Below are 72,089 nucleotides of genomic sequence, written 5' to 3'. Positions count from 1 at the left end.
AATGTTGGTTCTACTATTAATACTCCACCACCTGTCAAAATATAATGAATTATAGTTTAGGAATAATAATAACATACACTTCAGATGTGACTACTTTGCAATTACAACAGTGTAATTTCTTGACTATTAAGATCAATAATGTAAATGACATAAATTTAACTAGCTAGATATAGGCCACTTTATAAGCAAGGTACCTTGGCATGCTGGATATGGTTTATGTCCCAAGGCAGCCGTGAAGTCATTGAAGGTGTATCCTCATTTTTGCAGACACTTATGAAGATACCTCCAAAGTTTTCCCCACTGCCACCATCTTCTCCCTTCCTTTCCATATTGTCAGCTAGCTTGCACTTTCTTTGACTGGTCCTAGTATATCTCAATGTGGTACAGATTAAATCATGAAGAAAAATACACAGATGCCAAATTATTCTATGTAAAGCAAGTTGGAAATAAAAAGTTTCTTGCTTCATAAAATATACAGTGGTACCTCTACCTAAGAACACCTCTACTTAAGAACTTTTCTAGATAAGAACTGGGTATGCAAGATTTGTTTGCCTCTTCTTAAGAACCATTTTCTACATAAGAACCCGAGCCCAGAAAATTTTCCCACGAAATTTGAGAGCGGCATTCCCCTTTTAATCTTGGCCATCTCAGGCTTTTCTGGGCTGCCAGAGGAGCCTTTCGGTGGCGCTTAAGGAGGCTTTGGCAGTCCAGAGTGAATGAAGCATTTCCTTTCTCTGGGTGCTTGGAGAGGGAATAAACCTTTGCCAGCACCCCGATAAAAGAAATGCTCCCTTTGCTCTGGGCAGCCCAGAGTGAAGGAATGTTCTCCTTTCCCTGGGTGCTTGAAAAGGGAATAAACCACTTTGCTGTGGTGACTCCCTTGCACTGCCACCCATACACCCAACGCAAAGTTGCCTCCCGGAGCATCTGGGCACGGAAAGGCAAAATGGGCGCTTCGTCCCGGCTGAATCAACTCAGCTTCAGCCAAACTGAGGAGTCACCACAGTGAACGAACGGCGCCAGCTACAAATTGAGTGAGCGAGAGGAGATGGAAGCCCTTCAGCATGGGAAGGAAGAGGAAGCAGATAGCAGCAACAGCAGCAGCCACCTTTTGGTCAAAGGAGCGGGAGATTCCTTCCTCTCACCCGCCTGGGTTTCTCTCTCTGGCATAGTGTATGGGAGGCAGCCTCACGTCGGGTGTATGGGAGGTGCATGCTCCTCCTCGCCACCTCAGAGTCCCTCTTTTTTTAAAAAAAGCCTTAAAGTTTTGGATTTTTTTGATTCCCCTCACCTCGCCTTCTTCCTTCGGCAGTGACTGTCCTCCTCCTCTTCTTCCTTCTTCTCCTCCCACCCAAATTCCGAGCTTTTATTTCTTTCCTAATGGGTTTGCACACATTATTTGCTTTTACATTGATTCCTATGGGAAAAATTACTTCTACTTACAAACTTTTCTACTTAAGAACATTATGAATTAATTAAGAACGAATTAAGTTCTTAAGTAGAGGTACCACTCTAGAATGCTTTTTCCATTCAAAAAAAGAGCCCCATGTCACTTTTTGGGGGGGGGGGTGACATCAAGTAAATATTCTGCAACAATTTTATTTTTCTTTCTTTTAAGATTATTTCTCTCATAACAGGCACTTTTCCAAGTCAATTGGTGGACACAATTGATCTAATTCTTCATCCTATCTCACACTATCATTTGCTTGTTACAGCTTCTCCCAGTATTTCCTCTCACTTATAGCATTAATTAAACAAGGCAATTGTTAAGCAAGGTACTTAGAAGGACATGATTTACAATTAGGATAGCCCACCTTCCTAATGATATGAGAAAAATAAAATTTATAGATATTTTTAAAATTACTATATAAGAAATTCTCTTTCTATATATAAGAAATTTTGGCAGCCCATCACTGGGTAGATCGCAAAGGTGACACCGAAACATAATTTTATCATATTTTATCTATATCTCAAATTATTGCATTTTGTTCAATTTCACTTCATTTTAAATCATATTTTCTTTCAATTTCATTTTAGGACCAGACTATTTACCGGAGGTGCTGCACACCTCCCAAAGACCAGTAAGATCCCACAGGATTGGCCATCTCTAGGTCCCATCAACTAAACAATGTAGGGGGGAGGGCTTTCTCTGTGGCTGCCCCAGCTCTATGGAACCAACTCCCCCCCCCCTCGATGTCCATACTGCTCTCACCCTGCTGGCTTTCCAAAAGGTTGTGAAGACCTGTCTTTGCCGGCAGACCTGGGGCCATGATTGCTTCCATCTTATCATGGCCAAATGGTATGTACATAGGTTTTGATTGGATAGCTTTATTGGGTTTATTATGGGGTTTTATTGTTGACTATAAACTAAACTAAACTAAACTAAACTAAACTAAATTAAATTAAATTAAATTAAATTAAATTATAATTTTATCAAATTCCATTTTTAATTTTTTATCAATTTTTAGTAATACCGTATTTTCCGGCGTATAAGACGACTGGGCGTATAAGACGACCCCCTAACTTTTCCAGTTAAAATATAGAATTTGAGATATACTCGCCGTATAAGACTACCCCTCTTCTGTACATCATAGACCTGACTGAGTCTAGGTCTATGATGTACTTGCATTGAGAAAAAAATCATTTCTGAACATGATAACACAATATTTTAATTACTAATGATGAAGATCTTATTGTTAAAATTATGAATGAATTATTTAGAGAGAGAGAGCCAAGTGGGAGCACTCTTCTGTCTATCTCTCCATATGTCTCTGTCTATCTGTCTTGTCTGCCTCTCATATTTCTCCTCACCACAATTAAGTTTATTATTATAACTCATCATAATTTGTCAACACAAAAAGGTGAACCTGGCTATTTTTCTTTCTCCTACCATCTATTCTGCAGGTATCTTTCAGTCTAACATGCAGCATGCTGACACCTATGTGAGAATCTATTATGGAATGAGAATCTGTATGTGATATCATGATATGGCAATCCAAACAGCCCATCCATTTTTTCCTCTTTCCGCACTTTCTGTCTTTATCCTCTTGCAATGTCACTTAAACAGATTTTAACTTGTCGGGTTTAATTAGTGACCCTGCCAATTTTCAGTACTGTGCAGTGTGCTATGATACAGAGCAGGGTGAATAATATGACCTCAGCTTTTAAAGTTATTTTAAAATGTTGCCTAAGAAATATGGAAAGAGGATTCTTTTTGGAGGAAAAGTACATTTTCAATGGTTAAACATAAGAACAAATACAAACAGGCAGAAATAAATGCATCCAGTTTAACATTCAATTTTGCAACCACTAATAATGTTGGTCAAGTAGGTACAAAAATACCTGGGGAAATGATCAAAGTCTGGGAAATGGGTCCCTTGTCAGTTAAAAGGAGTGCTGATTTACCACCTGCTAGAGCAGTGATTTTCAACCTTTTTTGAGCCGCAGCACATTTTTTACATTTACAAAATCCTGGGGCACACCACCAACCAAAATTACACAAATCTAATAAATAAATAAATACATACATACATACATACACACACACACACACACACACACACACACATAAATAACCCCCTCATATATACAATCCCATGTAACATCCCCTTATAAATACAGTCAATCATCAATCATCCCTCCTCAAATTTATACCACTGTCTCATTTCTGGGTTATTCTCCTGTCTTTCCCCCTTTTCTCTCTCATGTTTCTCATTTCTCTCTCTTCCTCCCTTTTTCCCTCATTCCTTCTCCCTCTCACTTCTCCTCTTTTTCCATCCCTGTCTCTCTCCCCCCCTTACGTGTGTGTGTATACACACTCGAACCATTTCCAAAACCAGTTGAGGGCTGGGGTTTTTTTCTCTTTTATTCTTTTCAAACACAGGTGTGGGCTGGGGGGGGTGTTTCTTATTATTTGGGTGCTTTTTACCATATGCTTCAAGAATCACCTCTCTCCCTCTCTCTTGTTCTCTCTCTCTCTTGTTCTCTCTTATTTTCTTTCTGAGGCTCCTCCCACAACGGTGGCTACAGCGGCGCTGGCGATCCGGCCGCTAGCCGCTCCGAGTGGTGTGGGAACGCCCACCCCTCTCACAGTCCGGTCCCGGGATGACAGTAAAGGGGCTGCTTCCCATCCTCCTTCTCAGAAGGTTTCCTTCTGAGCAAGCTGGCAGGAGGATGGGAAGCAGCCCCTTTACTGTCAGCCCGGGACCGGACTGTGAGAGGGGTGGGCATTCCCACACCGCTCGGAGCGGCTAGCGGCCGCATCGCCAGTGCCGTTGCAGCCACCGCTAATGTAAAGGGGCTGCTTCCCGGCGGCAGGAACTGCGGGGGGTAGCCGGCGTAACGAGCCCTTGCCACAGCTATCCGCCGCTTCTTTCTTCTCCGCCTCGCCTCCGCTATTCCCGCCGCCGCCTTTGCTCTCCCCGCCGGGCAAGAGGCAAAGGCGGCGGCGGGAGTAGCGGAGGCAAGGCGGAGAACAAAGAAGCGGCGGATAGCTGTGGCAAGGGCTCGTTACTCCGGCTACCCCCCGCAGTTCCTGCCGCCGGGAGTGGCGCTCCACCCCAGCAAAGCCGGCGGCGGGAGTGGCGTCGTCCAGCAATAGCAGCGCTTCGATGAAGCCGGCGAGGGAGCTCCGGAATCGGTTGGCGCTCGCCCGACGCCTTGTTTTTTTATTTCCCCCTTTGGTTTCTCTTCACAGGCGGGAGTTCGGGAGGCAAGGGAGCGCTCGAGGAGACAGCGTCTTGCGGCATCGCCTCCCGTTGAGTTTATGACGAAGGGACGCTCAGCAACTTCTTTTTCCTTTCGGCGCCATAGCCACCCGCAGTCCCCGGAGCCGGCGGGTTGAGGCAAAGGGCTGCGTTTCCCTTCCCTCCCTCCCTCCCTCCTGCCCCCGTCCTGAATGGAAGCCCCGCTCAGCCAAGCAGCCCGGGATCTCCGCCGCTTGCAAACCGGGCGGGCGGAGCGGACCCGCGCTCACTTTCGGCTCCGGGGACTGCGGATGGCTATGGCGCCGAAAGGAAAAAGAAGTTGCTGAGCGATGCCGCAAGACGCTGTCTCCTCGAGCGCTCCCTTGCCTCCCGAACTCCCGCCTGTGAAGAGAAACCAAACGGGGAAATAAAAAAACAACGCGCTGCTGTTGCTGCTGTCGCTGCCGCCTGAGGCGGCGGCACTCGAATCTGGCGTGGTGGAAAATCTTTGCCTGCCTCCAGATTTTCCACCACGCCAGATTTGAGTGCCGCCGCCTCAGGCGGCAGCGACAGCAGCAACAGCAGCGCTTTTTCCTTTCGGCGCCATAGCCACCCGCAGTCCCCGGAGCCGAAAGTGAGCGCGGGTCCGCTCCCCCCCCTCCTCCCGCCCGCGGCTGTGGAATGGGCGCAGTATCCGGCCTATAAGACGACCCCCCACTTTGGAAAAGATTTTCAGGGGTTAAAAAGTCGTCTTATACGCCGGAAAATACGGTAATTTGTTTCTGGAACTTTGCATTTTGATATGGCCCAAGGGTGAATCAATAAAGACTCATGTCAATTTACTTTAAAGTTCTCTCAACAGCATAAGTACCGTATTTTTCGGAGTATAAGATACACCTGTTTCCTCCCTGAAAGACACTGAGAATTCAGGTGTGTCTTATACTCTGAATGTAGCTTTTTTCCGAAGCTTCCCCTCCCCCCAGCCCTTACTAGGTGCTAACAATCTTCCCAGCTATTACCTTGCAGGTTCTTTCATTGTTAGAGTGTTTTCCAAGCCCTAAGTCTTTGCAGGGTTTTTTCATTGCTCTAACTTGCTCCAAATGTTTCTTTCCAGCTCTAACCAGGTGCTAAAGATGTTCCAAGCTCTTACCCGCTTGTAAGCTCTTTCATTGTTACTCTCTCTGGATAAGGCTTTTTAAAAAGCCCTAACCAGGGGATAAAATAATGTGCTGTAGCTGACCAGACTAAGAGATGAATATCTGGTAGGAAAATTCTTTTCCCTGTTTTCCTCCCCAAAAACTAAGGTGTGTCTTATATTCTGGTGCATTTTATACTCTGAAAAATACGGTATGCAAAAGTAAAGAGGATTAGCTCCTTTGCCATAGTTTGCAGTTTTCATAAATACATAGGTACATACCAGGCTTACAGGCATTAAACACTTTGTTTAGCAGCTGCAGGCACTTTTCATCATTCCAATTAAACAGGACCCTGGCAAAAATGTACAAATCTGCTTCAGGAATTGGATCTTTAAAAAAATCCCCTGAAATGAAATAATTAAAATTATCATCATCCTGGAAGATTAGTTGGTCTCCCCATCTACTATTTAAAGCAAATAAGCTCTTCCATCTCACTATGTTCTGACGTTGGCAGGAATGCTAGAATAAACTCCAGTTTACCTCCATGGAAAGTAATCTGCGATGTTTCTGAGAAGGCACGATACTTCCTTGATGTTTCCACTACTTCAGGGAGGTCAAGAACTGTCACAGTACAATGTGGATACATTGCGACCAGTTCCTTAGAAAGGGTACCACAGCTTCCTTGAAAAAGGACAAAATTAAAAGAAAGAACTATATAAAATAAAATTTGAAAATATATATTTCAAACGGTTTTTCAGTTTTACTGTTTTAAGATTCTTCAGCAACCTCTGTTAATTCCAACATCAAAGTCTGCTTTCTAGTTTCCGTACAGCAATAAAAAGAAGTATAAGAAATATTCTAATAAATACATTACCTAAATTCTTTCTTTCCTTCATTTTTGTAAAATGCTTCTCTTTATTCTTTTTCAATAGACTAGATGTTCCATTTTTCAAAAATCTATTTTATTAGCTATTCTTTTTCATTCTTTTTCCTGTGGCTTTCTTTTCCATATCTTCTTTTCATAGATACCTAATCCGTATATTTTTTCAGTGGACCCAATGAAATCTAAGCATAGTTAAAATTAATCCATCCTGCTGCCACTGCTTGCAGCGCCGTGCAAGATTAGCTTTCTTAAAATTATCTAAACCCTCCAACAGTCAGGATTCAGGCATGGCTACAGCACGGAAACTGCTTTGGTCACGCTGATGGATGATCTCTGGCAGGCCCGGGACAGGGGCTTGTCCTTTGTCCTGGTGCTTTTCGACCTCTCAGCGGCTTTTGATACCATCGACCATGGTATCATTCTGCGTCGGCTGGAGGGGTTGGGAGTGGCAGGCACTGTTTTACAGTGGTTTTCCTCCTACCTCTCCAGTCGTCACAGTCAGTGTTAGTGGGGGGTCAGAGGTCAACCTCTAGGTTACTCCCTTGTGGGGTGTCTCAGGGGTCAGTCCTCTCCCCCATGCTATTCAATATCTACATGAAACCGCTGGGTTACATCATCAATCAGCACACTGATGATACCCAGCTGTATATCTCCACCTCATGTCCAGTCAGTGAAGCAGTGGAAGTGATGTGCTGGTGCCTGGAGGCTGTTGGGGTCTGGATGGGTCAAACTCAACCCTGACAAGATGGAGTGGCTGTGGGTTTTGCCTCCCAAGGACAATACCATCTGTCCATCCATCACCCTGGGGGGGAATTATTGACCCCCTCAGAGAGGGTCCACAACTTGGGAGTCCTCCTCGATCCACAGCTAACATTAGAGCACCATCTTTCAGGGTTTTAAATTGTATTTTAAAATTGTATTTGTACACTGTTTATGTTGTGAGCTGTCCCGAGTCATTGGAGAGGGGCGGCATACAAATCTAATAAATTATTATTATTATTATTATTATTATTATTATTATTATTATTATTATTATTAGTCATATTACAGTGTTCCCTCAATTTTCGCTGGTTCGAACTTTGCGGAAAGTTTATACCACGGTTTTTCAAAAATATTAATTAAAAAATACTTTGCGGGTTTTTCCCTATACCACGGTTTTTCCTACCCGATGACATCATATGTCATCGCCAAACTTTCATCTGCCTTTAATAAATATTTTTTAATGAACTTTAATAAATAAACATGGTGAGTAATAATCTGAATGGTTGCTAAGGGAATGGAAAATTGTAATTTAGGGGTTTAAAGTGTTAAGGGAAGGCTTGTGATACTGTTCATAGCCAAAAATAGTGTATTTACTTCTGCATCTCTACTTCGCGGAAATGCGACTTTCGCTGGCGGTCTCAGAACGCATCCCCGGCGAAAAGCGAGGGAACACTGTATAGCTAATTCTCATTTTTTAAAATCCTCTTAAATTAGCATTCCCCCAACCATATTGGCCTACTAGAATAAAAAATTAACTTTTGGGGGATAAGATCAGCAATTGTTGCCAGTATATATGGGAAAAAACAATGTACGCCAAGGCTCTACAAAAATTCCCATAGAGGTATGCTAACTCCGTGTTTCAAGTTTGAGTCCCCAAGGATGAGGGTCAGCAGAAGGACTTGATCTCTTCAGCAAATGTACTGGTGATTGACACCAGTGTCAAGTAATATTGTAATAAGATACTATGCACATAAATACATTATATATGTGAATAGGCACCCAAAATCCAGTAGTCCAATATCAGGCTTTTAAACAGTGTGTTTTGCATCCTCAAGGCATTACCAGGGCAAATGCAATTCTGTGTTTCTTTCTGTCCTGGGCCAACTTTGTTCCAGACTTCAGATTTTTGTTTTGCTTTTCCACATTCATACACTTTGATAATATAAATCCAGACAAGAGAAGAAAAAACAGGAAAAGAGGCGGGGATAATCTAGGAATGATGCTTAGTTAAGCCATTTAAAACTTAAAGTTGCCAAAAGTAATTAATAAATCTTTTTAAGACAGAGAAGCTCTGAAAGCAGATTTGGCAATATAGAATCTCCAAAGGAATTCTGATCTTAAAACCATAATATTTGTAAAACAATGCAGGAGGTCATAGAACCCAATACCCAAATCTTAAAACTAAAACGGTTAAATTAATAATCAGCAAGTGACTTTATTTTGTGATACTTACCACCTATATCATAAATGAATTCAAATTCAGAAAGATCAAATGCAGTCAGTACTTCTCTTCCATGCAAACACCAAGCCTCATTCATACACCTGAAGAAGGCTTCATTGTTTTCTTCTGACCTAGAATTGAAATTTACACATTATTTTATATAAAAAGAACACCTCTTGTTGTGATTCAGTCTGAGGCTCCTCAGGGAACGGCTGGAACTCTGCCGGCTCCATGCTCAGAGGGGGAGGACGAGGAACAGGAGGAGGAGGAGGACCAGGCAGACGGGGAAGAGGAATGTCAGGACAAGGAGGAGGGAGAACAGCCTGAGATCCCCGGGGGAGAGCTCTCCCCAGCGAGTAGCCTGGAGTCATTAGATGAGAACGCACAAGCCATCATAGATATGAGGGAGAGTAGGGCAGCACAAAGAAGGGGACAATTAGCCAGGTATTTCCATCCCTAATAGGCAACAGCTGGGTTTGGGTGTGGTTCTCCTCAGAAAGCTTGAAAAGGCAGGCCCGCCCTTCCTGTATTGTGGAGAGTTATCTTTTGGGAGTCCTGTGACCTTGCTTCGATCCTTGGCATCTCTGATTCTGGCTTGTGGCCTCGAAGGCTGAAAACTTGGGGGAGGATTGGGTTTTATTATCTACAGTGGTGTGTGTGCCAGCAAGAAGCCTGTTGTATTGTCTGGCCGTCGTGACTCTTCTGTGAAGCTTCATAGCATTCCAGTTTGTAAGAACAGTTTTTGTTATCTGTGTTTGTTTTCAAAGATATAAAATGACTTTGCTTTTTACCAGCGTGTCTGCTACTCTTTTTAGTTGGTGTTGACGTCTGGAGGAACCCAGACAGAACAACCTCTATTTACCAATGTAATCTGTAATTTACCAAGAAGAATTCAAAGATTATGGAGCCTTGATGTACTACATCAGTGATGGGCAACCTTTTGACCTTGGTGTGTCAAAATTCGCCAAAAAACTGAGCATAACTCGGGTGGTGTGTCACCTTGAGAAAAAAACATAATTTTGTGATATTTATAGTTTAAATAACAAATATGCATAATTATCTTTCTCTCTCTTTCCTGTCATTCTCTGCCTCAATCATTTTCTCATTTCTCTTTTTTTTCTCCCCTTTATTCTATCATTTCTCTCCCTCTCTCTTCCTATCTTCTCTCTCACACTCTTTCTCTCTCTCTCCCAACCTTCCTTCCTTTCCTTCTCTTTTCCTTCCACTTTTTTCTCTTTCTCTCTCTCTCTCCCTTCCTTTTTTCTCTTCCTTCCACTTTTTTCTCTTTCTCTCTCTCTTTTCCTTCCTTCCCATCTTCCCCTCCCTCTCTTTCTCCCTCTCTCCCTTTATATTTATCTCTTCCTTCCTTCCTCTCTTCCTCCCTTTCTCTCTCCCTCTCGTTCACTTTTCTCTCTTCCTCCCTTTCTCTCTCCCTCTCGTTCACTTTTCTCTCTTTGGCGAACCCCCAAACTGTTCAGATTCAAGTAAAAGCTTATCAAGGGGGGTGGGGGGTTCTAAAAATCTAGTTATGAGCCGCCAAAGGAGGAAGCAAATGGTGCAAATGGTTTTTTTTTCAGACTCTCTTTTTTGCGAGCCCGGCATGATTTTTTAAAATTACAAATTAATAACCCGGAAAGGGTTTACCTTAGCACCGTCTCCTGTAACACCGTTCTGGAAGGCGAGCAGGGAGCAGAGGGGCGAGGGCAGTGTTCCCTCTAATTTTTTTTCGGGGTGGGCGGAAAAGTACAGTGTCTGAGTGACAATCCCTTTGGGACTGGGCGGCGTATAAGTATAAATAAATAAATAAATAAATAAATAAAGTGTGGGCGTGCGCTATCACACATGAGCGAGTTCTTGCATCTATAATTCTATCCTTTCTATGTCTCCCTCCCTCTTTCCTCCCTCCCTCTTTCCTTTCTATCTTTCTCTCACCCTGCCTTTCTCCAAGCCCTTCCTTTTCCCTCTCCCTATCCTACTACCCCTCACCCTCCTTCTCTCCTCCTTCCCTCCTTTTTTCTATCTCTCCCTCCCTTTCCTCCTTCCCTCTTTCCTTTCTATCTCTCCCTCCCTCTTCCCTTCTATCTTTCTCTCCCTGCCTTTCTCCCTCTTTCCCTTCATCTCTCCCTCTCTCTTTCTCCCTGGGCTGCTCTCAATTCCCTCTTTCTCCCTGGGCTGCTGTGCCTGCCCTGCAGCCCCACCACGGACGGACTGCCTTAGCATTGGCGCCCCCCCCCCACACGCTGCAGCTGCCGGACCATCAGCAGCACACACACACACACACACACACACACACTGCGTTTCTCCCTCTTTTCCTTCATCTCTCCACGCACACGCTGGCAGCACACACACACCCCACACACGCTGCGTTTCTCCCTCTTTCTCTTCATCTCTCCACGCACACGCTAAGCTCCCGGACCATCAGCGGCACGCACACACGCGCACGCACACACACGCTGCCTTTCTCAATCTTTCCCTCTTTCTTTCTTGCTCTCTCTCACTCTCTCTTCCTTCCTATCTTCTCTCTCTCTTTCTCTCTCTCTCCCTTCCTTTCTTCTCTCTTCCTTCCACTTTTTTCTCTTTTCCTTCCTTCCCCTATTCCCCTCTCTCCCTCTTTATATTTATGTCTCCCTTCCTTCCTCTCTTCCTCCCTTTCTCTCTCCCTCTCATTCACTTTTCTCTCCCTTCCTTCCCTCCCTCCTTCTGTCCTCTCCTCTTTCCCTCCCTCTCTTTCCCTTCTTTCTCTCCACATCTCCGGCGTGCAGCTGGCTTTGCTGACCGGCACAAGTCTCAAGCCAGCTGCCCCGGAAAGCCAGGAAGGTCCTCCTGCCCCCCCCACGCCGAAAAAAACCCGGAGGTCTACCGCCACCAGCCTGAGCCTCCCGTTGCTCCACTCGGCTTCGCTGTGGACCTCCATTGTGTTTTCGGAGGGAGGGAGCGGCGGGAAAGCCCTGTGCTGGCCAGGAAAGCTGGCTTTCCAAGAAAGCAGCGCGCTTTCTTACAACTTTCTTTCTTACAACTCTTTCTTGGGCAGGGGGAAGGGAGGAGGCCTGCAACCCCTCCCCTCGCTCCCAGCGGCCCCTGCGAGCCAACCACCGTTCGATGCTTGGCACCACGCCAATCAGCTGGGAGGCGGTGTTCTCGCCCCTCCCAGCCATCGCAAATATCGGCGGGGCGAAAATCGCCCGGCCTCTTAATTAAGGGGAGAGGAAAAATAATAATAATTGCGGTTGCAATTGCACTCCCTAAAGCTCCGTTTCTCCGGCGGCCGCGTGTCACCAAAAATGGCTAGGTGTGTCAGTGGTGACACGCGTGTCATAGGTTCGCCATCACTGTACTACATCAACTTCAAAAAGTTAATCTGTGATATTAACTTTTTTGATATTAACTTGATAATATGTGATAAGGGAAATCTATTTCATCAGACTCCCAGAAACAAAAACAGTCTCTATACTATCTCTCATTGCAGATTTCACATGTTCAGATCAAAACCCAGTTAGACAGTGTCATGAATGTTGCTTGCACAAAGATTTCAGACTTTCTTACAATCTACATCCCTAAGAGTAAGAGATGTCTATCGGTCACCTACAACAGTGGCACCCAGCGTTTTGGGCATCAAGGAAACAATTCCATGGAGAAATGTTTTCTCACAGACTGGAGGGGGCCTGGTTTTGCATGCTGCCTGTAATCCTGTGGATAGGGCTTTGCTTGTTTGCACGGCTTGGTTGCTGGCATGCCGCAGACTAGCGTCAACCCATGGACCAGGAATTGGGGACCCCTCACCTACAGGGTCAGATTAGCCCAGTGCTATTCAAGAAAAATGCTATCAAAAATTGATACAGAAAAAATGTTTTCCTTAAAAAGAGATTGTGGAAAGAAGGACAGAGAGAGGCTGGCAAAGGATACATCCATTATTTCCAGTAGCCTCTGAACTCTGGAAATCTCCAAGAAAGTGAAACACAGGTTCATTTGCTTCAGGAAACCTTTATTTATGCACATATAATTTGTGCTATAGAAGAATTTGCACTAAATATTTGACTTCTCTTTTATGGTTGGTTACACAATAAACCAGATATTTAGACTCTTATTGTTATTATTTATTTATTTAAATGTATTGGCCACTTATCTCCAGAGGACTTTGGATAGCTTGAATAACAGGGTTTTTTTTTCTTTTGCTCTTATATTTACAAGTTTGTTTGTTTGTTTGTTTGTTTGTTTGTTTGTTTGTTTGTTTGTTTGTTTGACTTATATGCCACCCTTCTCAGGGACTCCAGGCAGCTATGAATGAAGTTATATTATTACATATAATATAATAAATATTATGTAACATATATGATATATGATATTATATATAATAAATATTACATGACATACATAAAATATAATATGTATGAAAAAGAGATATGTCTGCCACATGTGATGTTTTCTCTCTGATTATTAACAAGAATATAGGCTGTATTTGTAACATTAGAATCTAATTTTGAACAGAAGAAGATATAATATTATAATACCATAGCTACTACACTACATTACACTACACTACACTTCAAGTCTTTCACCCTTATATGTAGCTCTAGTTTTAGATCACACAAGTCCACAGTACAAAGGAATTCTTAGACAATTACAATACTGAAGTGACATCACAAAGAGGTTGAACAGAGAACAAAAAAATAAAGAGAAATCATTGATAGTGTAAATATTAATCATTTTTACAAAGTCGGACAAGGAAGATTTGATAACCATGTTCATTTATTAGCCCTTTTTTTGGAAAGTAAAACATTGAGAAATAGTGGATTTACCGGTAAAAAGCGTGAAATAAATTGTTTGAGGAAACACCAAATATTGATGAAATTTGATTCTTTCCTTCCCTGAAAAAATATTTTAGAAGCAAATGGTTAGGCAGCACAAATAGAGTAACTATCACATTCTCTCTCTATCATCAAATACTAAGTACAGTGATACCTCGTCTTATGAACTTAATTGGTTCCATGACCAGGTTCGTAAGATGAAAAGTTCGTAAGACGAAGCAATTTTTCCATAGGAATCAATGTAAAAGAGAATAATGCATGCAAGCCCAAAACTCAGAAACCCGGAAGCTGAGACACCACCGTCGAAGGAGGCTTGACCCTCCGAGTCCTCCCCTACACTCCCGCCAATCATTCTTGGCCAACAGGATCCTCCATAGCTGGCTGGCAGAACCTACCTCCCGAGCCCTCTTGCCCGGCGGGAGACAAAGTGCTAGGGGGCTGTCAGACTGGCCCTCCTGCCCTCCCAAGCTAAAAACACAAAGCCGGGCCACTGCCGCCGAAGGAGGCTTGAGCCTCCCAGTCCTCCCTGCCCCTTCATCCTGCCCAGCCCCCTTGGCCAGCAGGATACTCCAGGACTGTCAGGCCAGCCCTCCTGCCCCACCAAGCCAAAAATGCAAAGCCAGGCCACCACCAAAGGAGGCTTGAGCCTCCCAGTCCTCCATGATCCTTCATCCCGCCCATCACCCTTGACCGGCAGGATCCCCCAGGCTGGAGAGGACTGGGAGGCTCAAGCCTCCTTCAGTGGTGGAGGCCCAGCTTTGCATTTTCAGCTTGGGGAGGCAGGAGGGCTGGCCTGACACACACCCCAGAGCTTCACCTCCCACCGGGCAAGAGGGCTCGAGAGGCAAGTTCTGCCATCCAGCTGTGGAGGATCCTGCCAGCTGAGGGCGATGGGCGGGATGAAGGGGCGAGGAGGACTGGGAGGCTCAAGCGTCCTTCAGTGGCCATGGCCCAGCTTTGCATTTTTGGCTGGGGAGGGCAGGAGGGGCGGCCTGACACACATACCCAGCGCTTTGCCTCCCACCGGGTAGGAAGAGGAGGAAGGGAGTCCTCTCAACCAGCCGCTGGAAAGCCAAGGGAAAATCCCAGGTGCTTCGGCTGGCAGTCAGGAGGTGGGGAATCCCAGCGGGGGCAGGAAATAAATGGGAAATCCCAGCAGTGGCAGTCACAGGGCAGGGGAATCCCTACGGCAGTAAGAGAGCGCATGCCCAATAAGAGAGCCCACGGACCCGGGTAAGATGGAAATGGTTCTTAAGACGAGGCAAAGAAATCTTAAACCCCAGGTTCGTATCTCAAAACGTTCATATGACGAGGGGTTCGTAAGACGAGGTATCACTATATATTATGCAGGTCCCTATATTATTATCAAAAAATCATTTCAAATGGCTTAGTGTCTAAATGGTTGATCACTTGAAGCTGAAATATTTTGCAATGCCATCCTATACACAGCTAAACATAAATTACTTTTGTTGTGCAGTGCAATCCTATACACATTAAGGATAAATCAGTTTCATTTATTTTTAAAAAAATACCTATATATAACATTCAAGACATTCAAGACAGAGAAAAATATTTAATTCAAGACAGCATTCTTATTCATCTTTATTGTTTTATCTTTCAGTGAATAATATATTTCAAGGGATTAATTCTACTAAATTGATTTAAAAGTTTGTTCAAGACGGGGGGGGGGAAAGATACTCTTACTTTCACTGTTTACTGATTATTGAAATAGAGCCAATCCCTGATCTAAAAGTTTAGATTTACAAGGCTTCACAAGGCTCCTCCCACAAGGAGGTACTCTGCCTGGAACAATGACAAGTTCTGATTCAGAGATTAACTAGAATGAGACTTGGTGAATCTCTGAATCAAAAGAAATTGAAAACCTCAAATGATTTCAGACTATTTTAATCAGCTTTTTAGATATATACTGCTCAAAAAAAATAAAGGGAACATTCAAATAACACATCCTAGATCTGAATGAATGAAATATTCTCATGGAATATTTCATTTGCACAACTATTCCATTTGCACAACAGCATGTGAAATTGATTGTCAATGTTGCTTCCTAAGTGGACAGTTTGATTTCACAGAAGTTTGATTTACTTGGAGTAAATTCTGTTGTTTAAGTGTTCCCCCTTTTTTTTTTTAGCAGTGTATAAAGATGTGCTTTTTCACATTAATTTAGAAAGCCAAACTGCATCAAAACACAGAATGGGACAACTCGCCATGGCCAACTCACTGCGGCAAAGTTATTCTCTGTGGGGCAATTCAATGAATACAAAAGTTACATTAATTTTGATGGAGCCAGAGCTAATAATAATAAAATAAAGAAGTACAAGAGTTACAATAATTTCAACAAAAATCTTGTCACTAATAATAAAAGTAACTGAATGAAACAATTAATACAGTGCTGAATTGTCCCATGGTGAGTTGGCTGAGGAGAGTTGGCTAAGGCGAGTTGATAGCAATGAGTTGTTCTAGACCTAGACCCTCAGATCAATTTTCAGAAGAAATGCAATTTCAATTGGATCAACCCTAATAAATACATGCTCACTTCTGTCTGTTTCTTTTTTGGTATGATTTACTTTTTCTACAGTAAACAACTAAAATACAGTATATACCAGGTATGTATAGTTTCGCTAAAAGATGTAACACTCAATTGAAGGATAAGCAATAGTATAGCATATGAATAAAGGAATAAGTTAATGTCTTAGCAAATATGATATTTACAAGGATACTTACAAATCATTTTATTTCTTCATTTCTTTTCGAAATTTTATTGCATTTTTATATTCTCTTAACCTTCTTTTTACTTATTCCAGTTTATGTCTTTCTTTTGTGATCTTAAATCATTTTTAGAAAGCAGAATAATGAAAAATACTATTTTGTGGTTGTGTTCGAATATGATTAAAGTAATTGGAGAATTCTTTTTAAAGAAATGCAAAAACTGGAAGAACGTGAAGACTGGGGAGGAGATAAATGATGAGAGGAGTTTCATCGTTTCATTTCCTAAATATGGATTTCTTTAATTTGAAAAGAACAATAGAAAATATAAACTAGACTTACGCTGAGTGACAATGGTGTTTCTATATATTGTAACAACTAAGTGAATAAAATATGACAATAACATATTAAGTCTTCATGCATGGGGAGAAAAAATGATTTTGAAAAAGAGCAAATTGTTTTTATTTATATGCTTTTGTATTATATTTCTTTTAAAAACTAATTAATCTTCCTACCTCACTGCATCAGGCAAATATTTAATTCCTGGAGAGGTAATATCACATAATATTTTCAGGGTATAATATTGAGACTTGGGACTTGATTTTGCCAGATAGAGGTTGGCAAATTCTGTATTTCTATATAGATCTTAAAATGAAGGGAAAGAGGAAAGTAGTATTAAGATTATTATTAACACAAAAAAGAAAATTTAAAAATATATTACTCAATATACAAGTTCTTATATTTTGAATAAAAACAAATACAATGGGTTATTAAAGATGATTGTTGGCTTCTGTATGATGTTTGTGGCAAATACCTCTGAGAATATTATGATCAGCCAAGAAAACAAACTGATCATTGAACAAACCAACCCAGAATTTTCACTTACAGATCAAATGATCAGACTCAAATTGTCCTACTTTGGACACATTATTAGAAGATTCTAATGCTGGGAAAGGAGGAAGGAAAGAGAAAGTGACCAGCAGCAAGCTGGATTGACTCAGTTACAGTGGCAATGGGTAATGGACATTGGGAAAAGTTTGCGGTTGGTCTACAGTTATTTATGGCATGTAATCTATCACCCAGAATGTTTCAAATTGCACTCAGGCTTTCTGTTATAAACCTTCCAAAATATTTTAAAGTACCATACTTTTAAAAAAATTAATAGGACATCATAAAGGCCAAGTCATTCTTAAATACTACAAATGGGTTCTTGGGATTTGTAAATACAAAACTGAATAAATTTGTGGACAAAACAAAATCACTACGTAGAAACAATGAAGCATTTAGAAGAAATTAATGAACAATGAAAAAAAACCATGCCAAAACTTCTATGCAAAATAACTATTGCAGGAAATAAAGTGCTTGAAATACAGTTCAGCATAGTAGAGATCTGAATTGAATAGTATGAACTGATTATAGTAAACCAATGACATATGTAAAAGTCAAGCTCTGGGCCCTCATCTTCAGGCCCAGCCTTGGGGCTGCCACCTACTTCTGTTCGTCAGAGTGACCTAGATTGACAGCAGGTAGAAGGGGGACAGATAATTGTTTCTCTTTTGTTTGGGAGTGGGCGTGTGACACATAATAATAATAATAATAATAATAATAATAATTATTATTATTATTATTATTATTATTTATTAGATTTGTATTCTGCCCCTCTCCGAAGACTCGGGGCGGCTCCCAACAATTAAAAACAACAACATTACAGCGAAACAAATCTAATATTAAAAAAGAAGCATATAAAACCCTATCATATTTAAAACCAAACAACACATACACACCAAACATAAAATATAAAAAGCCTGGGGGAAGATGTCTCAGCTCCCCCATGCCTGGCGATATAGGTGGGTCTCGAGTAGTTTACGAAAGACAAGGAGGGTGGGGGCAGTTCTAATAGACACATCAACCCCAAAGGATTTACCATCTGTGGTATAGGTTAATCTGTAATAATTATAAAGGATTTGGGGCACTTTTGATTCCAACTTAGTTACCTCTGTCATTCTTTCGTTCCATTTTCAGAAGATTTAAAGTCACGCAACAGTTCAGCAGGTTCTCCATCCCAGTAAGACTGGTGTTTAAACGTTCAGCAATAATCACTGAGGAGAGAGATTCATCTGACTCTCTCAGTAAGTCAAATATTCCAAATTCACAGGAAGTAGATATTATCTGAAAAGAAATGGAGAGATATACCAACAGGAAAAAGTTTGGGAAAGGATGACTTTCCTTTAATTATTTAATTTTGTCTCCTCCAAAATACGTGTAAAATAGCTGGATATCTTATGAACAAGGATGAGTGAAAGTCCATTTTCAAAGAGAAGCTCTTTTAATTAGATGCATTTATTTTCTTAGCTAGAAGGATAGAGAATGCATGCCTTTTCCATTCCTGTCCCATTCTAATGTATAATTTGTTCTAATAATAAATAAATAAATAATAAACAAAAAGCTTTCCAACGTAGAATGTGAAAGAAGAATGATCTTCTAAGAAAAATGAAAAAAAACCTGATTCTGAAAGTTCAGGAAAGGCTCTTGTACTTTAAGTAAAATAATTTTAGTGGAGCATAAGCTGCACGATGTGGAGGTTTTTTTTCATATCCATAAGACTCTGAAGAAATAAAGTTGCATTTAATACCATTTTTACTGTTTTCACCCTACCTTTGTAACCATAAATGAATATTGATGCTGAAATAATATGTTAATGTTTTCTTTTTCCTCTGGTGAGCACATTGTTCTTCACTTCCCTGTCAAAACACACAAGAAAATTAGTTCATTTATTCATTTAGTCACTCGGTCGTAATATTTCTATACCATTGCAATCTTTAAAAAATCCCATTGGTTATAGTATCAAACACACAAAAAATACATAAATAAATTCATCAACCTATTTTAGTGAGTCTAGTTATACAATAGAGAAATAATCTGGCAATGTTTACCTATTAAAATTCCAATTTTTCATCTTGTTTTGACCACCTTCTTAAAAACCAGCAGAGGAAACCCCACCTAGATGCCCAGGGAAATCTGTTCCACAGAGATGGAGACATAACAGAAAACGATGCGCTCCTGATTCTTCCTGCTCCACAACCCCATAGGGAGAGCATCTTCAACATCCCACCATCTACTAGGTTTTAGCTGAAGTAACATTCCCTCTAATGATTTTGCTTGGAATCATCCTATGCAGTAAGCTTTGAATTTTCTTCACTGAACATGAATCTCAACAGTTCTATTACAACATATTAACAACCAAGTCCACTAACTACATGTTCTATGCCAATACACTACTACTTTCCACAGATCCTTTTCAGTTCTGCCTGCTTCACTTAGCATATTGTCATTGTACTGATTTATCATACCTTTCTCTTCTGTCTTTCAGATTCCGGAGAAAAATTGAGCATTTCTTTCTAGACACATGCTTTTATGGTCTCCATTGCTTGAAAAACTGTAGTTAAACATGCACATTGCCTATCCTCAGAACAGGTTGGGGTGCATTTTTAAAATGATTTTGAGTCAAGGGACGAAAACAATTTACTATGTTTTCCCCCTTGAAGTGAAAAGAGGAAATAGCAATCTTCTCAGTTTCTCCTTAAAAGTTCATGACTTTAACACACCAAAACTATTTTCTTTGGAATGATTTGTTATTGCACAATGAACTCTACGTACATGAGAAAGCAGATCTTTATCCTCCTTTGTTAATATGTCACTCCAACTCAAGGTCCAGAAGCAACCAGATAGATACTCTTCTTGTGATGCATCATTTCTGATGTTCTTTCTATTGGTCATGTGAAAGAGATAATTTCCAGACATTGTTGGTTGACTTTTTGGTAATGACTCTTTCTTCTCTTGCGAACATAAGCACAAAGCTTACACAGAAGAGCAAAAAGAGCAAGCTCAAGTAATTGGTCTTTCCATATGTAACAACTTATTTCTTAGAAAAATGAACTGTCATATTTCAGTAGGAAACAATAAATATATTATTAAGAGGGATCTTCTGATTTCTTCTTATGAACTAGTATCAACCTTGGCCTTTTTTAGAAAGAAACTAGCTAAATTCCCCAAAGAATAATTGCAAAAGCTTAGAAAGTCACCTTCTGCTTTATCTCATTGGCAGACATAGTCCATTCTAAGAAGATAGAACACTATTTAGAAAAATGGAAACATCAGTGAAATAATGCTTTCCTTGCATATTAAAAACAATATTGGATTTTTATCTGTTTCCATTTATGTATAGGCATATTGATATTCCAGCAGCATGCCAGCTTTTATATAGAAATTATAACCCACTTTTGTCTATTAATTAAATAACATACAAAAATAAAAGCCCTGGGTGGTATAAGATTAAAATAAAATAGTAATGTATGGTAATGTTCAATAATTCAAGTTAATGACTGGCTATAATTAAAAATTGCAATTCAATCATTGCTATTGTTCCTGTCAATCCAATGGTGATGTGGAACAGAGAAGCTTTAAAAGTTTCAGGAAGGAATCTAATTTGTTTCAGGGACCAATTGCTTTAGATAAAAGTAAACCCACAGAGAACTCTGTATTAACATTTTGATTCTTCCTTTTAAGAAACAACAGCAATGATCCAAGGAAAATATAATGGCACTTTAACAATTAGCACTTTTACTGGTACATATACTTTAGCCTTCAATTATTTAACCTCTGTAAAAAGCCAAAGAGTGGAATATTTTGTAGTTTTAATATTTAACTCTAATTCCCGGTAGGCCTGGAATTAAGATTGAATATTAGTATTTGCATTGTAGATTTTATTGATGTTTTTATTGTTCTTTTTATTAGTATTATACTTATAACTGTTGTTAGCCACTTAGAGTCCATTTCAGAGTGTACGGCATATAAATGCAACAAATAAATAAATAAAATATTAAATATTTAACTTTAATATTTATTTGAAAGTGTTACGTGTCTTACCTTTGAAATTATAAATGAATGCTGGTGATGTGAATTTATAAGAAGTGCAGGCAGTTCCTGAACAAGCTCTGTTATATTTCCTGAATACAGAAATTACAAAACAAAGAGTACTTGGTACTCATTTTGAATAATAGAAGAAAAAAGGAGAGGGGAGGAGAGAAGGGAGAGTAGATTAGAGGAGAGGGAAAGGGAAGGGGAAGGAAGGGAAGAGAAGGGGGCTTCTTGGCTTTAATTTAACATAAAGTAGTGAGAATTACTTTATTTACAGAAACACTAGTACAGGAAATATATTTGCAATATTTATTCATCCAGGTTTATCTAATCTTATTTCAATCACTTGTTGCAGTAATATCTTCTTATATAGCAATATACTATATATTGCTGTATATTGGGTTTCTCTTTAGACCAGACCACATCACTCCCAAAATAGGAAATTTTGGTACACTTCCAATTTAATTATTAATTAAAATTTAATTTCATTAATATTTCAATTTTCCCCAGAGACAAGGCAAGCACTCACTCTCCTGCTCTTCCAGGAATATCTGGACTCACTTGGGATTCTGAGAAATGTAAATAGGTTAATGCTTTGAAAGGGTCCCCAAGTCCTAACAAGAGGAGTGCCGAGGTGTATGAGATTTAGAATAATAAAAGTAAGACTGTTTCAGGACCAAGTAACCACGAAGAAGGTGAGGAAGAGGTGTTCCAGATGGAAAGGAAAAGCAGGGCCAGGAGTTTGCAGCAGTTGTGCGGGACACCATCCCCAAGAAAACTGCAAATTTTGTGATCCTGTGTGCTGCACGTGTGGAAAATATGGCAATATCATGAGGGTCTGCAGAGCATTGTGATGGGTGCCTAGGGGTCCTGCCGAAATTATCACCCAGGTGAGCCAAGAAGAGATGAGAGGCCACAACAAATGAGCCAGCAGCTGCAACCTCCATCCAGGGGTGAATTAGGTGGGAAACCAAAGCAATGCACCTATGCACATCACTGTCTCAATGGAGGGCTCCCCCTGTGAGATGCAAATAGACACGGGGTCCTCAATAATGATAGTTGCAGAAGAGACGGAGTAACGACTCGGACACAAGAGCTGGATTTAAACTTGGGTCATTTTTATTATAATAAATTTGCATAATTTATTAATTAAATTAGCATGAATTAGCATAAATTTGCATAAATCAACATATTTAACTATGACCCGGAACCAAATGGACCTGCAGGGTCAAACAAACGCTTCCGGGGCGGAAATGACGTAAAAGGTCAACATTCCTGGGCAACTATGGGCGTAATCGATGCTGGTCCAGGTGAGGGACCTCTCCCTCACCTGAGACCCTGCCATACACTCGCATGAGGGGGGTCCCGCCGGCTCACCCCTACCCTGGGACTTCAATAGCGGGACCCAAAGACAGGTTCCCCCCAAGTGCGCAGGTAGCACCCACCATGGTCTTGGAGAGAACCTGTCAATCATCCCCAAAGATGCCCAAGGGAGAACGCGCAGTTGCTGAAACCACCCAGATTTCCGCCCCTAACCTGCCTACCCAATGACCAGAGGTAAGCCAATTAACCTAATTAAATGCAAACACCCCCTAACCGCACATCCATCTCCCCAGTGTGGAATGGGCGAAAAAACAGCCTGGCCTAATGGGCGAGGCTGCAAAAAATTCCCATTCGGCCCCCGCAGGCGACCCCGAGGCACACTGCAAAATAGGGAAGGGCGGGTGGGTGTCTGCTCAGGCAACCAGGTCCGGGCGAAAAGGCTGTTTCCCGGCCTGCTGCCCCTTAAATAGGGCCAGCAGGCCCCGCCCGGACCCGACGTCATGCCCAGCCACGTGGGCAGGGCATTCCCGGCCGAAATCTCGTCTCGCGAGATTTCGGCCGAAAACAAGATGGCGGCCGCCATCTGAAGGGTCCGAGTCTGCCCGGCCCTTCAGCAACATCGCCGTGGGGCCGGTGAGTCAGCCGGCGTTATTGCAGAAGAGACGGAGTAACGACTCGGACACAAGAGCTGGATTTAAACTTGGGTCATTTTTATTATAATAAATTTGCATAATTTATTAATTAAATTAGCATGAATTAGCATAAATTTGCATAAATCAACATACTTAACTATGACCCGGAACCAAATGGACCTGCAGGGTCAAACAAACGCTTCCGGGGCGGAAATGACGTAAAAGGTCAACATTCCTGGGCAACTATGGGCGTAATCGATGCTGGTCCAGGTGAGGGACCTCTCCCTCACCTGAGACCCTGCCATACACTCGCATGAGGGGGGTCCCGCCGGCTCACCCCTACCCTGGGACTTCAATAGCGGGACCCAAAGACAGGTTCCCCCCAAGTGCGCAGGTAGCACCCACCATGGTCTTGGAGAGAACCTGTCAATCATCCCCAAAGATGCCCAAGGGAGAACGCGCAGTTGCTGAAACCACCCAGATTTCCGCCCCTAACCTGCCACGGAGCGGGGGTCAGATCTCTATCTTGGCCCCCCGACTCCCCCCTCTATCTGCGCCAGCTCACGCAGAGACCTCTGCAGGTCCTGTAAGAAAATGGCGTTCCCCTGTTCTGACAGGTGAACGCCATCGGCCCGGTAAAGCCACGGCCGATCTACAGTGATGAGGGGATGGGCAACTACAATCCCCCCTAATTCTTTGACAGTTTTTCCCACGGCCTTATTCACCCTACGTCTAACCCGGTGGATGGCCCTAAGGGAAATGGCGTCCCTCCAAACGATCCGTGGGAGGATCTCTGACCACACCACTTGCGTGGTGGGCCATAACGTGCGAAGCCGCCGCAGGTCTTCGCGCGCCTGGACGATCAACGGTAGACCGCCAAGCAGGCATAGGTCATTGCCACCGAGGTGCAAGACCAGCCATCTGGGTGCGGCTATGGGCTGCCGACCACCCAGTCCCATCTGGGCGCGACCCTGGGTAGCCGCCCGCCCAGCAGCGCCGGGTACCGCCCTGAGATGCTGCGTACCCAGCAGTGTCGGTAGGAGGCCCTCCCACCGCATACCCCTCCGGCCCATCCAAACAACATTGACCCACCATCCCAACGACAGCTGGGTCCCGATGGCACTTCTGGCTGCTGAGCGGCCGGCCCAGAAGACCATGCTGTGGCCACACAGCAGCGCCGTCGGTTTCTGCCTGGACTGGGAACCTGGAAGAGGACACACACAGAGAGGTTACCTAGCCTAAACCCTGCCCCGGATCCTCAGCGGGCCTGACATAACCCAAATATGCCGCTGACCGCCAGCGGCCGATCTCCTGAATCCGTTGGGCCGGGAGACCAGAAAGTGCCGCGCTAGTGGCGGCGCCGATACGGAACGAATGCGTTCCATAGCCGGCGGGATCCATGCCTACCTGAGACATAGCCTTAGACACTATCGCCCAGAATTGATACCGGGTCAGGGGGGAACCATCCTGGTGTATAAAAAGGTACCCACGCCCTGACCCACGCAAAACACAAAATTGCTGCAAAGCAGCCACCGGGCAAACAGACTTATCGGTGGCTGCGCTAAGTTCAAGTCTAACCCCTCTGTGTAACTGATCTGTCTTGGAGTGCCTCACCAAAAGAGAGACACCCCCCTGTCTAAAGGTCAGATCAGCGAGCTGGAAGGCGCGGAGCGACAAGTCAGACTGCGAGGAGGCCATTGCCTCGCTGACCCTGAGGGCCCCAAAAAACATAACGCAAGTCGCTGCCCTGAACAGCCGAGCCTCGTAAGGAGAGGCGCACAGACTGCCAAATGTCTGATTAATCAGAGACAGCTGCTGAACCGTCAGGGCCCGACGAGTGTCAGCGGGAAACCCCTGTCGCTCCCTCACCCAACCTTCCAGCATCCTCCGGATGCGAAAATCACCCGTAAAATCACCAAACCCCCCCGCCTTGGACAGAAAGGCGAGGCCGGCTAACCTAGCCCTGATAGTCCTCACTGAAAGGCCACGCCCCTTCAGCAGGACACAGAATTCAGCTAGGTGCTCAACCGGGGCAGGCCAGCAATGGGGGTAACCCTTACCCAGCCTGAAATCCCCAAACTCCTTACCTGCACGCTGATAAGCTCGCAGGGTACTAGGAGCTACCGATAAGGCGATCGCCCTGGAGGCCTCGTCTCTCCAGCTCTCGAGAGCCCGCCCAGGCTCCACAGGTGGGCTGGAAACACCTCCGGCGACTCTCGGGCCCACGAGGCCAGGGTCCGAAACCTGGACAACTGACCACGGGACAAGGCGTCAGCCACCCCGTTATCTAAACCAGGGACGTGCCTAGCCAAAAACAAGGCGTTCAAAGACAAGGACCTGTGCACAAAATGGCGGACAAGCCGCATCACCCTGTCACTCTTAGAGGACAGGGCGTTCACAACATGGACAACCGCTAGATTGTCACACCAAAAATGCACAGTCTTATCCCTGAACTGCTCCCCCCAGAGCTCTAAGGCCACTATTAAGGGGAAAAGCTCCAAAAAAGTTAAGTCCTTAACCAATGAACAGGCACTCCATTCCGGAGGCCATGCCGACCAGCACCACTGGTCACCTAACACTACCCCAAAACCGCAAGTCCCTGCGGCGTCGGAACACAGCTGCAGCTCCGCTTCCAAAAGAAGCTCCTGCCGCCAAAACGACAACCCGTTAAAACGTTCCAAAAACTCCCGCCACACGCAGAGGTCAGCCCTGACCCCTGCACATAAGCGGGTACGATGGTGGGGCAAACTTAGCCCCTTCATCGCATCATACAACCGGCGAGAAAAAGCCCTACCAGGCACCACTACCCGACAGGCAAAATTAAGAATCCCAGCCAACTCCTGGAGCTGCCGAAGAGTAACCTTCCTGCAGCCCAGGACCGCCTCAAGCTTGGACCTGATTTTAATCAACTTATCCAGGGGCAATCTGGAAGATTGCTCCACTGAATCCAATTCAATACCCAGGAAGGTAATCCTGGTGGCAGGGCCTTCGGTCTTCTCGGAGGCTAAAGGCACCCCCAATTGAGCACAAAGGGCTTCGAAGTCCCGCATCAAAGCAAAGCATTGCTCCGATTGCGCAGGCCCGGCCATCAAGAAATCATCAAGGTAATGAACGACAGACCCCAGGCCACTCCGCCTCCTGAGCACCCACTCGAGGAAGGTACTAAAGCTCTCAAAGAGGGAGCAGGAAATAGAGCAGCCCATCGGCAATGCCCTATCCACGTAAAACCCACCTTCGAAATGGAAGCCCAGCAGCTCGAAGTCGCCTGGGTGAATGGGGAGGAGCCGAAATGCCGACTTAATGTCGCATTTACCCATAAGGGCTCCCACCCCACACTCCCTAACCATAGCCACGGCCGCATCAAAGGATGCGTACCGGACGGAACAAAGCTCGTCAGGAATGAAGTCATTCACTGACTCCCCTTTCGGAAAAGACAAATGGTGAATCAACCTAAATTCACCACTCGCCTTTTTGGGGACCACACCTAAGGGGGACACACGAAGATTCGGAAAGGGCGGCTCCGGGAAGGGCCCAAGGACCCTGCCCTCAGCCACCTCCTTTCGAATCTTAGCCCGTACAATGTCTTCATGTCCGACAACCGACCTGAGGTTGTCGGACATGAAGGCCCTCCTAATACCCACATAAGGGATCCTAAATCCCTCGGAGAAGCCCCTCAAGAGCAACTCGGCTCTCGGGCGAGGGTGGTAGTCGATCAACCAACCCTCAAGCACAGAAACATTAATTGGGCTGGGCCCCTTTTCCCCCAGCTGGTGGGGGAGGTTTTCCTGGACCCCCGCCCTTCTTCTCCGCCCCTTTCTTGGGGCGGGGACAGACTGAAGCCGCATGGGACCCCCCACAATTCCCGCAGGCATGCTTGTACTTACAAAAGGGACGAAAACACGCCCCTTTTGCAGCAAACTCATGACAAGCGGGCGAGGCCCCCTTGCCAGCCACACCAGGAGTCGCCTTGGCCGGCGAAGCCGCGCCGGGCTCCTCCTCCATAAAGTGCCCACTATCCGTGCGCTCACACCCTTCCTTCCCGGACATATGCGTGGCCCGGAACCACAGGTCCGGGACCACCATATCCCACGGCAAGTTGGGCTCCACAGACATCCTCATGCGGAAACCCTTATCATAATGGCGCCAGATGGTGCCCTTATATTCAAAGTGGGCCCTGGCAATTAAGTCTATATACTTAAACATGGCAGAGGCCATAGCCGGCTGCCGTTGGATCACTACCGACCCATAGGTAAGAAAGGCATACAGCCAGGAGCTGAAGCATTTCGTTACCTTGGTCTTCTTCGTTTTCTCCCCCGGGACAATCTCTTTCTCCTGCTTGGGAACCTCACGGTTCAAAAGCGAAAAAAGATCGACGTATTCGCCCCGCCAAATAGCCTCCTTGACCGACGGGTGAAGGTGGCATCCTAGAGGGGTGGACGGCAGCCCGCACGGTATGGCCCCCGCTTTAATACAAGCGAAGGGGTCCCATACCGAGTTGGCCGCCACACCAAAAACACCCGCCCCATGGGGGTAGGGGAAAACCGGGAGCGGGGGCATGACAGGAGGGGCCGGAGGAACCCACCCCCCTGCCCCTGGCACCGCTGGTGTCCCCGCAGGACCCGTCCCAGACACCGGAGCAGCGCTGGCCGCCGGTGGCCCCGGAGGAGGTACCGGCGGAGCCCACACCTGCCCACAGGTGCCCGCAGGGGACCCCAAAAAGCTGGACCCACTCCCGACCCCCGCCGGGGGAAAACCCGGGGCGGGGGGAGGAAGAAAAGACAGGGATGTGTTGTGTGGTGCAGCCTCACCTGCCCCGTACGGGGTTGAAGACATCCACGGGGGGCCCAATGGTGCGGGGCCCGGGAAAGCCGCCATCGGCCCTGCAGGGGCCTGCCGTCCGAACGGAGCCGGCTGCCCAGCCTGGGCCGCCGCCGGATCTCTCCCCAACGCCGCGGGCACTTGATCGCTGGCCGCTCCGGGGACTGCACCGCTCCTCCACTGCTCGAGCTCATCGAGCCTCTCCAACACCCTGGCCCAAGACATAGCAGGAGAAAAATTAGTTTGAGGGGCAGGAGGCAACGAGACCACCCCCCCCCCCTGGTCAGGGACCACCCCCGCAGTCCCCTCCCTGCTGGCCCGGGCCCGGGCAGAAGGCCTAAGGGCCCTTCTGGGGCGCACCGCTGGCGGAGCCATCGGAGTAGTGGCTGGCCTCTTCTTAGGAGCCATCACACTGTTCCTTGTATGCAATGAGCCACTAAAACCACCTAGGCCGAAACCCCCAGCACGAGTGGCAGGCCCAACTCCCCCACCGCAGGGCCCAACCTAGAGCCTAAGAGCCCCAGCTACCCTTCACCCCCTTTATTGGGAATAACACTAATTATAGTTATATAACACAGTATTTATGGATTGATATCTTATCACCAAATGGCAAGCCTCCCTGCGCAGGCAGGCCTCAAAGGCCTGCAATCCAGGCACGACAACCTCCCAATACCGGGGGCCCAGACCAAACACCCCCCACCACGCCCTCCTCCCAGCCGGGAGGAGGTTACCAGTCCCCCTCGGGCCCGAGGGGGATCCTGAAGACTGCAGCCACGCGAAGGAATAAGGCCACAACGTCGTCTTGCAAGGAGAAGAGCCGGATAACCTCGTTGCGCAACGAGCCCAGCACTTTTCGCCCCCTCGGCAGGCCACAAAATGGCGGCCGCGACACGAGGGAGACCCAAAATGGCGGCCGAGCAGCACCAAAGCAGTGTCTGCTCAGGCAACCAGGTCCGGGCGAAAAGGCTGTTTCCCGGCCTGCTGCCCCTTAAATAGGGCCAGCAGGCCCCGCCCGGACCCGACGTCATGCCCAGCCACGTGGGCAGGGCATTCCCGGCCGAAATCTCGTCTCGCGAGATTTCGGCCGAAAACAAGATGGCGGCCGCCATCTGAAGGGTCCGAGTCTGCCCGGCCCTTCAGCAACATCGCCGTGGGGCCGGTGAGTCAGCCGGCGTTATTTCCTTAGAAACTGCGAAGTGAGCCATGCCCATCCCGAACCCAGCAGAATTAAGAGCTCAGTGCATAAGAATCTCAGACTGCCAAGGAAACTGAATTCTGGTGGTAGGCATCAAGGTGTCAAGTATGAGGACCAAGAAGAAAGTCTGCTGTTTTTGTCAGAGATCTCATTCCTAGTCTGCTGGGTCATGATTGGTTCGGAACACTAAGAATGAAGGTGACCATAGATGAGAAAATGATAAACGCGTGGACGGCTATGATGACCTGCTGCGGGAGTTCCAGGATGTGTTTGACCCAATGCTGGGCAAGTTTATGGGCACCCATATTTTCCTTAATTTAGACCCCCAAGTACTGCAAATAATATTACGCCCTTGTAGAATTCCCTTTTCACTTAAGCCACTGATCGACAAAGAGCTAGATAGACTAGTCAATCATTCAAAATGGGAAACTCCCATAGTCCCCATAGTCAAGGGCGATAGGTCTCTGTGCATATGTGCTGCAATAGTTCTATACTTTGACAGTGCATTAATAATGGCAAGGAATATTAGCCAACTGAAGGACAGACTGAGGGAGGTGTTCATGCAGTTTGAAGCTGCAGGCCTGCAAGTTAAGGCAAACAAGTGCTAGATAGGGGTTCTGGAAGTGGAATTCTTGGGTTACCGAATATATGGATCCAGGCTTCACCACATCAAAGATAAACTTAGGGGTATTAGAGAGGTTCCGGTGCCCACCAACAAGGCTGAGCTATAAAAGTTTCTCAGGCTACTAAATTTCTACAGTATTTTCCTGAAAAATAAAGCTACCATCACGGAAACCCTCCACAAGCTGCTGTCTGAAAATACCCCCTGGGTATGGAGTACCTTACAAAACAGAGCATTCGAGGCAGTAAAAAACCTCCTCTAGACAGTTTCTTAATGCAGTTCAATGAGACCTTGCCGGTGGTGCTGGTGTGCGATGCATCACTTTTGGGGTTGGGGCAGTCCTGAGCCATAGACTTCCAAACAACCACAAAGCCCCCATTGCTTATTTCTCCAGGATTCTGTCGAGTGCCACAAGAGATTACAGCCAAATTGACAGAGAGACCCTTGCCGCAGTTGCAGGGGTAAAGTGTTTCCACGAATATCTTTATGGAAGACCATTTAATCTGATCACTGGCCATCAGTCCTTATTAGGGCTACTAGCAGGGGACAAGCCCACACTGGATGCCCTTCCCTCCAGAATGGTAAGATGGTCTTTGTTCCTTGTTCTGTGCCGTGCATACTCAGAATGGAAATTAATTAATTAATTTATCTATCTATCTATCCATCCATCCATCCATCCATCCATCCATCCATCCATCCATCCATCTATTCATTCATTCATTCATTCATTCATTCATTCATTCATTCATTTATTTATTTATTTATTTATTTATTTATTGGATTTGTATGCCGCCCCTCTCCGGAGACTCTAAATGCTCTCAACTTCTTTAACAAACTTGATTTACAGCATATTTTCAAAGTAAAACTCATCATTTCATCCCAGGGCAGATTTGTTAGGTCTCTGTAGCATGGCATTCCAAGCTGAAGCCTCTGATTAATTACTCCAGGAGCTGCACCAAAGGTTAAATCATTGCAATCCCAGCTAGATAAGTCTTCAACACCTCAATTAGCACTGACAGCTTACCAAAAGTCCAGTCAGTTCAACATTTCAGGCGAAGAGTCCATCAGAACATAAGGTCAAGATTTTCTAGGCAGATTCATCGGAGAACCCAGGAATCAACCACCATAATGAATAGTTGCAACTCCACAAATTTTTACCCAGACTCCCACTCTTTTACACCCCCTGTGATGAATCAGCAACTCTTTATTTTATTTATTTATTTTGTCCAATACACAATAATATATAATGAAGCTTATAGAGATATAGTAGAGAAGATATATGGGCTATAGGAGAGACAGTAGGACAGGGGACGGAAGGCACTCTAGTGCGCTTATGACCCCTTACTGACCTCTTAGGAATCTGGAGTGGTCAACCGTGGATAGTCTACGGGTAAAGTGTTGGGAGTTAGGGGATGATACTAGGGAGTCCGGTAATGAGTTTAACTCTAGAGTTAAACAGCACAGATTACTTCCTTTTCCTGTACAATTTCTCCTGTCTACTCTGAAGTCTTCTAAATCTAGGATCTAATAATGGTCCTCCTTCCCTTCAGACTTGGAAATAGCCTACATGGACACATCTGCCTCCTCTCTTTCTCCCATTTCACCCTTGTCTATCTCCTCTTCACCCTTTGCATTGGCTGGCAAGGCCATGGGTCTAGTGTACCCAGATGGGCCTGGTTTATCTTCTTCATCATGTGACATTATCAAAGTTGATCTAGGCTCTCTCATAACCCTAATCAACCTCACCAGGACAGGACTAATCATAGTTGCAGATATTGCAGTCAAAACAGAAAAAGGCACCAACCTCCACACTGTTTTAGATTGGGTGAGGAGGGGATGGCCTTAAAGCCCAACCTCCAACTTTTTGTGAAACAACAACTTTTTCCAACTGGGGGATTGGGACAATGTTGTATCAAATTTGCAAGCAAAATCTGGGGCATTATAGAGAGTTGTGGAGAGTCTTGAAAATAATACAGGCAGTTCTCGACTTACAACCACAATTAAGCACAAGATTTCTGTTGGTAATCCTCTACCATTTCAGAGAAATAGTTGTCCAATCTCTTCTTTAAAATTTCCAGTATTGGAGCATTCCACAAGTTGTTCTACTGATTAATTGTTCTAACTTTCTAAATCTCTTCTTGAAATGAAATTTCTTCTTAGTTCTAGGTCTTTGATTAATTTCCCTCCATTGCTTCTTGTCCTGCCTTTAGGTGTTTTTGAGAATAGCTTCACCCCTGAGATATTGGAACACTGCTATCATGTCACCCCTAGTCCTTCTTTTCATTACTAGAGATACCCAGTTCCAGCAACTGTTCTTTATATGTTTTAACCTCCAGTTCCTTAATAATCTTTGTTGCTGTTCTCTGCACTCTTTCTAGAGTATCAACATCTTTTTTACATCATGGCAACCAACACTGTATGCAGTATTCCAAGTGTAGTCATATGAATCGGTTGTCAAGCAATTCATTTGAATTTTGATCACATGACTTGGCCTCGTTGATGAAATGGGACATTAGAGAGGGAAGATAAACTACCAACTGTCTTGTAAGATTATTTCACTATAACAGCAAGTAATTCTCATGTGTCATGGAATAGGTTTTCTGATCTGGTCTGCCTTGTAAGTCTGACAAACATACATAGCATCTTCTGTGAAATTCCTACCTTTGTTCAAAATACATACAAAGAAGGGCTAGTAGGTAGATAAGAGGATTACTATAGTACATTGATACATTAGAATAGAATAGAATAGAATAGAATATCTCTGGGACCGCCTTCTGCCGCACGAATCCCAGCGACCGGTTAGGTCCCACAGAGTTGGACTTCTCCGGGTCCCGTCGACTAAACAATGTAGTTCGGCGGGACCCAGGAGAAGAGCCTTCTCTGTGGTGGCCCCGACCCTCTGGAACCAGCTCCCCCCAGAGATCAGAACTGTACCCACCCTCCTTGCCTTTCGTAAAGTTCTTAAGACCCATCTCTGCCGTCAGGCGTGGGGGAACTGAGACATCTCCCCCGGGCCTATACAGTTTATACATGGTATGTTTGTGTGTATGCTTGCTTTTAATAATGGGGGTTTTAGTGTTTTTTTTTAATTATTAGATTTGTTCTTACATTGTCTTTGTTATTGTTGTGAGCCGCCCCTAGTCTATGGAGAGGGGCAGCATACAAATCTAATAAATAATAATAAAAATAATAGAAGAGAAGAGAAGAGGAGAGGAGAGGAGAGAAGAGAAGAGGAGAGGAGAGGAGAGAAGAGAAGAGAAGAGAAGAGAAGAGAAGAGAAGAGAAGAGAAGAGAAGAGAATTCTTTCATTGCCCAAGTGTGATTGGACACACAAGGAATTTGTCTTCGGTGCCTATGCTCTCAGTGTACATAAAAAGACAAGATATCAGGTGTTCTTCCGTTCAAAATCCAGGGGGGGGGGGGAAACCCGAACTCCATTTGATAGAGATGAGTACTTTTACTAGACAAGAATGATAGCAACAAAACGAAAGCAAGTTCTGACGCAAAAGGCATGTAAAACGCATACAAAGAATCCCAAAACACTCCCTCATAATCCCCCTGGGCAATTCATCCACTCCCCATGTCCCAAGATGTCAGGTGGGTACCTGACTGGCTGTTTGGTCTTCCATATCTGTTCCAGTGAAGTCGTTGACCTTGAGCAGACTATAATAATAATAATAATAATAATAATAATAATAATAATAATAATAATAATAATAATAATAATAATAATTTATTAGATTTGTATGCCATGTGCCTGGCAGTCCACGATGAGAACTTCCCTCCCTAGCTTTCTAACCAAACACAAGGAGAGCAACCTCCAGCACACTTCCCTCCTCACCCAAATACTCAACCTCCCCCACCCCCACTTCCATGACAGTCAAAGCCAGCAGCAGAGTGAAGGCTGACACAAGATACATTCATCAAAAATCATAAGGTGGGACACTTAATGATAGTCAAAGACGACAAATAAGCAATCAAATCATATTGAGAAACAATCAATATAAATTGTAACAAGCAACATCTATAGGACTCGCAGGTTAGAATCAATCATAAACGCAATTTTATTCTTGGAATTTTATTTTAACACTTAGTAGGAATAAAGCAAGCTGAATATTATTTTCTGGCCAAAATGACATCAAAGACATTTCCTTTCTTAAACTGAATATCTTTAAAGCCAGCTGTGTTGAGGAGCATATGATGCTCTGATGGTTTCCGTATTTTTCCTCCAGAATGAAGCAACATTAACATGGAGAACAAATTAGCAGAAAGACGCCCCGATATTTCTTCATCAACAGCTGATTCCACCACTAAAACTCCACCACCTGTTGCAAAAATAATTTGGTTAATTCAGATATAAGTTGCCTAGAAAAGGAGTGGTTTTCTTACCACCTCATTTTCATTGTTGAGACTGTGATCTTTCTCTCCCATAACTTTGCCCCTCTTCTAACAACATTGTTTTTGGGCTTTTCCTAGGCTAAGACCATGATCTATTTTAGTCTCCTTGGGTTCTGAAAGATATTACAATGTTTTGCCAAGCTGCAGATCCAATGTTTTGCCAAGCAGCAGCTTTGTCTAACTCATAACATATAATATTTTAGTCCACTTAACTCAGGACTGCTTCTGACACTGCTTATACCTCTTAATTGAACCATTATGGAAATTCTAAGCAACCTTTTCTCAAGTGGACTTTGCTTACATTCAATGATAAATGGTATCCCTCTGACTGCTTTAAAAGAGTAAGAAACAAATAGGATTCCTAATATATAGGTACCTATGGGTACCTATGGTAGGAAGGTACATATGGGAGAAAGTGGTGCCCATGAGAGAAAGTGGATTCCACAGTATATGGTTCAATACTGGTTAGAGAATGTGACCCAAAATGTAATTATTAATTTGTTCTCAGAGTTTAGATTTTATAGTTAAGAAATATTATTTGTGCTTTAAAAATTTCAAGTTTTCCTCCAGGAGGTTATAAATTTATAAAAGTGTTACAGCACATATTTTATGTGCAAAAGGATCCGTATCTAATTTATTAGATAGAAAATTTCCACCTTTCTGTCTCCAAATCTGCTACCACCTCTTTTGGCAACACAGTCTAAAATCAACACTATTTCTTCCCCACTGTAAATATTCCTCAATTTATAACCAGCACATTCAGTGACTGTCCAAAACTACAATGGTGCTAAACAAAGGGGATTATGTTTAATAATCCATTTAATAATAAAGGGATGGTGTTGCCTAGTCTGGTAACAAAATGTTCAGAAACTAAATTAAAACAAGTTTGAAGAGTAAACCACTGCCAAAAAGGGAATTATGATCCCTGTCTGAAGTTACAATTATTGCAATGCCCCTGTGTTCATATGATCAAAGTTTGGCACTTAGCAATGCATCCAAAAACACACCATAGGGACCATTCCTTCCCACTTCTTTATCTGTCCCCACCATCCCACCTAGCCTTCCAGGATATACAAAACTGCCATCCATGGCCCCGGATGTCTCAGCCTGTTCCTCCCTACCTCTCCCCACTGCATGACATCCAAAAGGCCCAGGCCTTCTCCCTGCCCCACATGCTCTCACCTATTTCAACTGTGTATTAAGCCATTGCCAGACAAAGGTGGACAGCTAACAATCATTATGTTTCTGAAGAGTAAAAAATAAAAGGCTGGCACATGGAGCAGAGGGAACTCTTACATGGGCTGGAGAAAGGAAACTTTGACCCGGAAGATCTGTGCTTCCTTTCTCTGCACATCGGTTCCTTTCCATGCAAAAAAGGGTAGGGAACAGCCTGCTATGGGCCAAAGAAATAAAATTCTGTCAGATTCCAAAACCAAAGAAACACAAGTAATTATTTTTTCCAAGCAGAATTCTTTACTTTTCTACACCCCTAGAGAGAATCTATAGGCACCAAATGAAGCAGACCAATCGTATACTTTGGGAACTATTAGGAAGGCTGTCTTCACCCTCTTTCTCTTACCCAAATTATGTGAAATGTGTTGTCTCTTTCATCTCTAGAACACGTTTGTTTGTTTGTTTGTTTGTTTGTTTGTTTGTTTACTGGATATATATGCCACCCCTCTCCGGGGACTCCACTCTCTTCTGTGAATGTGAGCCATTATACTGTACATAAATGTGACTTAAGTGCCAGAGCTCACTGTAACAACATTGCCAAAAAAGCACTAAGAGTTACAAACCTAATCTTAGGAAGCTTCTTCTCCAGAAACACTGAACTACTAACCAGAGCTTACAAGACATTTGTCAGATCAATACTCAAATACAGCTTGCCTGTATGGAACCCACATTGCATAACTGACATTGACACAATTGAAAGAGTCCAGAAATACTTCACAAGAAGAGTCCTTCACTTCTCCTCTCAAAACAAACTACCTTACTCCTCCAGACTTCAAATACTATGGTTAGACAATTTACAACTACGTCACCTCCAAACTGATTTAACTGTTGCTCATAAAATCATACAGCATAATGTCCTTCCTGTTAGTGACTACTTCATCTTCAACAACAATACAAGAGCACGTAATAGATGCAAACTAAATGTAAATCGCTCCAAACTTGACTGCAGGAAATGTCAGCAACAGAGTGATCAATGGCTGGAACTCACTACCTAACTCTGTTGTTTCTTCCCCTAACCCCAAAATCTTCAACCTTAAATTATCTACTGTTGACCTCTCCCCTTTTCTAAGAGGTCTGTAAGGGGTGTGAATAAGCGCACTATTGTGCCTACCGTCCCTGTCCTTCTATCCTATTATCCTTTTTTCACTTCTTTATACTTTGTTTTGTTAATACAAACAATACTTCCATATTTGTTTGACAAATATAATAAAATAATAAAATAATCATAGACCTATAGGATTCTAACTTCCTTTCTTCAACGCACTGCATGGAAGACAGTGGATTGCCTTCTTTCTGTAGGCAATTTTTCAGTCTGTCTGTTTAATTCTCTACAATTGCTTAACAACCACAATTAGGAGATGGGAATTGTAGCTGTTGAGCGAAGCAGTCATGTGATGTATGGCTTAATGACCACAACCAAAATTCTGAACCATAGTACTGTACTTGTATATTGCCAAAGCTTTTTTGTTAGCACATAAAACAGCTATGTAGGCTGGCTTTTCTTCCCATTCAAAAATGGCATTTTTTTTCTTTCTAGCCTACCTGGCTTACAGGCCATGAATAATTTTGTTAGCAGCTGGATGCACTTTTCATCACTCCAATCATATATGACTTTTGATAATATGTATAGATCTGCTTCAGGAAGTGGATCTTTAAAACAATCCCCTGTAAAAAGAATAAAGTTTTTAACAATGTAAGATTCTGTCAAAGCCTATTATAATCTTGGGAAAAGATTTTATTCTCCTTTTAATAAAGATTGTCTCTACAATACTAGTAGCTTCTTTCAGTAGTGCTTTTTAAAATGGCAGAGATATTTATTCAAAACATATATTACCTTCATGGAAAGAGATCTGGGAATCATCTGAAAATTCGCTAAATATTTTTGATTTTTCCACAACTTCAGGAAGTTCAGAAAATTGTACTTTCACAGTACAATTTGGGTACGTAGAAATTAATTCCTTGGCTAAGCCAACACTGAATCCTTAAAGAAACCAACATGCAAGAAAAGGAACTAAGAAAAATATCCTGTATGCCAACATATGAAATGATTTACTAAAACATTTATTAAGATTTCTTAATTATCTCCATCACTTTAGGTTTTATGTAGCTGGGCTAAACAAGTACATAATATTGTGATTTAAACAAATATATTAATTAAAATATGTTGTCTGATTCATTGCACTACACTGTTACATTTTTGTCACTACCTTTTTACTATTTCTAAGGAGTTCATTTATTTTAAAATCTATCCTACTAGATACTATTTTTCATTCCACTCCCATTCTTTGCACCACTGTTTCTCTGATTGCTTTGCTGTATTAAAACTAAAGATCTTACAAGGGGTGTGCACAAGTACACCAGAGTGCCTTCCGTCCCCTGTCCTAATGTTTCTCTTTTACTAGTATCATGTATATAAATATTATATCTTTGTATACCACCAATACCTACGTGACAAAATAAACAAATAAATAAATAAATACATTCTAAGTGTCTGAAATAAAATCTGAACAGAAATTAATCCAGTCTTCTCTGTTCCACCATTGCTTACAGTTCTATGCAATGTATCTATTTTATAAATTAGGGTTTTTTTATTCTGTCTATGAAAACATTTTCCAAACTTGATATACAGCTTTTCAAGGGTCTTTTCTCCTAAAAACCCCACTACAGTAAGTGTAGATCTCTGATACGTTCTATAAAATTTTACATACATTTTTTTCCGTGTGTTCCTTTAACTGAGTTTTGACTCCTGGCAACCACCTGGGCAAGTTCCTCCTGTTTTCTTGTCAAGATTTCAGAACTGCCATAGTGTCCTCCTAGAGCTGAGCAGATACTGGCCCAAGATCACCCTCATGGGTTTCTGCCTGAGGCTGGACCACAACTCTTGGTCTTCCAGTTTCTAACCTGCTCCTTTTAACCCCAACAATAAGCTCTTTCATGGATCATGATACTACTGATAAGATAATTCATTTTAAAATTGATATTTACAATCAACATTTAAATTCTAGGAGAGGGAAGACACAGGATAGAATCCTTCATGCTACCTTTTTCAATCAGGAAATTACCTGTTTTCATAGAACCTGAGTATCACATCACATTAAATTGAAAATAAGGAAATAGTGAAGACCTTCCAGTACTTACCATCCAGATTATAAATGAGCTGAAAACCAGAAAGATCAAATGAAGATACAACTTCTTTTGAATACAGAGTCCAACTCTCGTTCATAAACTTGGAAAGGTTTTCAACACCTTCCTTTGATCTAGAATTAAAATTTGCACTGCCAGATGATTAACAGACATAAAACTAAATGATATATAGCTTGATTAACATCAAACTATAAAACTGGAATTATACTTTTCATTATGTGGCCATGATTTCTGCAGGCTTTTGTGTTAATGATCTGGTTTTTAAAAAGCAGGTTATTAAATATCTGAACTGAATATGATGGCATTAGTAGACCATATGTACCTCAATGAACTATTCCCAATTATTCTCTATATATGCTTCCTTTAAACACTGAGCAATTCTGAACTGAACTGCTAAATATGTCAATAAGTGCTTCAGAGTCAGCTGTCCTGGAAGCATCTCAAAAATAATCCAGCATTCTAGATAGATTTCCAAATTGGTATCATGGCGAGCAACTTAATTCAAAGGAAATAATGAACAGAAGAATTTGAAAGCAGAAGATAAGGAGGAAAAATGTTTATTTACTTCTTTTTCTTCTTGCAAACAACCTATTCCTCATCAATGTTCATAATAGATAAATTGCTTGATGATGATGATGTTGTTCGCAACCCAGTCCCCAGGTTTTGACTATAAGTTGAATGGAATAATGTGAGCAATAAGAACAAGCCTGGGTTTTGGTTCTGCTTGTGACACATTGGGCAAAATCATTGCAGGTGAACAGTATTGCTAATTTAGACTTTCAGCCTTATGAAAATATTTGCAAGGTTGCAAAAATGAGATAGGTTAAGAAAAAACAAAGGAAAACGGCTATTTGCTGCCTAATCTTAATATAGGAAAATCATAAAAATGCTAGTTTTACCTTTGCAGAGGTTCAAAAAATTGTTGTGCAGAAATGCCGTGTTTGGACAGAATCTCAGGATTTCCATCCCTGTAGAAGAGTTTTTTGTTTGTTTTATAAAAAGAATTGAAAGTAAAATAAATGACATTAGTTATATTCTACCATGTTCTTCTATTATATTCTGCAACAAATAGTGCTTGTATTCAAATAGTAAACAATATTACTTGCAGTACACCAAAAACATCACAAGCTTTAAAGAGTAAAGGAAAGCTAGAAAGACAGTAAATTGAACTGAGATCTTGATGTCCTTCTTGTTTTATTGTGTGTTTTTATTGTTATTAAATAGCCTTTAACCAAGTGTGTTTTCTTCTTGGGTAGTAGAGAGCAGAAAGATTTTTTTCACATTGATATTAAACTCTGGATTTGGGGTTTTGATCAAATGTGGTTTGTTTTGCTGAAACAAAGGTTTTAATCATATTAAAAATTTCAATGCATCCTTCTACAAGTTAGCTTTGTATATATGTGTGCGCAGGCATGTGTGTGCATGGGTGGAGACATATTTTCCAGAAATATGTATCAATAATTAAATTTTCATTAAATGAATTTGCAACATGCACCACTGGAAGGTACATTACAAATCCACTAGTAAAAAATTAAATCAATTTAAAAAACATTAATAACATAGTAAAATCTCTAACTATGCAATCATACACATTCAACTTAATCCATCATACAGTAAGGCCAAAAACATAATAAAAAAGGGGGGAAGAAGGTGGTAATTCTCCCCACGCCTGGTGACAAAGGTGGGTCTTCAGCATTTTATGGAAGGCAAGGAGGGTGGGGGCTGTTCGAATCTCTGGAGGGAGTTGATTCCAGAGGGGCGGGGCCACCACAGAGAAGGCTCTTCCCCTGGGTCCCGCCAGCCGACATTGGTTGGTCGACAGGACCCGGAGAAGGCCAACTCTGCGGGACCTAATCAGCCACTGGGATTCATGCGGCAGAAGGTGGTCTCAGAGATATTCTGCTCTGATGCCAGGCAGGGATTTATAGGTCATAACCAACACTTTGAATTGTGACCGGAAACTGATCAGCAGCCAGTACAAATGGAAATGGGTGTGGGTAATCAGCTCACTACAAAATGTTGAAGCTTTATCTCTTGTACTCCACAGAATAGCACTTCAAGAAATTTATTTATGCAGGAATTACTGTCGCAAAAGAGACAGTTGATGATTCTACAATAAACAAGTGAATAATCAGGAAAATATAACAGCAATGCCTGAGTGAGGACTCAAGTTCCCAATCCTTGTGAGAAAGGAAGATTAGTCATTAAACTGCCCTTGGTGAAAAGATTTTTACTCCAATACTCTTTCCTTACCTCACCATTTCAGGCAAGTATTGGAATGATGGATGTACGTGTTCTGAATAGAACTTCATGGTATAATACTGAGACTTTGGACTTGATTTAGCCAGAAAGAGATCAGCAAACTCTGTGTTTCCATAAAAGTCTGAAAATGAAAGCATATTATAAATTGTTTCAAAACACCATTTTGGAATTCCATAAACTTTTCAGATGAGCAAAGCATATAGTTCACTGTAAGTGAACTGTTCTGTTCGGGTCGTATGCGACCCGAAACCAAGTTTGAGTCCCCTGTAAAACATTTTCCCTGCATATCTGAAACTTGAAATTTCATGACTTTTCATCATTTCAGGGGTTCTCTCTATGAGAATTTGGGGGGGGGGCTTAGTTTTTGCTGGGCAAAAAAAGTTACAAATCTTCTGTTCGGGTCACATACGACCCGGACCGAAAACTCTTCATTTGAAGTGCTCATGTTTGGTCAATTTGAAAACTTTTTTCACTTGGAAAGTAGTCTGAACAGTTCTGCACACAATGATATGAAAATTGAAATGAAAAAAGTAAATCTTATTGGTTTATTTTGCGGATATAATGCATGCCCCCCCCCCATTTTTGTGAATCTTTTTCAATTTATGGATAGTTTTGCTTGCAAAATCCATTCTATTTTACTAAAGTTGGTGTGGGATTGGTAGCTTGAACATTTCTGAATATAAGAAAAATATAAAGGAACTGAAAAAAATGAATCTTATTGGTTTTTTAACATCAGAAATAAGCCCCCCCCCCCTGGCTGCTTGCATCCATTTTCACTTTTTATTTTTTTATGCTCCAAATCCGAAATATTCTTTAAAATCTTAGGCATTCATTTACTCAATTTAACAATGCTGATCATCAAAAAATATTTTTGGGGTGGTGGCTAATTGTTTTCTGGGCAAAAAAAAATCATCACTTCGAGTCTGTTTCTGTTCGTATATGACTGGACCAAAAATATTTTTTTTAGGTACTTGAATTTGATCTTTTTGAAAACTTTTTCAACTGGAAAACTAGTTTGAACATTTATGAACATAATGATATGAAAATTGAACTGGAAAAATTGAGACTTATATTTTTATTTTGATCAAAAAGCCCCTCCCCTCATCCTTTCTGAATTTCGTGTCAATTTCTATTTTTTAAGGCTACAAATCCCTAAGGAATTTTCCCCCAAAAGGTTTGATATACTAAATTGAACAGTCCTGAACATAAGAAAAATATAAATGAACTGAAAAAAATGGTTCTTATTGGTTTATTTTTGCCACAAAAGGGCCACCACCACCCCCTCAGCCTTGCTGTGTGCCATTATTGTCACTTTTTATACATATTTGGCTAGAAATATTTGGAATATCCTTTTGAAACAATCCTGAACATAAGAAAAATAGAAATGAACTGAAAAAATGATTCTTATTGGTTTATTTTTGAATATAAAACCATATTGTCTTATACTCGAGTTATAAGCCGACTCGAGTATAAGCCTATTTGAGTATAAGCATGGGGGCCCATTTGTGTGCAAAATAAACCAATATGCATCAATTTTTCCAGTTCAATTTTCATATCATTATGTTCAGAAATGTTCAAGCTACCAATCCCACACCAACTTTAGTAAAATATAATGGATTTTGCAAGCAAAACTATCCATAAATTGAAAAAACTTTCACAAAAACTGGGGGGAGGCACATTTATGTGCAAAATAAACCAATAAGGATTAATTTTTCCAGTTCAATTTTCATTCCATTGTGTGCAGAAATGTTCAAACCTGTTTCCAGGTGAAAAAAGCTTTCAAAAAGACCAAATATAAGTACCGTATATACTCGAGTATAAGTCGAGATTTTCTGCACAAAAAATGTGCCGAAAAAATCCAACCTCGACTTATAGTAGAGTCACTGACTTTCACTGACCTGAAAACTGCCCTGCAGCATTTTCCAAAGCTCCACAGTTCCGATGTGAAAGGCAGGAAGGAAAGAAACCTCATGAGGTTTTTTTTCCTTTCTGCTCTTGGCAATACCCCTCAGCTGCCTGATTAGCAGCAGGCTGAACCAATCACAGATCCTCCTCTATACAGAAAGGAGGCACTGAGAGAGCTATCTGATTGGCAGCAGGCTGTAACAATCACAGCTCCTCCTCTACAGGAAGCAGTGGGGGAAGGGGCGGGAGGGTTGAAGAGACTTTCAGAAGGGAAAAACCATGGCTTTCTCTTCTGATCAAGCCAACAACACTATTTTACCAGTAAATAAAATGTACAAGTAAAATGTAAGTTACCCATTTAAATTTGATTAACAGGATAGGTTATTTTGTAAGAAATTGTTGCTTCAAGTGGGGATAATTCTGTGTAATTAAACTTTTTCTTCCAACTATACTTATACCCAAGAGGATTGTTAATGCTGACTTGTTTAAAACAATACAAAGGTTAGGATAATATTATTAAGAGTATGAATTTTGTCATTAATCATTTGTTCTACATAATTAATATGAATAGATTTACCTTTTTTAAGAGTATGGTTTCTCCTTATGCAAGATAAATATCATGTAGAAGAAAGATTTTACAATTAATGATTGAGTAACCCCCAATTGTTATTTACTCATCTATTGAGATAGTAATGATTTTAACTTATGAAAGATGTTTTAAATGGAAAATCTGAATATTTGTTATATGGAAGTTTGATTTAAGCAATTGTTTTGAAAGAATATATGAAATCCCAATTAGTAAGAAAATTATACTGATATTGTAATGAAGATTAAGATAACAGGTTTTAAGATTAAGATAAGATTCCTAAAGATATTTTAAGAGGGTTTTGGAATTTAGAAAAAGAAAGATTTTGGAAGGGGAGGAAGAAAGATGCAAGAAATAAAAAACATTTTGGAAGGAAAAAAGTTACATAATAATAATAACAACAGGGTTGGAAGGGACCTTGGAGGTCTTCTAGTCCAACCCATTGCCTAGGCAGGAAACCCTACACTACTTCAGACAAATGGGTATCCAACATCTTCTTAGAAACTTCCAGTGTTGGAGCATTCACAACTTCTGGTGGCAGGCTGTTCCACAGATTCATTGTTCCAACTGTCAAGAATTTTCTCCTTAGTTCTAAGTTGCTTCTCTCCTTGTTTACTTTCCACCCATTGCTTCTTGTTCTGCCCTCAGGTGCTTTGGAAAATAGGTTGACTCTCTTTGTGGCAAATCCTGAGATATTGGAAAAATGCTATCATGTCTCCCCTGGTCCTTTTTTTTTTCATTAAACTAGATATACCCAGTTCTTGCAACCGTTCTTCATATGTTTTTTTTAATTCTTCTACAAAAACAATTTTAAGAAGCTACAATAGAAGAATATTCCATTTTTATAAGTTACCAGTAGCCACTGTATTTCCCACACTGGGCTTATATTCGAGTCAATAAGTTTTCCCAGTTTTTGTGGCAAAAGTGGGTGTCTCGGCTTATACTCGGGCCGACTTATACTCAAGTATATACGGTACCTAAAATGATCAATTTGCAGTCCGGGTCAAATAGACCCGGGAACATAAGATTAGGGAGTTTTTTCGAACAGAACAGCAGGGTTAAGTTTATTCCAGTATATTTCAGTCATGAAACCCTAAACATTTGATCTGGCATTCCAAAAAGGGTTGTTGCAAGGGTGAAATCCAGCAGCTTCTGACAGATTCTGGAGAACCAGTATTGGAAATTTTGAGTAGTTTGGAGAACCGGCAAATACCATCTCTGGCTGGCTCCAGAGTGGGGTGAGAATGGAGATTTTGCAATATCCTTCCCTCAGGAGTAGGGAGGGAATGGGATTTTGCAGTATCCTTCCCCTGCAGTGAGATGGGAATTGAGATTTTGCAGTATCCTATTGAATCACCATAGATTGAATAATAGACAAATAGCATCGCAGGGTGAAAAAAGCCAAAGGACTTACTCTATTAGTGAAGAGGCCATGAAGCCAAAAGAGCCAAAAGAACCAAAATAATCAACTTATCCTAACTCATCCTAACCAATCGTAAAACCTATTTATTTATTCATTCATTCATTCATTCATTCATTCATTCATTTATTTGATTTTTATGCCGCCCTTCTCCTTAGACTCAGGGCGGCTTACAGCATGTTAGCAATAGCACTTTTTAACAGAGCCAGCCTATTGCCCCCACAATCCGGGTCCTCATTTTACCCACCTCGGAAGGATGGAAGGCTGAGTCAACCTTGAGCCAGTGATGAGATTTCAACCACTGACCTTCAGATCTATAGTCAGCTTCAGTGGCCTGCAGTACAACACTCTCCCTGCTGCGCCACCCCGGCTCTATGTATACGTATGTTAACTTCTTAAAACCTAATTTATTTCACACAGCACCTTTTATAGCAATCTGTTTTCTATGACCTAGTGCAGCTAATACACATGCATAGTTCTAAATGATGCTGTAATTCATGAGCCTGCCAACATCATAGGTAAGGCTGCAGGTATAGCATAGATGTTTACAGAAAGCTTGTGAGAAGCGAGGTAAAAGAATGTGCTTAATGGTGCCAGCCAGGACTCCCATGATCTTTCTCATGATCTCATTCAAAACTGTCCGTTTCTGAGAACATGAACTTTTTCTGAACCTTCCAGGCCTACTTAGAAATCTGTAATTGCAAAGCCTGAGCAAAATTCATGCTAACTTATCCTAACAGCATAAGGTGACAAAGCATCCGTATGTGGTTAGGAACATGTTAGGACGTGCCCAACAATGTGACCTTAGACCTTCACAAGGAATACTACAGTATCCTTCCCCTACCATGACCACCCATCTATGGCCACCAAGTCAGGCCCACAGAACTGGTGGTAAAAAAAATTGGATTTCACCACTGGTTGAAATAAGTTACAGTCTGGCAGACTGGCTAAGTTCTCTGCATATAGCATTTCTAGCAAAATAAATTAGTAATCAAAACTCATTACTGGTATGTATAATTATTTTACAATGACTAAATCAAAAAAGAAAAATGAGAAAAAATGACCAGAAAGGGCTAACATTTTTGGAAAATAATGCTTTGTGATCATTTTAAAACAACTGCTTCCTTCTGTTAACAGAATCACCTTTGCCATCTTTCCATTCCACTTTCAGGAACTTTAACCCCACGCAGGCCCGCAGCAGTGTCTGCATCCCGGTGAGACTGGTCTTCAAGCGCTCTGCCACAGTCTCAGATGATAGCAGTTCCCCGGACTCCTTCAGCAAATCAATGACTCCCAGCTGACTTGCAGTACACATGATCTGGAAAGAAATGCAAAACATTTACAAAAGCAGAAGGTGCAGTACATATTATTAATATGCCAGATTATGCAGAGAATCATATTTGGACTCCAGAGTACTATGTGCTTTGAAGCATGATTGTGTATGACAACTATTATTGTTTTCTTCTTGATGAGGAATAGAAGATATGGACTTGGAGAGAGAGCCAGTACAACCACATCCACTCATCCACTCAGCTAGATAGTTTCCTGAAAGCAAAACGGATGGTATATAATTCAATAAATAAATAAATATTACAATACAGATGGTAGCTAGTAAAATTATATCCCTCTAGAACGCTTGGTTTGTTTAGTATATTTAGAAACATAGAAACATAGAAGACTGACGGCAGAAAAAGACCTCATGATCCATCTAGTCTGCCCTTATACTATTTTCTGTATTTTATCTTAGGATGGATATATGTTTATCCCAGGCATGTTTAAATTCAGTTACTGTGGATTTACCAACTACGTCTGTTGGATGTTTGTTCCAAGGATCTACTACTCTTTCAGGGGAGGGGAGGGGAGGGGATAAGAGAAGAGAAGAGAAGAGAAGAGAAGATTTCATTGAGAAAGAAGTATGATTCCAAAAAATTGTATGGTTTCTTAAAATAGTAAACAGTTACAATTCTATGCATTTATTTATTTATTTATTTATTTATTTATTTATTTATTTATTTATTATTTGGATTTGTATGCCGCCCCTCTCCGAAGACTCGGGGCATACTAATCTAATGCAAATAATATGCAAATACATATATACATTTATATGATTACTATTTTATCATATTTTCTATAAATGAGTACCATATTTTATTACAGTTCTCCATGCAAAGTCTACATGTATAGGCAATTTTCTCATGAGTGGCAAATATTATCAGGTCTACAATCCATTGAATAAATGGGATCATGAGTATCATTTGTGATGCTCTTTCCAATTTCAGGTAAAATAATATTCATTTGAATTGGTTTATTTAATGATTAGGACATTCACATAATAATTGCAGCATTGACTTAATGACTGTGACATTTGCTTAACAACTGTCATCGAAAAAGCTGCAAATTTGCAGTCACAAGAATGCCTTGATGTTCAACCATAATGATGTACAACCTTAATTCAAGGTTCAATCCATTGAAATTTTACATAGATAAAGGATATTTTTTTAAAGATTGAATACTCAATATATATTTGTAAGTATTACATATCTTACCTTTGAAATTAAAAATGAATTCTGGTAATGGAAAAATGTTTTCATATTTTCAGTTTCTTCAGCTGAACTCATTGTGTCCTTAGGAAGTTCTACAGTTCTCCTATACATATTAAATCAAATGTCTTTGCAAGACTAGTGCTTCAGATATTTATGGCTTGATGTCACAGATAATATTTTAAATAATACAAGAAAGAAAAGGAAAAACAAAAGGGAGATTTCATTAAATATATAGTAATAAGAACTACTTCTATTCACAAAAACAAAAGTATAAGAAATATATTTGGCATGTTCAAAGTTACTTTAAAAACTTTTATTCAAAATCAAATTACTTTAAGAAGGAAATGAATTACATATTTATAAAAATATATAAAGCCCTATTTATTTATACTGCCTAGCATGTTTCATAATCAAAGATCCCTCAAAATGTATATTATAAATATAAATGAACCACTCATTCTATCTAACCCTTTTAAATAAACCACGTCATGTACAACCTGATCCTATATATATCATCATTTAGTTGGCAACCGTAAGGCAGTTATGAGATATATCGTCTCTTTCAGCACAATTCCCTTCAGAGAATTGTTGTGCAGAACATAGGAGAAAGGTGCATCATGTATATTCTCTACCTTGAACTACTTACAATGCAATCAAGGCAGGATGAAAATCAAATAAATAAATACAATCAGGAATGCTGGAGAAGCAATTAGCTACATTAATGCAGATTTCATCCATAAAGTTCTGAGGGTCACATATTTGTTCATATTGTTAGATATGTACTCCCTTCAAGACAGCAAAGATAATATTTTCTCCCTCTTGGCTCGTCTTGCAACAACCCCACATACCTAGGGTTTCCTACCAGATTTATCTCTAGTTTCTTCAGCTACCTGAAGAAATACTACACTTTTGTAGTCCTCCACTGGACTTTTTCATTTTTTCCCATCCCAGGTAAGACACTGCCATTCTCTTGGATAGTCACTGTCCCTTTTTACCTGTCCTTTGGATTCCAAGGAAGAATCTCAAAGGAGTCTTTTCTGGAGACAATGCTTTTATACTTTCCACAGCACAACTAAACTATACAGACACCACATCTTCAGAAGTGGCTGGAGTGCATTTTTTAAATTTTTTGGGGGGGAAATGGGCTCTTCCTCAATATACTTTACTGTGTAGAATTTTTTTGAAAATATTAGTTCAAAATTGTAGATAAAAATCTTTCCAGAATTTACTTCTTCCTTAAACTTGCCCAATAACACATATAGACAAATATTAGCTTTGACTATTGTGACTCAAATTGTGCAATAACAAACTCGTTTATTAAGGATTTAGAAATACTCATTTTGTAACAATGATAAATTCTGTTGCAAAAGCAGCTGGATAGAAATTGTGCCTTTGGTCTTTAATTTCATTTCAAAGCTTTTCTTCCCCTTGATTAGCTGAAGAAATTGAGTTTGAGAGTTTGTTGGCTGACTGTTTACTGATGTCTTTGCCTTCTCTTAATCAATACAAGTCATCCATATCTTCAGAAAGGAAGAGTCCAGCCTACTTGAAAATTACAGACCAATCTCTTCATGTTGCATCATTTGCAAAGTCATGGAATCAATCAATAACCAATTCATTACCCTCCACTTAGAGAGAAGCAACTTATTCTCTAACAAACAATTTGGTTTAAAAAAAAAAACATCCTGTAATCTGCAACTCTTACACTGCAAAAACATATGGACTACACAACTCAATCAGGGCAATTTACATAAACCTCAGTAAAGCCTTTAATTCAGTGGTATACAACAAACTATTTCTAAAATTAAAATCTTATTTCTGGACCCCTGTATAATTGGATGGCTGCATTCCTGTCAAACAGGCAACAATAGGGAGCACCCTATCAAGGTCTGTACCTGTTAACAGCAGAGTCCCCCAAGGCAACTCTTTTTATATCATTACATAAATGAACTTTGTAGTCATTTTAAAAGCAACTGCATTATCTTCGCTGATGATGTAAAACTATTCAACACCACCAACAATGCCGCTACCCTTCAAAAAAGATCTATGTGTCAGAATGATCAAACAAATGACAACTTCAAATCTCAACCAACAAATGCTCTGTCTTACATATTGGCAAAAAACAATCAGAACATAAAATATATACTGGATAGACAAGACCTTCACTCTGTCAAAGAACTTGGTGTACTCATCTATAATGATTTAGGTGCCGGAGCCCACTGTAACAATATTGCAAAAAAAGGATCAAGAGTTGTTAACCTAATATTGTGTAGCTTTTTCTGTGGTAATATTGTATTGCTAACTAGACCATGCAAAGCATTTGCTAGAGCAATTCTTGAATACAGCTCATCTGTCTGGAATCCACACAGCATATCAGACATTAATACAATTGAGAGAGTCCAGAGACATTTCATGAGTCCTCCATTCTCCTACTTGCAACAGAATATCTTATGCCACCAGACTTGAAATTTTGGACTTAGACAACTTATAAGTTTGCCACCTATGGTCTGACCTAAGCATATTACATAAAATTATTTACTACAATGTCCTACCTGTCAATGACTTCAGCTTCAATCACAACAATACAACAAACATACAATGGATACAAACTTAAGGTAAACTGCACCAAACTTAATTGCAGGAAATACAACTTCACCAACAGAGTGGTTTCTTCTCCAAATCCCCAAAAGTTTAGCCTTAGACTATCTACTGTTGAATTCACCCCATTCCTAAGGAGTCGGTAAGTGGTGTTCATAAGCAAACCAACATGCCTACCATGCTTTTCATAATGTCCCTTTTTATTCATATCCATTTCATGTATTAAAAACCATGTTTATATCAATATCTGTTTTCTAATACATGCTTGACTAAATAAATAAAAAATGAAAATAAATAAATAAAAATAAATAAAAATAAAATAAAATAAAATAAAATAAATAAAAAATAAAAAATAAAAAATAAAATAAAATAAAATAAAATAAAATAAAATAAAATAAAATAAAATAAAATAATAAAATAAAATAAAATAAAATAAAATAAAATAAAATAAAATAAAATAAAATAAAATAAAATAAAATAAAATAATAAAATAAAATAAAATAAAATAAAATAAAATAAAATAAAATAAAATAAAATAAAATAAAATAAAATAAAATAAAATAAAATAAAATAAAATAAAATAAAATAAAATAAAATAAAATAAAATAAAATAAAATAAAATAAAATAATAAAATAAAATAATAAAATAAAATAAAATAAAATATCTTTTGCTGTTTGACCCCCCCTAGGCTTACAATATTTCCTCCAATGATCTTAGATGAGGTTGCAGTTGCCTATTCAGGAATGGTACCAAACATGGGGACTTGCAACTAGTGCTCAATCAGAAGGTGATACATGTAACCAGGAGAGCCGTTGCTTAAATTGATCTGGTGGGTCAAATGCATTTCTTCCTTGACAGGAATCCCTTGAGATGGTCCTTCATGCCATGGGCACCCCCCCCCCCCAAGGATTTTGGTAAGGACAGTGGGTGGGTCTTGGTTCTGGGAACTGAGGGGCACAAATATGGAGAAGGAAATACTGTTTGGGGAATAATAATAATAATAATAATAATAATAATAATAATAATAACAACAACAACAACAACAACAACAACAACAACAACAGAGTTGTAACAGACCTTGGAGGTCTTCTAGTCCAACCCCTTGCTTAGGCAGGAAACCCTACACTACTAGACAGATGGTTATCCAACATCTGCTTTAAAACATCCAGTGTTGGAGAATTCACAACTTCTGGAGGCAAGCTGTTCCACTGATTAACTGTTCTGACTGTCAGGAAATGTCTCCTTAGTTCTAAGTTACTTCTCTCCTTGTTTAGTTTTCACCCATTGCTTCTTGTTCTGTCCTCGGGTGCTTTAGAAAAAAGTTTGATTCCTTCTTCTTTGTGGCAATCCCTGAGATGTTGAAACACTGCTATCATATCATTCCTGGTCCTTCTTTTCATTAAACTAACCATGCCCAGTTCCTGCAACTGTTCTTCATATGTTTTAGTTTCCAGTCCCTTAATCATCTTTGTTACTCTTTGCATTTTTTCTAGAGTTTCAATATCCTTTTTGCATCGTGGCGACCAAAACTGAATGCAGTACTCCAAGTGTGGCCTTACCAAAGCCTTATAAAGTGGTATTAACACTTCACATGCAACCTAGAACTTTGTTGGCTTTTTTGTCAGCTGCTGCACACTGCTGACTCATATTTAAATGGTTGTCTACTAGGACTCCAAGATCCCTCTCACAGTTATTATTGTTGAGCAATGTACCACATATACTGTGCAATTTGTTTTTCTTGCCTAAATATAGAACCTTACTTTTTTCACCATTGAATTTCATTTTTATTTATTATTAATTGGACTTATATGCCGCCCTTCTCCGTGGACTTGTGAGATAGCGCCCATTGTTCAAGTTTGTCAAGATCCTTCTGTATTTTGCACCTATCTTCTGGAGTATTGGCTATTCCTGCCAGTTTGGTGTCATCTGCAAATTTGATAAGTTCCCCATCTATCTCCCTCATCCAAGTCATTGATGAAGATGTTGAGAGTACTGGGCCTAAAACAGAGCTTTGGGGTACTCCACTGCATACATCTCTCCAGGAAGATATAGCTCCATTGAGCACTACATGTTGAGTGCGGTTAGTTAACCATAAAAGTGGACTAATCAGATATGTGCATTCAGGTTTGGGAAGATGGGGGCTCTAGTGATTGTTATCAGAAAACCCTTTGTGGTTTTCAGGAATCCTACCCAACAGGTTTCCAATTGTGAGAACCTGCTCATCAAGTTGGAGTCTAGGGATCAGCTGGGATTGTTGCTATTTTACCTACATCACTACTATACTACAACCTCCTTTCATGACTGTTTGATTTGTGCAGAAATGTAGAGTTGAGATGTAGGACAGTTCAGCCCCTTCATTTGAAATCAACTCAAACTGAAAACGAACTGCTGGTAAGCTGTAGCGAAGCCCTTTTCAGGGCTTGCCTGAAATTGGCCAGTCAGTGACAGCAGGTTATTTCTGCCACCGCTATATCAGCCAATCAGTGGCAGCTATTCAAATTTCCTCCTTATGTAACTTCCCTCAGCCAGTCTAGCAATTGATCTTCAGAGTCCCCAGAGCTGAGCCCATCATCAAAATAGGGAACTACCCCCAGGATTCTGTGTAATAATCATTCCATCATACTTTGTAACAGTCCTGGGGCTACACAGACTCCAAATTGCAGCCAGTTGCATTTGAAAACCCCTCTGTGCGTAACTATGGTTTGGGCTTCGGCTGTGGCTGCATCCACAGGCAGTTGTTGGTAAGCTGGGCCAGCTCAAGTTTTGCAAATATTTGCCCAGTTAGTGTAGTAAGTGCTGTACCACTGGCACTAGATAGACATTAGGATGCAAGGCTTTATTTATGAACCCTTTATAAGTCAGCGTACACCCTAATTGAAGCATCTGGCTTCATGGGGGGGACAATAGGTGTTTCCCATGGGGCATGGTCAACTGGTTCAAAGACCTCTTGAGCTATAACTTTGTCCAGCTGCTTGTCCACTTTAGGTTGGAGAGCAAATGAAACTCTGTGGGGCTTGAGCTTAATGGGTGTGATGCTGGAGTCTAGGTTAAATGATATAGGCTTACCTGTATATTTACCTAGACTCCCATTGAAGATGGTCTGCAGTCAGTCAGGAGTTTATCCAGCCTGTCCCCTTGGATATGGTTCAGTCTGATAATGCTTATTCCAAGAGGCTTGAGCCATTCCACTCCTAATAGAGTCCTGCATTTTCTTTCAACATCTTTCAGTGCAAATTGGGTGGTTCTGGGGTGGAGCTCCATTTTTGCTACCCCACTGCTTTCCTTCTCCCTGGCCAGGCAACAGCCCACCCCTGCTTATATGTCTGTGGCCCACAATAGGTTAGAAAGAGAGCCCTCTTCCTGTTGTCCAGTAGATTCTGGAAAATGTTTACCCCCAGGAACATTTGGAAACATGACATGTATGTTTGCCATTCCTCTGTCATTGGATAAAAGAAGGCTGGAGTTGGAGACTGTTGGTGTACTACCCTTTGGTTTGGCCAGAGCAGGTCAGGCCGTGCTTCTAGAGATGGCCACGGATATTATGAGATGCCTTTGCCCTTTTGTCTTCTTCCACTACCCCCATCACCAGTGTTTGATTTGTGCAGGAATGAAGAGTTGAGACAAAGGACAGTTCAGCACCTTTATTTGAAATCAACTCGAACTGAAAATAGACTGCCGGCAAGCTGCAGGGAAGCCACTTTTAAGGGCTTTACTGAAACCAGCTGTCCAGTGACAACAGTTTATTTCTGCTACCACTACATTGGCCAATCAGCAACAGTTATGTAAATTTCTTCCATACGTCAGTATGTAACACTGACCTCCTTGGAGAATGAAGTCTGAAATGGCTTAGGAGTTCAGGACTTCCATGACAATCATGAGTGTCTCCCAAGTCATCTGGAGCCTGATTTCTGATTTAGTGTTCCTGTCAGAGAACTGGCAGTGTGATCTGTAATTAAGAGAATTTATGCTGTCTCCTTTTCTTGATCAGATCATACCCTGATTTCCTAGGGATTTTTCAATGCCATAAACCCACTGTATGGACTGGACACACTAGATTTGTCCCATTGACTGATTTCTGAGCTGTTTCAAAGGGACCTGGGGACTATCCATGTTGATCTGCTGCATTGAGAAAAGCATCTAAAATGGTTTTCAGTGTGAAGTCCACACCCCACAGGGGGTCAATTTGATTTTTAATTGGGGCAGTGGGAACCTTGTTAAAGTGAATGGCCTTTTAGGCTTCCTCCACATGAGTTCACTCTTGGAATAGTAAAAATTACATGTCACGGGGGAGCGAGTCAGGATTTCCGAGATGCTTAGATGGGCATGGCCAAAAACAAAAAGGTTGGGAACTACAGATATAAAGCATTGCTGGTGTTCAATAAGGGATGAACTCTATTGAACACAGGTGAGCCTATACTATAAAGCCTATACTTGAATTTGCAACATCTTGTACCCTATACAGTGAATCCATCACAGTGCGGTGTTGTACTGTACATAACACTCTTCTATATTGGCACCTTTCTTAAGGTCCATTTAATTTTTTCCCATCTTACATTAGATACAACCACTTTGGATATTGTCACCACTCCTTTTTTCCTATCCCTTAAAAACTTGGAAATATTTCAACTCAGAGAGAATGCTTTTATAGTCTCTTATAATAGTTATTGTATTCTTACAAAGTCGGTTTTCTGATCTAGTCTACCTCTTGTATAAAATGTTGTTCTCTCAGAATGGCAAAATCTCAAGAGTTATTATTTATTGTTATTATTTATTAGATTTGCATGCCACCCTTCTCTGTAGACTCGGGGCGGCATTTTCAGCCTAAATTACTTTCCTCCAGTAAAGAAAATCAAAGTAATGTCAATAGTTAGACAATAAGGTCAAAATGATAAATATATACATCTACACAGTCACAGGTTAAATTCAATGCAGCAGAATTTTTTAATTATTATTATTTCAATTATTTAACATTCAGTTGGAATGAAGCATGCTGAATATTATTTTCTGGCCAAAATGACATCATAAACATTTTCTTTTTTAAACTGAATATTTTTAAAGCCAGCAGTTTGGAAAAGCATTCGAAGTTCTGATTCTTTCCTTGATTTTCCTTCACATATAACTAACATTATCATGGAGTACAAATGACCAGGAAGTGATCCAGATATTTTGTCATCAATAATTGGCTCCATTGCTAAGACTCCACCACCTGTTTAAAAAGAAGATTATTAAATCAGTAATAGGTTGCCTACAAAAATGAAATACCCTTGCATCTCATTTTCATTTTTATGGCTGGGATCTTTCTCCCAACACTTTCTTACTCTTCTAAAAGTATTGTTAGGGCTTTTTCCCTAGGCTAAGTTGATGCTCCATTTTAGTCTCCTGAGAGTCTTAAAAGATACATAAAATATTATGCCAATCCTGGATCCTTCATCGTAGACTAACATCTAACATAAGGTATTACCACAGGGTTGCTTTCCACACTCTGCCTATGTTTTATGACTGAAGCATCAGGAAAGTTCTAAAAAACCTTTTCATACTGCTATGTTTTTTTAATATGTTGTGAGCCCCCCTGAGTCCTCCGAGAGGGGTGGCATACAAATCTAATAAATAGATAGATAGATAGATAGATAGATAGATAGATAGATAGATAGATAGATAGATAGATAGATAGATAGATAGATATTATTATTATTATTATTATTATTATTATTATTATTATTATTATTATTATTAATTGGATGGATAAATAAATAAATAAACAAACAAACAAACAAGTGGACTTTATTTAAATTCAATGATATGTGGCATTTCTCTGTCTTGGAAGGGTAAGAAAGAAAAAGGTTTCATAACATAGGCACCTATGAAATGAACTGGGTTCCATGTTGGTTAGCGAGCACACAAAAACCTAATGTGGCCCAGGACACCTGTCTGCTCATTGCCTTGTTCTCCCAAGCCCATCAGACTTAGAAGTTCCAGCCCTTCCAGTTGCCCCATCATGTCCTTGTCTATTTATCTTTTGTGCAGCTGCTGACAAGTATATCAAGCCAAGCATAATGTTCTGAAGGACAGAAAGGCTAGCATATAGAGTAGAGTGGAACTCATTTGTGGGCAGGAAAAAGGAAATTGGACTACAAAGATCTGAGCTTCCTTTCTCTGGCTAAGTACAGCAGTTCCCTTCTGCATGTGGAGGTCAGGGGGAGGCTTGCTATGGATCAGGGCAAGAAATTTTTATCAGTCTCCAAGAAAGATATGTAGTAATTCTTCCAAATAGGTATCTTTGTTGTTCTACATGTACACAGAGAATCTTGCCAAACTGAAGCAGATTAGTACCTTCATGAAGCATAAGTCTGGGAACTACTAGGGAGGAGTTGGCTTCATCGTCTTACTTTTATACAAACTATCTGAACTCAGCTGTCTCTTATTCCTCTTGTATATGCCCCCTCCTTCCTGGGAATCTGCCCCACTACATTCCATCAAAGGCCTTTGAGATCCAAGCTTCCTTTCTGCATCCTAGCACAAAAGTTCCTTTCCTTGCATGGAGAGGACGTGCCTGCCCTTTTTTGGCATGCAGTTTTTTAGTCCCCTACTTAAAACAGCCACACAACTGATTAACAGTCTCAACTAAAAGACCCAGGATTGTGATCATTGAGCAATGTGGTCACATGCTTTACAGGTAGTCTTTGACTTACAACCCAATTGGGCCCCAAATTCTTGATGTTAAGCAAGATAGTTGTTAGTACGTTTTTCTCCATTTTATGATTCTTTTTCATTTCATTTCATTTTCATTTATTTGGATTTGTATGCCGCCCCTCTCCGAAGACTCGGGGCGGCTCACAAGAAGTGAAAAAAACAATCCAATACATAATCCAATTAATTAAAATATTAAGTTTAAAAAACCCCTATACTAACACAGTTGTTAAATTAATCACTGCAACAATGGTGGGTTTTACCTTTGCTACCAGTTCGGGATTAGGAGTGAACATGCACAACACTTCTGCACAGCCTTCCATCGCCACCGCTACTGGTTCATCCAAACCAAGCCAAACCAGTAGAAATACAATATTGCATTGCAGTTGTTCAGTTACTATTCTTATTTTTATTTATTCTTATTTATTAGATTTGTATGCCGCCCCTCTCCGTAGATTCGGGGCGGCCTACAGCAATGATAAAAACAATGTATAACAAATCTAATATTTAAAATCTCTAAAAAAAACTTATTTAAAAAGCAAAACTTACACACAAACATACCATGCATAAACTATATAGGCCTGGGGGAGATGTCTCAATTCACCCATGCCTAACGGCAGAGATGGGTTTTGAGGAGTTGCTCTCACAGTTGCATTCTGCACGATCTGAAGTTTCTGAACATTTTTCATATGTAGCCCCATGTAGAGACAGTTACAGTAGTCGAATCTCGAGGTGATGAGGGCATGAGTGATTGTTAGTAGTGACTCCCGGTCAAGGTAGGGCCGCAACTGGTGCACCAGGCAAACCTGGGCAAACGCCCTCCTCGCCACAGCTGATAGGTGGTTCTCTAATGTAAGCTGTGGATCGAGGAGGACGCCCAAGTTGCGTACCCTCTCTGAGGGAGTCAATAGTTCCCCCCCCCAGGGTAATGGACGGACAGATGGAATTGTCCTTGGGAGGCAAAACCCACAGCACAGTTATAAAGTGACTCACTTCCCCATTCTCTTGTCAAAAGGTTTCAAAAGGTGATCGTGTGACCCCAGAAATCACAACCCTGATAAATAGAAACCAGTTGCTAAACATCTGAATTTTGATCATGTGTCCATGGGGATGCTGCAATGGCCAAAAGTGTGGAAACCAATCATAAATTACATTTTTTTCAGTGCCATTGCAATTTCAAACAGACACTAAACAAATTGTTGTAAGTCAAGAACTACCTGTATCACTTAATGACTGCAAGACCTACAACCAAACTTCTGAGCCCATTTTAAGACATATCTGAGCACAATCTCACTTGTCAAAGGTTGTTGCAAATACATAAATAGGTTATGGATTACTCTGGTTGGCTTGTCTTCCCATTCACAAATGGCAATGTTTCTCTTTCTAGCAATGCCTACCTGGCTTACAGGCTGTAAATACTTTTTTTAGCAGCTGGATGCACTTTTCATCACTCCAATTATACAAAACTCTTGAAATGATATAGAGATCTGCTTCGGGAATTGGATCTTCAAAAAAATCCCCTGTAAAAAGAAAAAATATTTTAATATGGTGGGGAAGTTGTTAATTCTATTAACAATTTGGAGTAACAATTTAGTCTCTTTTTCATAAGGCTTGCTCCACAATGATACTGGCTTTTTTTCAACTACTGCCTTGAAACGGCAGAGGTATTAATTCAAAGCACATATTACCTTCATGAAAAGAGATCTGGGATTCATCTGAAAATGCATTATGTTTTTTTGATATTTCCACAACTCCAGGAAGATCGAAAAGTTTCACGGTACAATGTGGATACACTGAAATTAATTCCTTAGCTAAGGCACCACTACTTCCTTGGGGAAAAAAACAATGCAAAAAAGGAACTATAAAAGAAAGATATCCTGCATATCAACATTTTTAACAATTTAATAGAACATTTATGATTTTTAGCCTACCTCGTTATTTTATTTTTCATTTAGCTGTGGTAAACAGATTTATAATATTGACATTTAAATAAATATATTCATTAAAGTATATTTGTTTATATATCAAACTTATTAAATGTGCATCTCCCTCACCCAAGAAATCTAGGCAGGGTACAATTTAATCAATAAAACATTTTACAACCCTTTTATCAGGATGGAATCAGGGCAACTGAATGGACCTGAGTGTTTCCTTGTTGATGCCCTTTCTGATACCTACATGGAGTTTGCAATAGATATTTTCTCTTTGTGCCCTGATAAGAGAAATATGTTGCTACCCAGGATTGAACTCTCAACCTCCTGTGTGGGAGGTAAGCATCTTCATCTCTAGGTCATTATGTCACTTAGTATAATAAAACATTAAACATGAATAATTTAATACTAAAAATGTAAAACAACATTATAATATTGCAAGAGATGCAGAGATACAAGATGAGAAGACAAAAAGTTAATACAGATGGAAGGTGGAGGATCTCATGAATTCTCTCCTATGGATGTGTGGGCCCTAATGTCCTCTATATGTGTCTGTACAGCCAGGTTTTGACACCATTACAGAAGGACAGAACATTGTAGCCTTTTCTTATTTCTGGGGGTTTGATGTTTTGCAAAGCAGGAAAAGCAGCAGTAAAGGCCCTCTTCCTTGATCCCGCCAACTAGAATTATTTGACTTGTTTGTTTGTTTGTTTGTTTGTTTGTTTGTTTGTTTGTTCGATTTTTATGCCTCCCTTCTCTTTAGACTCAGGGCGGCTTACAACATGTTAGGCAATAGCACTTTTTAACAGAGCCAGCATATTGCCCCCACAATCCGGGTCCTCATTTTACCCATCTCGGAAGGATGGATGGATGAGTCAACCTTGAGCAGGTAATGAGATTTGAACCGATGACCTACAGATCTACAGTCAGTTTCAGTGGCCTGCAGTACAGCACTTTACCTGCTGCACCACCCCGGCTCTTACTTACTCACTTACAAGTTTTGTAGGACACATAAGCCCAGGTGTGATTGGAAGATTGCCAGCTTGGATGCAGATAAAAAGTCGCCATGCTTGGAATGGTGTGCGTGTGTGTGTGTGTGCAGGTTGAAGGTTGTTCCCTACAAGCTCAGAGCACAACTGATGGTTTGACAGCATGGATGAAGATAAAAGTCCCCAAGCTCAGAATGGTGTGTGTGTGTCTCTGAGTCTCTATATCTCTGTGTGTGTTCACTTTCCTCAAGCCAGGCCAAACCAGGAAACCAGAAAGGAAGACACAGGCTCATGACAAGTTGTGCCAATTGACAAGCTACCTAGGGCAAGTAGTTCTTAAATTATTAGACTTGTTGTACATTGTTTTGTTGTTGCTGTGAGCCACCCCGAGTCTACGGAGAGGGGCGGCATACAAATCTAATAAATAAATGAATGAATGAATGAATGAATGAATGAATGAATGAATGAATGAATAGATAAATAGATAAATAGATAAATAATAGATAAATAATAGATTAATAGATAAATAGATAAATAGATAAGATAAATAGATAAGATAAATAGATAAGATAAATAGATAAGATAAATAGATAAATAGATAAATAGATAAATAGTTCTGCAGCCAATTGGCCATGACGAGATATCTCATTCCAGCCTGGATAAACCCTTGCCGGGGGGGGGGGGGGGACATTTGGTTGGTTGTTTTGGTTTTGTCAAGGCTGCAGTACAATTTTGCCATTGCCACCTTCATTGGTCTGAGAAAAAAATGGCTGGCCCAAAGTCAGCCAGCTGGACTTGGTTTTCAAGTTTCTAGCCTGAGTGTCTTAACCACCACATGAGCTCTGCTGTCTTTTCATTCAATTCATCATGACCCTATTATCCCAGGCAAGGGATGGAAAAAGGGAGGAAAAGAGTGTTTTCATCTTCAAAAATGCACCCATATCTTTCCAAACAGTCTCAGTATGTTGGTACTTATCATTGACTAATTCTAATAAGCTAAACTATTTTAAAATTGGGTAATTACAAATAAGGCTCAAAACTCTAAAGCAAAGAAGATCACAGGGCAGAGTTCTACAATTCCTACTTTTACAATCAGATAAGTATAAGTCATAACAGAGCTTGAAAGACTTTCAATCCAGTTTGTCCAAGATATCACATAATATCAAATGACTAGTAGGGGGCATGATGAAGACCTTCAGATACTTACCACCAAGATCATAAATGAGCTGAAATTCAGAAAGATCAAAGGCAGAGACCACTTCTTTTCCATACAGACACCATGTCTCATTCATGAACCTGAAAAAGCTTTCAACACCTGCCTTTGAACTAGAAGTGAAATTTGCATTGACAGATGATTAACAACTGCATGAAATATCATATTATTAGTGCCTGATCATAAAATCTAAAATTGTATTTTTCATTATGTAGCCATGGTTTCTACAGGCGTTTGTGTTAATTATTTAGTTTCAAAGAGTAGACTATTTAATATTTGTCTTGAAGTTTGATGGCATTAGTAAATCCCTAAGACCTACATGAATTATTCTCATTTCCACCTAATTTGTATCATGGCCATAATTATTGAATATGCCAATATTTGCTTCAGGATAAGCTTCTCTGAAAGGATCTCAGAAGTAATTTTATATTTTTGTGGACCAGCAATTTTTTCTGGGAAGAAACAAAAAGACAAAAAGGGCATGGGAAAGTTTGTATATTATTCATTCTTCACTAAGATCCAAACAATTTGTGGTTGTAGGGTGGATGGAATAGTGCAGTGATGGCGAACCTTTTTTTCCTTTGGTGCCAAAAGACTATACACATGCACTATCATGCATGTGTGAGTGCCTACACCCATAATTCATTGCCTGGGGAGGGGGAAAACAGCTTCCCCCTCCCCCGGAGGCCCTCTGGAGGCTGGAAACAGACTGTTTCCCAACTTCTGGTAAGCCCAGTGGGCCTGTATTTCACCCTCCCCAGACTTCAAAGGCTTCCCTGGAGACGGGAGAAGGTAAAATGCTCACACACACACCCCGAGGCTCTCTGGAAGCCAAAAACGCCCTTCCAGAGCCTCTGTGTGAGCCAAAAATCAGCTGGCTGGCACACACATGCACATTCAAACTGAGCTAGGGCAACAGCTCGTGTGCCAGCAGATATGGCTCCATGTGCCACCTGTGGCACTCGTGCCATAGGTTTGCCATCATTGGAATAGTAGACGATCATTAGAATAGAACTGGACTTTGGTTTTGTTTAAGGCAGATTGCTCAAAATCGGTGTTGGTGGTAGTGCTGCTCATCTAGATTTGTTTAGTTTAAAAAAAACTTACAAGAAAACATATTTGCAGTGTTGCAAAGTGAGATTTGATAAGAAAATTAAAAGCAAAACAATTATTTATTACCTAATCTTTACAAACCAAAGTCATAAAAATGCTGCCTTACCTGTACTGCGGTCCATAAAATTCCTTTGAAAGAACACCATACAATGATAGAATCTGAGGTTTTCCAACCCTGTAACAGATTTTTTTTCTTTGTTTTTAATTGAAAACAGCAAAAATACCATTAGCTTTTATATTTTTATACTTTATCAGCATCAAAATAGTGCTTCTATTCAAATAGCATAATAATATTACTTGCAAAAGTTACTCCAAAAATATCACCGGCCCCAAACATTAATGAAAACCTATGAAGTGAGTGAATCTGACAGCAGCGTGCTTATTATGTCTGTCTTGTTTCACTAAGTATTTTTTTATTATTAAATAGTATGAAGACAAAATAAACGTCTTCTGCCTCATGCATCCCAGTGACTAGTTAGGTCCCCTAGAATAGACCTGATCCTGGTCCCTTCAGCCAGACAATGTCGCCTGGCAGGGCAAAGGTGAAGAGCTGACCCTAAGGAATGAGCTCTCACCAGGGATTTGCACTGCCCCCACTTTCTCTAACTTCTGTAAGGTTTTAAAAACTCACCTCTGCTGACAGGCTTGGGGCCACTGAGTTTTAAATATCTTGCCCCGGCCAGTGATTTTAATGTATTTTGCATGATGTGATGAGTGTGATCAATTAATTTTAACTATTGGGGGTTTTAGACTGTATTTTATTTAGATTTCTAACATGCCTTGCATTAATTTTTGTTGTAAGCCATCCTGAGTCTCAGGAAAAAGGTGGTATAGAAATCGAATTAATAAATAAATGATAAATAAATAAATTCCTTTAACCAATCTTTTTGCAGGATATTTTTTTTGTCATTTTGATTATTAGACGCTCTCAATTCTGATATTTGGTTAACTGAGTTTTGCTTCAATCATCAAAATGTCTTTCTAAATTAAAATGCCAAGACAATGTTTTTAATCAGATTAAAAATCTTAACCCTAATTTTTATAAATTGTTTTAGTGTAGTTTAGTTTAGTTAGTTCGTCAAGCATGTATGAGAAAGCAGACCTGTTAGGAATGGGGTGAGGTCCATGGTAGACAGTTTAAGGTTAACGTTTTGGGGAGTTGAGGATGTAACAACGGACTCAGGTAGTGTATTCCAGGCATTGACCACTCTTGCTGAACTGATATTTTCTGCAATCAAGTTGGGAGCAGTTTACTTTGAGTTTATATCTATTGTTTGTTCTTGCATTGTTGCGGTTGAAGCGGAAGTAGTCATTGACAGGCAGGACATTGCAGCAGACAATTTTGTGTATAAACTTTAGATCAGACCATAGGCAGAATAGTTCTAGATTGTCCAGGGCCAAAGTTTCAGGTCTGGTGGTATAAGATACTCTATTGCGAGCAGAAATATCTCTGGACTCGCTTAATTGCATTACTGTCCATTTAGTGGGGATTCCAATCAGAGGAGCTATATTCGGAATTGGTCTGGCAAAGGTTTTGTATGCCCCGATTATTAGTATAACATTACTGGAGAAGAAACTTCGCAAACCTAGGTTAACAACTCCTAATGCCATTTTGACAATGCCATTAGAGTGAGCACTGGGGCTCATTGTACAATGATCCCTGTTACTTGTTGGACTAGAAAGCCCTGATCCCTAATATGACTTTGAGAAAAAGTTTTATTTTATGCATACTTCCTTCTTATCTCACAGCTTCAGACAAATATTGCATTGCTGGATATAGTGTTTCTGAATAGAACTTCATGGAATAATACTGAGACCTTGAGCTTGATTTAGCCAGAAAGAGATCAGCAAACTCTGTGTTTCCATAAAGACCTGAAAATGAAAGCAGATATAAAAGTTTAAGACAATTACTTCAAAACTGCTTTGCTGAATTCCATGTAGCTCTGAGAGGAGCAAAGCATAAGATCCAATATAAATGATTGCATTTCAGTTTATTTCAGATATAAAACCCAAAACATTTTATCTGGAACGCCAAAAAGAATTGCTGACAATCCTTGAAGCAGCTGTAACTGCTTCCTCCTGCTAACAGGATCACCTTTGCCCTCCTTCAATTCCACTTTCAAGACCTTCAATCCCACGCAAGCATCCAGCAGCATCTGCATCCCGGTGAGACTGGTCTTCAAGCACTCAGCCACAGTCGCAGAGGACAGCAGTTCCCCTGGCTCCCTCAGCAAATCAAAGACCCCCAGCTCACTTGCAGTAAACATGATCTGGAAAGACAGGAGCAAATGTACGAAAAGGACTGTTACTGTATCACTTTAAATGTGAGACTACAGATTTGTGATTTTCTAGATCTTACACAGAGCTGTACTTCCTCTCAGCATAATTCACCTCACACGGCTGTTTATTTAATCGATTTTATTTATTTAATCGATTTTATTTATTTAATCGATTTTATTTATTTAATCGATTTTATTTATTTAATCGATTTTATTTATTTAATCGATTTTATTTATTTAATCGATTTTATTTATTTAATCGATTTTATTTATTTAATCGATTTTATTTATTTAATCGATTTTATTTATTTAATCGATTTTATTTATTTAATCGATTTTATTTATTTAATCGATTTTATTTATTTAATCGATTTTATTTATTTAATCGATTTTATTTATTTAATCGATTTTATTTATTTAATCGATTTTATTTATTTAATCGATTTTATTTATTTAATCGATTTTTATGCCGCCCTTCTCCTTAGACTCAGGGCAGCTTACAACATGTTAGCAATAGCACTTTTTAACAGAGCCAGCAATATTGCCCCCACAATCTGGGTCCTCATTTTACCCACCTTGGAAGGATGGAAGGCTGAGTCAACCTTGAGCCGGTGATGAGATTTGAACCGCTGACCTACAGATCTACAGTCAGCTTCAGTGGCCTGCAGTACAGCACTCTACCTGCTGCGCCACCCCAGCTCATTGTGGGGAAAATACCAGAATGGAGATCTGTTGGATATCTTTTCTACATTGAGTTATTTGTAAAAAATAATAAATGTGAGGTAAATAAATATTGTTCTAGGACCAAGCATGAACATGTATGGCAACTATTCCTTCCAGCTGCATCTGTTACTGATGGGCAAGAGAACAAATGGGCTGTACAGGGATTTACTCCTTTGTGCAACCACATCCACACAGTCTGGAATGACTAAGTGCAGTAACACTGATGGCAGATGGTAAAATTACTTCTCTCTTGAGTGCCTGAATTTGTATAACTTATTATTAGGGAAAATAGTGGAAAGAGTCAAAGAAATATTTCAATTGTTAGTGATTATGGGATCATGCCTGCTGATGAGATAAATCAATAGGAAAGCAAAATAATGGGAATGGATTTTTTTGTAATACATCTGCAATTCATCTTTTGGAGCTCACTCAAAGAGTGCAGCAAAACATCTTGTGGCATTTATACAAGTTATATATATGGGAACACAATCTGAGGTTAGTTGGGGGAAAGATCAAAAGCAACATGAGAAAATATTATTTTACTGAAAGAGCAGAGCAGAGCAGAGCCAGCTCCTTGACTTCCTTTTCTTTCTTTCTTTTTTAAAAGAATTTTTATTAAATATAAATATTTTAAAAACATATTCGATCAGCATTTCTGGGACAGCTGAGCAGAGAAGAGAAGGTTCCACAAGGAATCCGAAACATACTGAACAAAGGCAAGACATCAAACCGTAAGTTCAAAAAGAGTGCTCTCCTATATCTCCTATACCTTTCTTCTATTCCTATATCTCTTCTTCTATTCTTTCATAGATATGTTTTACTATGAGTATCTCCTCTATAACCTTCATCATGTATTTTACTATGTGTATGTATGTATGTGTGTGTGTGTATATATATATATATATATGTTAAATGTTTTTAGCTGGAATTTTAAAATTAAGGGAGACTAGGATAGATCCATTTCGGCCTTATTATATATATATAATATATATATATATACACACACACACACACACACACACACACACACACACACTAAAACTCTCATTGTGTATTGGACAAAATAAAAAAAAAAAAAAAATAGTAGATCCTTGGAACAAACCCCCAGCAGACGTGGTTGGTAAATCCACAGTAACTGAATTTAAACATGCCTGGAATAAATATATATCCATTCTAAGATAAAATACAGGAAATAGTATAAGGGCAGACTAGATGGACCATGAGGTCTTTTTCTGCCGTCAGTCTTCTATGTTTCTATGTTTTCATTATTAAAAAAGGTTTCAGCGTTTAGTGGTTTTCACTTCCATGAAGAAGATACAGAAAGACACGTGTCCAGGTGGTATAGTGAAATTAGTGAACACTGTCTGGAACAGGGTGAGAGGAGTCTTTCTTATTCAATACCTAACTACAAAATGAAATGATCCAGGAAAAAGAGGCTAAAGCAGCAATTAAACACTTTAAGAAAAACTTTAGAATTGAAAGAAAAAAATTAAGGGGGAGATAAGCAAAATTTTATGTTAAAATTTTATTTTATGTTAAAAATACAGAACATTGGACTTTTAAACCGAGCAAGCATTGTACTGGATAGGCATTTTTAAAATATTGGAACTATTTACCTAGAAATCTAACTTTGTTTCTATATTTTGACTTATTGAACTGGTTAACACAAAAATCTAAACTGGGAATACAATCTGCTGGGTGAAAAGAAAGTATACTATATTCTTAAATCCTGGAAAATTCTGACAAAGATATGTTTATGGACCTAGGGCATGACTACTGGAGATTTAAATATGGGAATAATGAAGATTTTTTTTTTCATTAAAGAGACCCTTGACTGGTATGATACAAGACTGAACACATAAGAGGAATTTAAGGAGATTCTGGTAAGCTTTTATGATTAATCAGGGAAAGGAAATGATTAACTATGGTATACAAAAATGTGAACATTAAATTATTTTTTGGGAGTGACTTTAGGACTGAACAAAACAAGATGATAAAAAGGAGACAACAACAAAAACAACAATGATTGATGAAATAAACCAAGGGCAAAACATTTTAAGAGATTTAAAAAGGAAACTGGAGAAGCAGGAAGACATTTTTTGAAAGGGAGGCAGAGATAGATATCTTGGAAACTAGACAATGGAAAAGGGCAGAGATGGGAGAGATGTTTCAAATGAATAGTCAGGGTGTAGATTCAGATAGGGATAAAGATCCAAGAGAGGAATATGGGAGGAAAGTTTTTTTTAAGAATAATTAAAGCTTTGAAGCAGACAAGACACAATGGACAGAAAGGGTTTGTTTTAAATATAATGGTTAGAATGGGGATAGAAATAAGAGAGAGGGGAAATATTATATACACATTTTATTCAATAAGACAAAAGTAATTGCATTGGCAACCTTCAGTCACAGATGACCATGATATCATGTTCTTTCCAAAAGTAATAATAATAAAAATAAATAGTAATAAAAATCCATTCCAAAAGTAATAATAACATGACAAATTAGAAATTGAATGGTATTATTATGCATGTTTAAACAATATTGTGATTGGCATTGGAATAGCATATTGAAATATTGAATAATTAAATAATGAAAGTCTATAATTTAATACTAATGTCTGCATTAACACTAGAACTAAATAAGCTACATGTACATGTAACTACATAAGCTACATGAACTACTGTACATGTACATAAGCTTGAGGAATGTAACCAATATGATTAATAGCACTATTTTAACTTGTTCTAAAATGTATGATACTCAGATGTTCACGCATTGATATGGATATATTGTTAAATAAAATTTGGGGGTGGGGGGAGAAGGAAGTGAAAGAATTTTGTTTTGTAAATTTTACTACTATTTGAAAGTATTATATGTCTTACCTTTGAGATTATAAATGAATGTTGATGATTAAAGAACAATTTAACATTTTCAGTTTCTTCAGGTGAATTCATTGTGACCCCAGGAAGTTGTACAGTAGTTCTTTCCATATTAAATCAAATGTCTTCAGCTCACACAGCCAGTTCTTGCCTTTCTCCTATTCCTAGATGCTTAGACTGCAATACTAATGGTAAGTAGACAAAAAGAGTGAATAAAATTATTAACCAGAAAAAAGTCAGGGTGAATGCTCTAATAATAATAATAATTATTATTATTATTATCATCATCACATTCTTATGTATTCTATTTTAAAAAGTCAAGCCATGAGTTGACCTTGACTACTTCTGACTCTGTACACATTCATGTTGTCTCCCTGAACACAACATTGTGCAATTAACACTAAAAACAACGTTTTGCAAGCATCTAGATAGCATTGTGTTTGCCCCCTATTTTTGCTAAATTTTTCCTCATTAGAAATGAACAGTCTGGAGGAAAAGAAAGAACAGAGTAGCTACTCAATTCCTTTCCATTTATACTGCGTAAAATGTTTCATTTTCAATAAACCTCCAAAATATATTTTATTAGCATAAATTACAAACTCCTCCACAAACTCCTCCACTGATCCTATTTATATTAATATTTAATTTTAATTAATATTTAATTGTACACCCTAAGACGGTTAAGTGGGATGTCAACTCTCCCATAGCTAAACTCACCTCACAGTGGTTTTGGGTGGAAGATAGGAGGAGGAAGGTATAACATACATGCATACATACATACATACCATGCATACATACATACTCACCACCTTGGACTACTTATAATGTAACAAAGGCAGGATAAAAATCTAATAAACTAATACACATCTTGATAAAACTCTGAAAGTCACATATTTGTTTGTTCATATTGTTAGTTTTCTACTTCATCTCCCCTCAAGGCAGCAAAGATAACTTGGCTTTTCCCACAACAGCACCATCAACTTGAGACCTCTTCCTCAAATCTTTTTCATTTCTTCCAATCCCAATCAGAGATTGTCATTTTCTTGGATGGTCCGGTTTTCTTTTTACCTGTCTTTGGATTCCAAAGAAGAATCACAAAAGTATCCTCCAGAGACAGTGTTTTTATAGTTTCCCCAAATGTAGTAAGCTACAGATAAAACATGCAAATTCCACATCTTCAAAAGAGGCTGGGGTGAGAGGGTGAATGTTAAAACATTGTTAGAGTTGATTTAGTGAAGTTTGTTGGTTGATTCTTTGGTGATGTCTCTGCCTTCCCTTAGTCAACACAAATATTTAGGTGTAATAAATATTGATATGTAACACATTGAAGGCAGAACAACAAACTCGCATATCTGTCAAACATTCATCCAGAACACTTTATCTTCTTACCTGCAACCTTCTTATCAAATTCTTTCTGGCCTTGTGGCCTTTTAAGTAGGAACAAAAGCTAGATTTTCTGTTATCAGTAAGTGAAGTATACTAGCCAATACCTCAAGATTATTTGTACCTGAACGTGGAAGAAGAATCAAGTTTAATAATGCAAGCAAGACTGAATGGCTTTGGCTGTTTCAGTCTCCTGGATTTAGGATATCAGAGAATCCCTTGGGGTTTCCAGGGATCTTGCCACACTAGTTCATTACACTGGGTTTTAGGGATCGATTGGGATTGTTACTATTCTACTTACCTACCTCCTACATTGCAACCTCCTTACCTGATCTCCTTGATTCCAGATTGGCAGTGGAATACCTCAGACGTCCTCCTCTGGGGATGCACTTATGAGCATTTCATAAAGTTTGTACCAGCTTTGAAAAACTCCTGCCCCTTTTATCCATACAATCAGAGCAGTTCATTTGATGTTTATCAGTCAGTGATGGGGCAATCCATATTGCCTAGAGAAAAAAAATATTGGGGGCATCTACTGGCACCTAAAATTAAACATCTTTTCCTGTGATTACCCCTGGCAAGAGAATGTACAGATTGTTCCAAAAATTTCCAACAAACACATCTGAATATCCACAGGTGATTTTTGTAATCTTTTTTTATTAAAAACTAGATCACTTATTGTTTGCAGTGCAGTTTACAGAGTGGAAATATGAAAAGTGTTTTTGTTTTATGCTTCATCCCCTAGGCTATCTTCAGCTTATCTTTCCTTGCCAAAAATACGGTATATGTGGCATTAATATATTTAACATGTTTCTACAGGACATCTCAATGCATTACACCGTTAGGAACTCTTTCAGACGTCCGGTTTTGACATCACGTCGGTGCTGAGCAGCTTTCGGTCTCTCCAGGACTGTCAGCTTTTCACTGGTTTGTTTTTTTGTCTTTTTGTGGGGGGGGGGTTTGCTGCTTTAGGACAATCGCAGACTCATAGAGCTAAATGGTTCAAAGGGGGAAATCCCGGTGCATCCAAGGGAGGCAGGTGTGCCACCCAGACAACAGGAGAAACCCTAGGGCTGATTGTAAAGAAACCAGCCTACAAGCCAGTCAGGAGACATGACAATCTGACTCCATTAGAGGAAGCAAGAGAAAAGTGACTGAGAGGAGAGTTGGTAAAATATTGTGGAGAATTTAGATTGGACTGGTTGATAAGGGTGAGATATAAGAAAGAAAATTCTACTGTTGAGCTCTGGCTGAGTGAGAAAGATCATGCCAGGAGATCAGGAAAGAGTGATGACTGTGCTGATAAGCTTGAGGGCAGCAGAGGTATCATGGAATAGCAGCTATCAGCTTGCAGAAGACTGTGACTGGACTAACTTTGATTCCTCTGGAATCTGCTGGAGAGAAGGCAGCGGGCAAGGTGGAATTAACACCCAATACCAACAGGGGAGGGTAAGAAGGCTTTTGGAAGGTGTAGATCGTGTGAGGAAGTAGACTGGACAGATCAAGAATGAGATGAAACTTTAAAAAGAGTCGGCAATGCAGCAAAAACTGGAGGACTTTTTAAAAGCTCAATAGAAGATTACTTATTAACCCTAGACCTACATTCTGGACACTTAGGACTTTAAAACAACCCGGTAACATCTTGGTTAAAAAAAAAAGTCATTCCAAAATGACATCCAAGAGCATGGGGTGAGGTATCATCAATATGCTGATGATACCCAGTTATACATCTCCACCCCATGTCCAGTCAACGAAGCAGTGGAAGTGATGTGCCGGTGCCTGGAGGCTGTTGGGGCCTGGATGGGTGTCAAAAAACTCAAACTCAACCCAGACAAAACCGAGTGGCTGTGGGTCCTGCCTCCCAAGGACAATTCCATCTGTACGTCCATTACCCTGGGGGGAGAATCACTGACCCCCTCAGAGAGGGACCGCAACTTGGGCGTCCTCCTCGATCCACAGCTCACATTAGAGAAACACCTTTCAGCTGTGGCGACGGGGGCATTCGCCCAGGTTCGCCTGGTGCACCAGTTGCGACTCTATTTGGACCGGGAGTCACTGCTCACAGTCACTCATGCCCTCATCACCTCGAGGCTCGACTACTGTAACGCTCTCTACATGGGGCTACCTTTGAAAAGTGTTCGGAAACTTCAGATCGTACAGAATGCAGCTGCAAGAGCAATCATGGGCTTTCCCAAATATGCCCATGTCACACCAACACTCCGCAGTCTGCATTGGTTGCGGATCAGTTGTTGGTTATGACCTATAAAGCCCTTCATGGCACCGGACCAGATTACCTCAGGGACCGCCTTCTGCTGCACGAATCCCAGCGACCAGTTAGATCCCATACAGTGGGTCTTCTCCGGGTCCTGTCAACTAAACAATGTCGCTTGGCAGGACCCAGAGGAAGAGCCTTCTCTGTGGTGGCCCCAATCCTCTGGAACCAACTCCCCCCAGAGATTAGAATTGCCCCCACCCTCCTTGCCTTTCGTAAGCTGCTTAAAACCCACCTCTGCCGCCAGGCATGGGGGAACTAAGATACACTTTCCCCCTAGGCCTTTACAATTTTATGCATGGTATGTCTGTATGTATGATTGGTTTTTATATAATGGGTTTTTAACTGTTTTTAGTATTGGATTTTGTTATATACTGTTTTACTGCTGTTGTTAGCCGCCCCGAGTCTGCAGAGAGGGGCGGCATACAAATCCAATAAATATAATATATAAATATTATATATATATATATATATATATATATATATATATATATATATATATATATTTGTTTTCGTAAATTTTCACGGGTATATGTATGTAGATTGTTCTGAGTTCGGGTTTTGCCCTGTGTAATATTTTGCATGTC

The 72,089-nt window shown here is 40.4% G+C and overlaps 3 protein-coding genes across 3 annotated transcripts in view; all 3 read right to left on the bottom strand.

The window, feature by feature from the left end:
- Nucleotides 1-19,892, bottom strand: part of LOC139166862 (acetylserotonin O-methyltransferase-like) — a 20,070-nt gene extending 178 nt beyond the window's left edge. The window contains exons 1-9 of the mRNA XM_070751026.1: nucleotides 19,787-19,892; nucleotides 19,092-19,177; nucleotides 18,431-18,605; nucleotides 16,952-17,081; nucleotides 13,704-13,772; nucleotides 8,920-9,038; nucleotides 6,362-6,502; nucleotides 6,103-6,225; nucleotides 1-31 (exon numbers count right to left, since the gene is read on the bottom strand). The exon at nucleotides 1-31 is cut by the window's left edge and continues 178 nt beyond it. Of these exons, the coding sequence (XP_070607127.1) occupies nucleotides 1-31; nucleotides 6,103-6,225; nucleotides 6,362-6,502; nucleotides 8,920-9,038; nucleotides 13,704-13,772; nucleotides 16,952-17,081; nucleotides 18,431-18,605; nucleotides 19,092-19,163 (860 nt within the window). The 5' untranslated portion in view covers nucleotides 19,164-19,177; nucleotides 19,787-19,892. The remainder of the gene's footprint in view (nucleotides 32-6,102; nucleotides 6,226-6,361; nucleotides 6,503-8,919; nucleotides 9,039-13,703; nucleotides 13,773-16,951; nucleotides 17,082-18,430; nucleotides 18,606-19,091; nucleotides 19,178-19,786) is intronic.
- Nucleotides 19,893-34,059: 14,167 nt separating this feature from the next.
- LOC139166861 (acetylserotonin O-methyltransferase-like) lies at nucleotides 34,060-47,545 on the bottom strand. Its single transcript, XM_070751025.1, has 8 exons — nucleotides 47,438-47,545; nucleotides 46,035-46,209; nucleotides 40,972-41,101; nucleotides 39,618-39,686; nucleotides 38,713-38,831; nucleotides 37,409-37,555; nucleotides 37,117-37,239; nucleotides 34,060-34,268 (listed from the first exon to the last, which is right to left on the bottom strand). The coding sequence occupies exons 1-8, from the start codon at nucleotides 47,543-47,545 to the stop codon at nucleotides 34,060-34,062; spliced, it is 1,080 nt and encodes a 359-aa protein (XP_070607126.1).
- Nucleotides 47,546-55,030: 7,485 nt separating this feature from the next.
- LOC139166864 (acetylserotonin O-methyltransferase-like) lies at nucleotides 55,031-67,922 on the bottom strand. Its single transcript, XM_070751028.1, has 8 exons — nucleotides 67,851-67,922; nucleotides 64,062-64,236; nucleotides 63,706-63,838; nucleotides 62,073-62,138; nucleotides 60,848-60,966; nucleotides 58,409-58,549; nucleotides 58,118-58,240; nucleotides 55,031-55,239 (listed from the first exon to the last, which is right to left on the bottom strand). The coding sequence occupies exons 1-8, from the start codon at nucleotides 67,920-67,922 to the stop codon at nucleotides 55,031-55,033; spliced, it is 1,038 nt and encodes a 345-aa protein (XP_070607129.1).
- Between the last annotated feature and the right edge of the window lie 4,167 nt (nucleotides 67,923-72,089).

The sequence above is a fragment of the Erythrolamprus reginae genome, chromosome 4 (assembly GCF_031021105.1).
Source record: "Erythrolamprus reginae isolate rEryReg1 chromosome 4, rEryReg1.hap1, whole genome shotgun sequence".
NCBI classification, from domain to species: Eukaryota; Metazoa; Chordata; class Lepidosauria; order Squamata; family Dipsadidae; genus Erythrolamprus; species Erythrolamprus reginae.
The sequence above is the reverse complement of the archived record's forward strand: the minus strand, read 5'-3'. Positions and strand labels throughout refer to the sequence as shown.

Excerpts from the sequence above, each read along its gene's own strand:
- LOC139166861 (XM_070751025.1), bottom strand. The coding sequence starts at position 47,545 with ATGTATAGGAGAACTGTAGAACTTCCTAAGGACACAATGAGTTCAGCT. Across the intron at positions 37,556-38,712 it reads GCTCATTTATAATCTGGATG|GATTCAGTGTTGGCTTAGCC; the intron begins GTAAGTACTGGA and ends GGTTTCTTTAAG. Across the intron at positions 37,240-37,408 it reads CCAGATCTCTTTCCATGAAG|GGGATTGTTTTAAAGATCCA; the intron begins GTAATATATGTT and ends TTCTTTTTACAG.
- LOC139166864 (XM_070751028.1), bottom strand. The coding sequence starts at position 67,922 with ATGAATTCACCTGAAGAAACTGAAAATGTTAAATTGTTCTTTAATCAT. Across the intron at positions 60,967-62,072 it reads TTTTATGGACCGCAGTACAG|TTCAAAGGCAGGTGTTGAAA; the intron begins GTAAGGCAGCAT and ends TTTCACTTCTAG. Across the intron at positions 58,241-58,408 it reads CCAGATCTCTTTTCATGAAG|GGGATTTTTTTGAAGATCCA; the intron begins GTAATATGTGCT and ends TTCTTTTTACAG.